Source organism: Haemaphysalis longicornis, unplaced genomic scaffold, assembly GCF_048455015.1.
Source record: "Haemaphysalis longicornis isolate Haplotype H1 unplaced genomic scaffold, Haemaphysalis longicornis Haplotype H1 scaffold_6, whole genome shotgun sequence".
In the NCBI taxonomy this organism is placed as follows: Eukaryota; Metazoa; Arthropoda; class Arachnida; order Ixodida; family Ixodidae; genus Haemaphysalis; species Haemaphysalis longicornis.
The window spans coordinates 141,502,796-141,574,884 of NW_027526407.1; the positions used below are offsets into that span (position 1 = coordinate 141,502,796).

General features: G+C 44.7%; 1 protein-coding gene across 1 annotated transcript; it reads left to right on the plus strand.

The window, feature by feature from the left end:
* The first annotated feature begins 10,886 nt into the window (after positions 1-10,886).
* Positions 10,887-43,740, plus strand: LOC144141966 (uncharacterized). The gene is made up of 5 exons (XM_077673400.1): positions 10,887-11,012; positions 19,920-20,163; positions 30,247-30,613; positions 38,540-38,696; positions 43,492-43,740. The coding sequence occupies exons 2-5, from the start codon at positions 19,928-19,930 to the stop codon at positions 43,671-43,673; spliced, it is 942 nt and encodes a 313-aa protein (XP_077529526.1). The 5' UTR covers positions 10,887-11,012; positions 19,920-19,927; the 3' UTR covers positions 43,674-43,740.
* Positions 43,741-72,089: the final 28,349 nt, after the last annotated feature.

Below are 72,089 nucleotides of genomic sequence, written 5' to 3' on the forward strand. Positions count from 1 at the left end.
GCAAAACGCAAGTTTACGGCACGTCTTTTGACAATATTACTGCGAAAAACAGTTTTGCATTATCTTCTTTGTAGTTAACATAGCAAAGGACAGGCTCGTGCATTTGGTGACTCAACTTCGTGCCATCCCTGTTTCTTCATTTGATTTCACGACTGCATGTTTAGAAACTAGTGCTATTTTAAAGTTGGAATAACAACAAGGCATAGTCAATGACGAAGCCTCGATTTAATTTAGTAGCGGTGTTTGAAAGTGAGCTCAGATACACTTGGACATGATAGATTTGGTTAAACATAACCCCCGCATCCCATTCTGCACAGATTTCGTTAAGGTTTTTCTTGCTAAACGCATATTGCTGATGTCACTCGTGATTTCGTTGAAGCAATAGATTAGTTTGAAGTAGTTTACTGTATTTTTTCGAACTTCAAAAAGCATTTGCCGCTTTATCATATGAACTTGTTCTTGGTATACTTCGGGGCTCTAAAGTGAATGAATCGTTTTTTTTTGTGGATATCCCAGTATCTCTATCTAAGACAGCAGTCGGTCGTTCTCAATGGTTATTCTTCCGCATATGTTCCTATGACCTCAGGAATTCTCCACGGATCAGTTGTGGGCCCTGTTTTGTTTCTGCTATGTTTAAATAATATTACTATTGCCTCAAGTGTTCGTTCAAAATATTGGGAATAACTGTGTAGTTCATAGGAGTGTACAGAATGAACGTGATTCCGAATACCTGAAGCAAGATTTGACGGTAATCGCATGGAGGTGTGCCGATTCAGAAATGTCAATCAATGTTAAAACGTTTGTTTAAGTCGCCTTCGTAAGGAAATGTTTACACTAGTTGAATACTATAGTGTAAATGACGCCACCTTAAGTATGGCCAGGGAATTTGAATAACTAGGAGTTCAATAAACGAGTGGTTTGAGGAGACCTACGCATGTTCACAACATAAAAGGTGAGGCTGCACGTGTTTTGGGTCTTCTGAGACAGAGTTTCAGCGAACTTCCGTTTAACTTAAAAGAACAACCGTGTTTCGCTCTTGTGGGCTCAGGGTTGGAGTGCGCATGTGGTTGCTAGGATCCGTACACCAAAGATCTGGTCGATACGCTCGAGAACGGACAGAATAAGGCAGCGCGTTTTGTTGTGGGAAATTGGGATGGTCAACTTAGTATGAGGGAAAGCAGAAGTAAACACGAATGTTAACACGTGAAAGGTCGCAGACGACACCTCAAGTGGAAATTTTTACATGATATCATTACAAAACTTAAATTTTTGAGGTGAAGTATATGCAAGCGCCATTTACATAACCCAGAATAGGACACAATCTTAAACTTTTTAACTCTTTCGTTACCACGCAATAGGTTATCGTTCACTGGTGAACGGGGATTTTGAAACCTCCCGCCAAAACTTAAAACGGCGCCATTCGGACAACCGATGCCACCTGGTGTATTTATTGGGAACTGCTTTTTCGGTTTACATTTGGGTTTGCATTTACATTTCGCGTGGGTAGATGGCGTCGCGAGTAATATTTGAATCCAAGGTAGCAGTGAGTCTAGTGAAAATAGCGTCCTATTTCACGGCGCTCTCTGCAAAGGCGGATGGTGGTTTCAAGAACATCGGCCACTGCTGCGGCTGATTGTTCCTACGGGAGCAGCAGTGATGACTAAAGAACGGAAGTGGATTCTTCACAGTTCAATTCTGATGAAAAATCTCCCATTCAACAGCCTCAGACTTCGACAGGTGCTTCCAGGCAACGTCCGTTTTTACTTCGAGCTGCATTCACAAACAAAACTGTGCCTAATACCTAACGACTGCGCTATTACTCTCATGTGCACGATCTGGACAACGTGCGGTGACATTTTTTTTGTGTCAAATCGCCTAAAAGGTTGCAAAACGCGGCAAAAACAATAACAATCAAAACTACCAACGCTAATTCACAGAAAAAAGGTTAGAGAGAGAGAGAGAGAGAGAGAGAGAGAGAGAGAGAGAGAGAGAGAGAGAGAGATAGACGCATAAAACGTGTAAATCAAAACATCTGTGAACAAAAGGTTAACAACAGCAAAATGAAAAGTTCACAAAAGGTGGAAGAGGGGGAGATTCACAAAAGGTTAGAGGAGAGTTCGCTCAGGTTTGCGCGGCTCTCCAGGAACCATGCGAACCTGCGCGAACCAATCTAATGCGCGAGGAGCATTGGATTGGATTGCATTTGGATTGAATTAGATTGGAGTGAACTGAAATGAATTTGACTGGACTGGTTTGGACTGGATCTGGATTGAATTGGATTAAAATGGATTTGATTGAATAAAATTGAATTGTGTCGGATTGAATTGGATTGAAACTATATATAATATTGTCACGAAGTCAAGGACGACGCAGTTGTCTTGAAGGAGAAAGAAGTTTACTGGAGCGAACTTGTGCTCCCCTAACAACTCAAAACAATAGAGAGGCGGCGAAGCAGCGGTCAACAAAGTGACTTGCGTTGGCGAGCGTCGCAGAATCGAATGCCACAGCGTCTGCTGTGCAGGCTTTTATCTTTCGGCGCGAGAGTTTCTGGAACCGTCGATTCACATCCAGAACATTGTAGATCACAGAAGAATATTCTGGGCTAGCGGCGTTAGGGCGAAACACTCCGCTTATCTGAATGAGATAGCCCGTGCAGCATACAAATAAAGAATGGAACACGCGCTTCGCATGGGACACAGAGAAAAGATCCCGGCGCGGCCGGTCATTAAAAACAAACAATAAATAAACAAACCCGTATATGGTTCGCGGCAATATACACATGTAGTTATTGTCACTCATTTACATTGGCGAGTTGGCAATGCCACGGGTGATTTACGGTAACAACGATCCCCAGTGTTTCGCCCACTCGTCATGATTCACAAGCGTGAATTTTTTTCTTGGTTTTTACCGCTGCAGGGATAAAGGGCATGCCAGGGGTGCATAATGAGGAAAATTGAAGAGACTGAGGTTGGTTTTTGCGCGTCTATTACGGCGATTGGAACGCTCACCTCTTTTGGCGCACGCGTACTATTTGTGCTGGGTATTCCCGGTAGTGAATTCTAAACGTCGCGCAGTTTTACGCGCACTGCTCAATGAGCGTTGCAGGGTCCTTTTGAAGTGCAAAAAAGTGCATATCTTGTGCGATTATATTTGTGTGCAATTATTTAAAGCCGTGCTGATAAGGTTACATCGTGTGCTCTAGTTTTTGTAGCAGTGTATGAAGATGTGCTGTAATTTTGATTGACGGTGTGTACTGTTAGATGTGTGATTATCGCTGCCTATTGTTACAACTACCACTCCACTTGTACATCTTTTTTTATTTCCGTTTTTCTTTCACTCTCTACCTGCTCTTGCTCGTTCTGTACACTTGCAACATAACACTTCTGAATATTTTGTTTTCCTCATTATCTTCTCTGGTTTCTTTCCCTGTGCAACCTTGTGCAATCTATGTCATATGCTGCAGTTTTAAGTAACCACTGTTTCTTGCAGTTCAATCCAACACGTTCTTTAAGGCGTCGGTCAAACAACCAGAAAACAATAAAGAATTAGCGAAGTAATTACGATTGAATCAACAGGGAACTCAAATTATATTTTAAGAGCTTTGCTCATAGCTTCTGTGATGGCCCGGTTCAACAAAACTGTAACTTGTCCTTAATTAAGGTTTAATTTTTAATCACGCTATACATTCCCACATGGGTTATTAATGGTCGCAAGCGCTCCCCTTGGTTCTTAACTGATTTAAAAAATTAAGTAATAAAAATTATGGTTGTTTTTTCAACCAAATTTGACTAACTCGTCCACCCGCTGGCACGTGTGTCATCTATTCTTTCCGAGTCCAGAACAGCTATCAAGGAAGTCGTGCGCATTTTTTTCTAATAATACCCTTCCCGCACTTCTCGCAACCAACCCTTCTAAGTTTTGAAAAACGATTAAACCTAGCGAAAAGAAAAACATTTCGCTTGCGAACTCAGACGGGCAGCCAGTTCGCTGTGAAGACTGTTGCATTGCATTAAAGTATTTTTTACTTCTTTTTTGAATTCTTCTGCTTCTTGTTTCAATAAATGTCTACTCATGATTTGGTTTTCTGCTGATGTATCCAGTATCCAGGGGCCATTGATGCCATTGGAGTGCAACATTTTATTTAGAATCATAAGTTATCTTCTGGGGTTGGCGTAGACGAAATCAACCCAAGACGTACTGAACTTTACCAATCAATTTATTTTTTCCTAATTGTTTCGCAATTTATTCAGAGCTCCACATTGCCGCTTTACTGGACAGTGGTGAAGCTGGTTCCTCCGCACAAATCTGACACACAGTCTCCTTTCAATTACGCACCAATTTTCCTAACCATAGCTTCTTGTAAAATGTTAGAACACATAATTTACTCCAATCTTGTCTCACTTCTAGAACCTAACTCTTTTTATACTCTCTGACAGCACGGATTCAGAATACGGTACTCATAGGAAACACGACTTGTGTATTTTACTAATTATATAGCGTCAGCTTTAAGAGTGTATAAACGTTGTACAATAAATAGCTTATAACTCTCAGCTATAACAAATCTAAGTGCTTGACAATAACCCGCCGATATGCTTCTCCCGCTTGTACCTGTAGCATGAACGCAGTCCCCTTCCAGCATGTCTTTTCATATAATTACCTCGGCGTTTACATCACCAACAACATACCTTTGCACACGCATGTTAGCTACATAATGTAATAACGCTAACCGCACGCTGGCATACTTGCGCCGCCACTATTCCCGCGCTCCGCGGTCCCTCAAAATTCTACTCTTCCGATCACTAATTGATTTTTTTATTTGATTGTGGGGTTTAACGCGCCGACGCAACGCAGACGATGAGGCGCGCCGTAGTGGAGGGCTCCGGATTAATTTCGACCACCTGGGGATCTTTAACGTGCGCCGAAATCTCGTACACACGGGCGTTTTTGCTTTTCGCCTCCATCAGAAAAGCGGCCGCCGCGGCTGGGAATCGAACCCGCGACCTCCGATCACTAATTCATCCACAGCTTGAATACGCGTCCTCTGTATGGGATACCATGCAGCCCAATTCAATCAACGCGTTCGAATCTGTTCAGAACCGCTCAGCTCGATTTATGTGTTCTAATTATTCCCGTACTGCTAGGGTAGCCCAAATGAAATCTAACCTTGGCATACAAAATTTAACTGTCCGGGGCAACCTGGTACGACTTCATTTTTTTCATATCTTTCCGCAACCCATCAATGAGTCGAGACCTCATTTCAGAACCATCATACCACTCATCACGCATTGATCACTAGCATAAGGTTGCCATTCCGTTTTGCCGCACGAAATTCTTTTCAGTAGGCTTCTTACCAAAAACGTGTGCCGATTGGAACCACCTTCCCTCTTCCATTGTAACAACCACAGACTTTTTGTTGTTTAAGACGGCACTTGCTCCGCAATTTTTGTAACTATATACAAATGCCGTTATCTATCCTTGTGTTTTATTTGCTTGGTTGCTTACTACATACCCATTTTTTTAGTTGATTTACGTTGGTTTTGTTCTTCTGACACTTGTTTCTTTTCTTTGGTTTCTTCCCTGTCTTTTTTTGTTTGCGTACTATGAAATGCTTCACCCGCCCCCTCTGTAACGCTCTACGTGCCCTGAAGGTGTTTTATTAACTAAATATATCCTTAAATTACAATTCTCGCGCTTTTGTGAAGCTGCGTCAATTCTTTTATCCAGAGCGCCAACCAGAATTTCTTTCTGTAACAAAAAATTCGTATGATTTGATATCAATGCAGAGCGCCTCGACCTTCAAAGGCTCCCATACCAGGGTGTGACAGCACCAATTAGCACATTATATTTTCACGCACAAGTAACAGGCAGAGAAAGAGAAAAAGTTTATTTTGTAAGTAAAGCTCGAGTCGCGACCTTATGAGGCGTGTTCAAAGGAGAGATCTTTCCACGTTCCGAGCGAAGGCGGCGGTCTTAGAAGCCGTCGGGTTGCAAAAACACTTTTTTCTGGCAGGCTCCTTTTTTGAAAAATTGCTTGCGTGGATATGCGTCGTCTTTGCCAAGACCACAAAGACCGCGTGGCTATTTCTGTGCCAGTGATTGTGCATTGTGTTTGGAGTTGTAGCGGCACACAAGTTTCGAATTAGCGTTTTCCGCAACAGCATGCCTAAAAAGGCGTTCGTAGTAGGCTCACCAACCATATCCCTGACAGCTCGCCGATGTGTTGTCCGTACGGCAAGAACGATCTCGCACAGCCGTTCTCTATCGCAGGGCACCCAACCGTCTCTGTCGATTCGCACTGTCTAAGGTAGTAAGATGAAAACGAGTGATTCTTTTTTCTCTTGACGCTAGTTTTATGCCGAAGTGCTTTGCACTGCTTTTCGGTCGCTTATGATGAAAGGCATATACAATGAAGTGGCTAATTACCCACGAAATTGTTGCTAATAGCTGGACAATAAGAACTCCCGCTTGAAACAAAAACAAAACTAATGAAACAGAAAGCCCGTCTATCTAGCCAATCAAGTTAGCGGAAAGGTAGCGGAGGTGCAGACACTGTTAAGCCATAAATTTATTTCTGCGACTTAAGACACCTAGAATAATTATAAGCAAGTTGTTTGACATAACCATCGATTACGTGTAGGCGGTAAGCACAAGCGAAAGTTGCGGTCAGTCTGGTAATGACTGCAAGAATGTTCGCCGTACCTCTGTTCCTTAATTCCTATCTGGCTGTTTCCAATGAACCACGCACCTGTACAAAAGGGAAGGTGAGATGTATTATTGTCTAATTTTCAGCTCCCACGAGGTTGAACAGCTCTCGGAGTACGAGCAGTTGCTGAAGGATGAGCATTATTAAGCAGTGGAGGTTCTTAAACGTAACCACGCTCTGTGTTCCTACACTAACGTTGTGTCAGTCTGCGGCTGAAACATATCGCGTCTTACTCCTCGCTGCTATGCGGAGGAAGCCCATTCTGAAAGTATGTCACGCGGAGACCTTACATTTTACTGCGTGATATTTGGCGGCCACTTTATTCCGGTGCATGCTGAATCTAGCATTGGCAGTACCGCAGTTAATATTGTAAAAAATGGATGCCGGAATACACATGTCTAAAAGAATGTCTCTTTTTTGCCGAGTAGATTATACCTAAAGAGTAAAACAAAATTAAAATCAATGACAGGCCGTAGGTTTTAAAGAGTATAAGAAAACCTGGATATCTATATTGCTCCGTATTTTCTGGCACCATTGCACAGATGCCCATCGCTATGTAAGAGAAGACGTGCATGTAATATATTTGAAATGCGGTTTCAAGACGACTTTGGGATGTTACGAAAAAATTAAGTAGCACATAAACCATGATTGATATTTCACAATTGATAACTAACTCTCCGACCACTAATAGCACCACTCATCGTGATCGCAATTTTTTGTCAGTGTTCACACGGTATCCTGGTTCTCCAACTTTAAACCACTCCAACTGTGCATTATGTGAACCAGTTGTTTAACAAAAACTTTGCTCTTCTATTAAATCAATCGTGCGTTCAGCCTTCCTCTTCTCTACATGCGAAAATTCAGCTTCATCTACGCCACCAAGTAGCCCTGAAAAAAATTCCTAATTAGCTGCCGCGCAATGGAACTGCATGTTTATCCGCCCCGCGCAACCTTCCATTACGATGCTTTAAACCGCTCATCTAAGGAGCTGTGTCCAACTCATCCATAAGCCAAAAGCAGGAGCTGCAACACTTTGACGGGCGTTTTTTACTGTCGTGAAAGTCTAGACTACAGATGTCAAATTTCACGAAAAGTTTTAAGGCGTAGAAGAAAAAGCGTTTTTACTCTTCATCAGAGAAATTAGAAATATTGAACGAATCTGATTACGCACGGAGCTGTGACAATAACCCGACACGTTTAGTTTATTATGACTAAAAGGAACATACCAGTTACATTACTGCATTATCAAAGCACTATCAGAAACATCACTTTCTAAATATAGCTAGGATCTCATGTCGATGCATTGATTTCACATCGAAGCGTCAAGGCTCGAACTTATATAAATTCCTGTTTATTATTTTTGCTTGATGCGTAAATAATTACCTGTGAACCAAAAAAAAAGCTCCAATGCACATTGGGGAGGTTGTTGAGAAGCAAAGCTTTAAACGGCACCCACAACAATTCCCCTGCGACGTGACTTGAATTCACACACGTGGCTCCACAAAGAGTGAAACCAGAGCTACTGCCATTCGTTACCTTGAATCCGCGGGGGCGGCGTCCGGAACGCAGCAGCAGAATCGGTCACGACCGGGCTAGAGCAGCGGACGCAACCGCTCTGGCCCGGCCGTGAGTCAGAAGAACGAAAACTGACAGGAGCGTCTTTCGAAGGGTGAGACAGCGGAATGTAACCATTCTGATGTGGTAGCTTGGGGCTACACCAGCGCGCGACACAAGCGCAGACACCGACACAATTCGGCATTGAGGTTAGTGATTCCCATTTATGCCGATTTAAACTAGTTACTTTAGTAAGTTTTAGAATTGCGAGAAGGCTGACAAAACTACATAATTCCTGTTATAGGAACCTGGTGCTACTTTCGCATTTTGTAATACTTCTTAAAACACAACCGAATTGGTAATGACCAATTTAGAAAACGGAGTCCTATTCGTGGCAAGCAGTGCACGAAAGGTAGCGTTTGTCAAGAGGCCAGCTGTCTGTATTGGGTTTCACCATTTTGTTTACCAGCAACCCAAGCAAATGCTTAACGTATGTTTGCCGTACGACTACTTAATTCCCTCAGGTGCGGGTTACCCTGGAGGTGCTGTCGAACAAGTTAATGAAGCCGTGCGAAGGCACCGCGCATTGGACGCGAGGCTCCACCAATACAGGCTCAAAACAACCGCCGCTCAAGGAGACGACAAAGTCGTACCGCCACCGCCGGTGAGCAGGGACTCCCGCGCGGGAAATGATGTGGGTAAATTCGCGGCACCATCTCTAGCGTTCTCCGCGAATGAAACCCTCCGCCGCCTTCTCCCTCCTCCGCCAACACCTCCAACGCGTTAAGAGAGACAGAAAGAGAGAAAGAGTAAACGTTTTAATACGACCCATGTCCAGGTCCACGCTCTAGTAGGTTGAGATCAAACGACCACCACACTGATGCTGAGCTGGTGCTGAAGGAGAGTTGTCCACGAAGAGGTCGTCTTGCCGAGGTGGGCAACCCAGGCCCCCAAGGAGGAAATGTGATGGGGTAGTGAGCGACTTTACGGTGTGTGGGCTCTGGGACAGGTCCAGTAAGTGTGGGTGAGTGTGGGTATGGAACCGCACATTTGGCAATGCGGTCTGCTTGAATCGTTCTGTTTGATGCACAGTGTAGTCGCTTGGTAGAGAGTGTGCTTGTGCTTGCCTTAGAGGTGTCGTCTACTTCCTCGGAAGAGAATCAGGGGGTCTGGAGATTTATCTGCGGGCTATTCGGAGTGTCTTTATATAGGCCCTTCGTTCCTGGTGGTGCCCTTTCCTGTCCTCTGCCAGGAAGTAGGTCTCGGGCAAGGCCTGGGAAGTGTCGGAACACCAGGCCGTTGAGGCTTTATCGTGGACGCGAGCATTGCCTAAGGAAGAAGAATATTATGGGGTCCATTCTAAAGCGATTGAGTTATCACGATGGCGCTGTCCATACTCAGCTGGCGCAGCTGGTTTATTTGGAGGCAGTTCACTGCGAAGGAAAGCCCGCAGGGCTGCTTGTGGGTCAGAGCGAAGGACAGTGCTCTCTCATTGGTGGTCATGTTGAGTAATGGCTTGCGTTAAGGCCAGTATTTCCGCTGTCGCCACAGAAGGGACGTCGTGGTGATGATTAACGACTGCGTTGCCAGAAGAATCTTTGCTTGCAGTTACTACTTTGCCAGCGGTAAAGCTGGCGTCGACATGGTAATAAAGTGAATCGGCGGGTTGTTGTATGCGGGTGCGTGCGGATCGTCGTGCGGCGTTCTCTTCGGGGTGCATATATTTAGGTACCTTGATCAATGGAATGGTGTCCGATGGTGGTGCGGTGAGTGGTATGACGGGTAAGTTGGCAGTGTTGTATTCCACAAGCTCCAAAAAGGCACGCCCTTGTTTAGATGTTGTAGGACGATGATACTGTGCTTCCTGGTGCATGATGATTTATTTTATTTTATTTCACAATATTTGGTCACAATATTTATTTCACAATTTGGTCAGTTAATGTGTTGAATATGGCGGTGCCTTCAACAAACGTACTTGCAGCATAGCTGGGGTCTCCGAATTTAATCCGGGTTATGTGTTTCAAGAGATTGTTAGTGTGTCGGAATCGATGTTCCGTGACACGCATGAACGGAAGCCGTGATACATCTGGCATATACAAGCATATCCTGGCACGCCCCTAAAAACCCGTTCGCTGGTAGTGCTTGAAAGCATTGAGGCCATTGAAGTTTGAACGCACGCACAGGCGTTTTTGGGCGCGATGCCCTGCGGCCTAATGCGTAGCTTAGTGGGTATATTTCGAAACTGGAACTACTTTCTTTAACATGCCGCAGACGAGAGAGTAGTCATAATTGCGCAAGAGGTGAGAGGACTGAAGGGTTAATGAAACCAAAGTCTTCGCCCCCATGCGGACGGATCAGCTGCTCTGAAGACTCCTGAACTCCTTCGTTTGACAAAATCCTCTTTCAGGCTCTGTATTCTGCGACGTTTAACAAAAGCTTTCCGACGTCCAGCGGCTGCCCCATCCCCACATAATTGTGTTTAAGTTGATTTTTATTTTGCTGTGCTCCTAGGTGAGAGCAACATTCAGACATTTGGAACGCTGTAAGAAGACCGCTGCTTTGTGAGAGGTTAAACGCGTGCTGCCTCGTTTCCGCTGCGCACATTTGTGCGTAAGCTCTCCCCTCTATGCCAGCTGCTGACGCAGTGAGCAGGTGCCGCTCTTCCTGTGGTTTCACAATTTTTCACTTCTACCAAGGTGGCTTCGGGTGAGAGCAGCATTTTCTATCTTGAAGACTTCTACCTAGGTGGCTTCAGGTGAGAGCAGAATTTTCTATCTTGAAGACTGGCACAAATATGGGAAAACAAATAAAAATATTCCGCTGTTCGGTTTTCTTGTAATAATCTCTGAAGTCTTGTTGCAACCCGTCGTAAAGATTCTTTACCTTCCGTGCAACACCACGAATTCGTGGAGCACCACTAAATCTTTCGGAACATTTTTTGAAGGATACCAAAAGCCTAAGAGTAGAGCGAGCTTCACCTTCGAATTCAGTTGAACCGGTTCATACGTTTTTTATCTGGCTGTAAAAACAAAAAGTAAAAGCCAGGAAAACGCAGCAGTGAGGATAACTCCGAAAACGAAAGAAAACAGCGGAGCTTTAGCCTGCAAACATGCATTTCTTCAACTTTGAGCTTCTAACTTAAACAAAAAACTCCAGAATGTAGAATTCCCGCTTTTTGCGCCCGTGCGTGGCAATGCAAGGTCCCTAGCGATGCCGACTCTCTTCCGCGCTGGATGCTCGTCTACTGCGTTTAGTACGTCAAATTTTTCTCGAAGAAAAGGGCCTCCCGTTATCGCGACGCCATTAAAGCACGATATGGTTCGTTGTTGCAAGTTCAATAGTGTTCTCAAATTCGAAGCCCATGATGACCACCAGAGTTCGTGCTACTCTTGCGGTAGTGCTTTATGGCAAACACACACTACCTGCAATCCGAAGTGAAACTTACGTTGTAAGCACAGTGATTATGGTAATAGCATAGGATAACGTAGAGCCATCTAGCGATGACAAATAGTACCTGCGTGCTGCTTCATGCACTCAGTTCAATAGCCGGCCTGGCCAAGGCTCGTCAAACGTCAAAATGGCGGTCCGTGAATGTTTCCTGGGAAAGCTTCGGAGTGTTAGATTTCGGCGCATGATAAGAGACCGTACTCTGAGCCACGACGTAATAGTGAGGGAGGTATTACATGGGATTCTCAGTCAGCTGCGCCGGGACTAGGCAAAAGCAACGTAGCAGCCGGGAACACGCAGCAATAAGGAACGTAAGACCGGAGTTCTACTTTATTTAAGGGAATAGCTGGAGCCAGCCGTATAATAACACTACCAGCTTCATCAGTGTAAGGATAACTAATTACGAAAGTGTACCTCTCCGGACCCTCCCTGCTGTCATCACGGCATGCTGAAAACTTTGGATTTAGGCACTTTAATTCTCCCAAACGTGCTTAGAACGGGGTACGCTGGGGTAACGCAGATGTCCTCTGGTCGTGCTCTTCCATTGGCTAGTGGGACGTCTGCCCAATTCCACTCAGCCGCCACTGGTTTCCAAGAAGCAGTGGGTGCCACATGATAGTGGCACAGTTAAACTACAATGAAAGCACACTTTGTTACTCGACCAATCCTGTTTTCATAATCACGTGGTCAGAGTACTCATCTAGGACGCAGTGCCCCGCTCTAACACGTTTCCAGATTTACTAGGCCCTGCTTCAGTAAGCTGAAGCTGTGCAATGAGAACTAAATTTAAAGATGAATGCCGCTCTTAGACTCCGCAATTAGTTTTCCACCATTCTTTTTTCCAGTATTCAGTGAATTCATATGTAAACCTATTCAATTCCCCCTTTTTGTTTTCCACAAGAAGTCGATATATCGGTTTCAAACTTGCGTCACATGCAGAATAAGCAGGACCAAACAGGTGGCATAGGTCTGACAATTCTACTGTTTAAAGTTTAGTGTTCGCCCATTGTGGCCAGAGCAAAACTTCTTGTTTTACTTACAATAATGATTGAAGGAGTTAGCGCACTTCCTAAAAAATAAACAGAGCAACAATAAAACGGAAGAGCGCAACTCCGAACAGCCTCAGTTTTATATGCTAGCGCAAGGATGCGGGTTCGATTCCTGGCCGCGTCGCCCGCTTTTCTGATGGAGGCGATAAAGCAAAAACGCCCGTGTGTTCGAGATTTCTGATTACGTTAAAGATCCCCAGGTAGTCAAGATTAATCCGGAGTCCTCCATTATGGTGCGCCTCATCGCGTGCGTAGCGTCAGCGCATTAAACTTCGTGATCAAAATGAGTGTTATATACTACGTCTGGATTGAGTATAACGAACTGACGATGTTTATGGCGGTTTACATATCCCCTTTAGAAATAACAGCTCAACCGTGCATGATAAACCTCCATGCCTAAAGCAGAATACAACACCATTCACTGCAGTCAGTTTCACAAATGCACACGTATCTTTCACATCCCGAGTATGAGATTTTTCCAACTTACAAAACAGAAACGCTGTTCCACGGTATCATATAATCCCTACACTAAAGTTTTATGTAAATCCTTTGGGACAAACAGTTCCACCCTTACATTCCTGTTAAGTATTTCCTTTAACCAACAAAAAGCGGCCATGATAAGGCCAGTTTTTCTGTTACTGAGAAATTCTCCTCTTAAATCCAACCCGACCAACCAAAATACCATAAATCCAGTGCCTGTCGCAGAATATTTTTTTTGCAGTCTATGAAGCTCGAAGTCACAAAGTCTTTAACGCCTGTTCTGGTTGCGTTGCAACTGCGAGAACTATGGCTTTTTGTTTTAAAGTAGAAGTGGAGTGGGAATTGGTGAGGAATATTTTGACAGTACTACGAAGAAAAAGAGTGTGAAAGACGAACAAACCACAAAATGAAGGAAGTAACCAAAAAACCCAGAACAAAACTACAAACAGGCGAAGTTTTATATAATACGTGAGAACGGCGTGTAACGAAATGATGATATCTAGGGCGGTTTCCATAAGCCGTTTGCCATTACCAGCTGAACCATACAGACCATACAGGAGGAAGCTTTGTGCCTAACGCAGGATAATACAACATTCACAGCAGTCAGTTCCACAAATGCACATGTATCTTTAAAATAGCGAGTATGCCATTTCTCCAATTTAGAAAGCCTAAACGCCCTTCCTCGGTTCCTTATAATCCCTACACTAAAGATCTGTGTCTACCAATTCATCTTTTTTAATCCAGCAACCCACAACAAAATGTAGGTCTCAGATCGTGTGCTGTAGCGGCGTAGAGGTTCCTTCTTAGCTTCCACTTGCTAAGCGCGGTGCTTCTCGTCGGGCTCTATCCTCCTGTATTTCTTTTATCTTTAGTTGCATTTATAGCTACAAAGGTTTTGTTAAGCTAGTTTACGTTCCGTTACGTCAAGTTGACCGCAGTAGTGTCAGACGTAGCATTTCTCGTGGAAACTCTGGCGGACGTAGCTTTATTGGAGTGCCGGTAATACCGCTGGACGGCACTCTAAACAGAGCGTAGTTACAGTGAAGGCTAGAGCAATGCACGGGCCTTATTTTAATGCCCAAGCCCGCCCCGAGCCCGGTTTGTAAATTCCGAGCCCAACCCAGGCCCGTAACACCGAGCCTGGGCCCGGCTCGGGCCCGTCGTCTCAAGGCCCGGCCCGGTCCTGGGCCCGCTCATTTTTTTAGCCTAGAGAAGGCCCTCATGTATGTGACCAGGCCCGGTCTTAGACGCTGAAGAAAATTTGTTTATTATATTTGGTCCAGTTTCTTCGTAGCGGGAAATCAGACGCAGCATGTAGTCTGTACAAGCACGTCCTGAATTGAAACGCAAAGAACAAGGGTGTAAAAGGGCACGTAGTTTAGCTCACACAATCTGCACTTCACGCCACATCGGCGTAATAATAGCTCGTATTCTTACACGAGAGACAAAATCACCATTGATGACCAGCACTCTTGGCAACGTCACGTGGTTGTCTCGGTCACAAGTTGGTATTAATAAAATTTCTTGCTCCCCTTTTGAATCCACGAGTTTGTGCATGCGTTTAATTATTTTCCCTGGCGTGGTTCTTAAGTGGTGGCGCTTCTCTAGCACGCAAGTTTGATTTCCAGCCATGGCGGCAACATTTAGATTGGTTCGACATCTAAAACACACGTACGTAAACATAGGTGCACAGCTCCAGAGTGGCTGAATTCATTTCTTCGCCGCCGGAAATTCCTTGTAATCGTATCTTTGATATGTTCTACACAAAATATAAAATCTTGATGCAGTACATGAAATGTCATTAAAATCAGTATAGTGACTATCAGCCCTAGCAAAACACGTTTTTAAAGCAATGTGTACATCAAGAAGCGCGTAAAAGAAAACTCTGGATATTCATTTTTATGCTCTTTTCTACACTTCACGTCGGAACTATTAACGGGTGGCCCTATAAATTCAAGCCCGAGCCCGGCCCGGGCCCGTTCCGTCGTTCCCGAGCCCGGCCCGGGCCCGCCGATAATGGACTTCGGGCGGCACGGCCGAGCCCGTGGGCTGTGCCGGGCCCAGGCTTCAGGGCACGCCCGGGCTCGTGCAGTGCTCTATTGCAGGCTTCTAAGGGTCAACAAAAAACAGTTCGGTAAAGGATATCACAACCCATGCAGTTTCCCCGCAGTTTCCCTGACAAGCCGCAGCACTGGCTTAACAGTGAAAATGACATTTAAAATATTTTAGAATTTAAACATGCAAATATGACTATCAGGTTTGGATTGAACTCATTATAAGCCAGTACAAAAGGTGACGCACACACTAAACTAGTCTTTCGTGAAGTCCAAAGCAGTACCCCGTGCGTACTCGACAGAAAACTTTCTGCGTCGAAGTAGTTATGCACGTTTGACTCGGATCCTTATTTCTTCTTTCAATTGCAATGGTAACAGACCATTGAGAACCGAAAATGTGGGAACCGCGCAGTACGTACCGACGCAAAACATTATGAATCGAAAATCAAACTGTCGGGGGCGAACTTTAGTTGATACCTTAGAAGCAGTGTCAAGCTAACAAGATTTTTTCATATACGAAAAAAGTAGGATAAATTTATTTTGTAGGTTTACCTCCACGTTCACGCTGTTGCTGTATCCAGGAAGCCGTTTGCGTGAAAGTAATGTTTGATAGAGACTGCCGTCGCATAAGTACGTGACACTGCAACAAGTACTGATAGCCTTGGAAGGCTAGTAGAGCTTTTTAAAAGTTTAATTAAGGATTTATATTTATGGATACACTTCCGTCGTATACGTACAGGTACCGTCATGAGTAACTGCAACAAGGATTTGTGAATATCACACAATATATATCTTACTTGCTTTATGACAGACTTTACCGGTTTACAGGAGGCTTTTCTTTTAGGGAGGACTCCTATAAATGCACACTAAGGCAGCCAGGCCGTTTTGGGGAGAAGAAATTACTATAAATTTATGAAACCGCATTCCAGTTACTTTAGACGGCCCCTGTACATGACACTAGCATGAGTACTTGACCCCTTGTATGGCTAGTAGGGCATTTCAAAAGTTTAATTAGGGCTCTAAAATGAGCAAATACATGAAGGACGAACGTGACGTCGAAGTGTCTGTGGAGCTAGTGTACGCTTGTGGCTTTATCGTCTGGCATGCAGCGATCCTTTTTTTTAGCTTTCCTTACCAGATTTGCGACTATGCATAATGTTTTTTTTTTCCCGCAAAAACACCGGTGACTGCTCGCTTTCACTCACTACAACCACTTTCTGAAAAGTGGTTACAGCGAATCTGACAACAGGCATGATAAAGGCACTTGTGAAAAATGTGCAGATCTACGCCATCGGCCTGCATGTTTGCATTCCACGATAAAATAGTTTATACCCCACTCCCCCGAATGGCCAACACCCATCATTTTCCTCGACGATACCTTAGGTTCATCAGTTCTGATTGTCATTGGAGGGTTGGAATCGAAGGCATAGACATCAGCTTAGTTCCCTAACGTCTTTCTACGTGCAGTTACCTGGCTAATGGGAGTACCTTGTGATTTGAGCATCCCTTGAGTTTTCGTTTGACTTTTAGCTACACGATTGTCACAGACGTTTGCAACCAGGTGCCGCATCGTCTATGCATGGCTATTTTGTTATGCTATTCCCGTATTTGAGCACAATTATAACGCTCATTAGCTCATAAGCGATTTTAACACAAGGTAATAATGCCCTGGGAATAAAAGAGTAAAAAGAACTTTTTCCCACCCCACTATGGGCTCTGTGGTATCTCATCAGGAACGAATGATCAAAAAGATGCAGACGCAACGAAGGTGCCAAAGTGGTGTACTTGATAAGACCACAGTCCCAAAAGCTTGCAATTACACGGAAGAAAGAGCAGTATACCGTGCAGGCAATAGATACCTGGTATCTATGCTCGAAAGCCTGAAAAGTGCAATGTAAAACAGCGTTGTTACTAACACAGAAGAATAAAACAGTAATGACACCAAGCATGAGGGATTGTGCAAAACAGGCATCCCTTAGCTTTCTAGGACTGCTCACATAAGTAGTGTTCGAAATGAATGCTATAAATAAAATCTTAATTTGAAAAGTATACTATTGCATGCCAACAGACCAGCATGTTCTGCATGTTAATTGCCAGGGCCGGGCCAGTTTAGAGTACTACAGAATCGGCAATCGGTAAAGGATTGCTTTGTTTGGATGCTCCAGTGAAACCTTTCGTTTTATAAGGAATTAGGGGTCGATTTGAAAATACACCTGCTTGATTAACTGCTTCTTAAGAAGAATGCATATCTAGGTAATATACAGAGTTCTGGAAGGCTGTCGAAATGCAGCAAGTATAACAAACGAGGTTGGTTGATTTTGGGGTCAACATATTGTTGGTAGTGGCTTCGTATTTCTGCTGCCCAAAGGCGACTTGAAACAGAGAAGATAACTTTTAGGATATGCACATTGCATTAGTGTCCTAAAGTGGGGCATAAATTAAGTGGTTAGGGTAATTAGGCAATCAATACCGAGCAATAATGCTTCACCATCTATGTGAAATAAATCGCCATTATTGTGTATGGCAGCGCCAAACATCTTGCCACTTACTCAAAAATTTAGGTGTACATGTTGAAAACTGCGGTAAAGTATTTCGCGTGGTGCAAAATACCATCGGTGAAGGCTTTTGTGCATTTCTCAGAAGATAAGTCACGACGCACGGACAAAAATACATTTACCAAAAGAGGTTTTTTTCTTAACCCAGACCATTGGTTTTCTTAGATGATGTAACATGCTGGGTTCATGAGTTTATAAATCGTGAATTCATCTTTAAAATGATTACCTCACTCGTAAAAAACCACAAGAAACTTTGAAACTGCTATTTTTACGCTTTGAAAGAAAATTGTGCCCACATGGATAAAAAGTATCTGAAATTGGTTCTTATACATTTACGAAAAAACTCTTTCTGCGACGGGAAATCGGGATGCCTGAGTGCGGTGTGCAAAACCGCGACGAGTATTTTTAACGCCACAGTAAAGTCAATAAAATAGCAATAGGGAGTGCACCTTCTTCTGTAGGATTTCCACGTTTGTCTGTGAAGCCAAATTGTAGTTTATAACCTGCGGCACGCAGATGACTATGAAGGTTTTACACGCTCATGAGCTGACCACTCACACTTGGCAATTATAACGACACTTATATTGGCACTTGAAACAAATGCGGGGCCTGCATCTACTGTATTGAGGCGAACGAAGGACCTTCACACAGCAGTTGTAAGCGTCACTGTCTACTCTACCTGAGTGGGCATATTATTGGGTTCAGATGAGGTCTTACATCAGGTAATCTACTCATGAGCCCAATAACATTCCAAGCAACGTCGCTTGCGCTCTGCGTCGAGTCGTGGGTACCGGTTCACATCGTTAGGCCTCAAAGCAAAAAATATTCCTAAAATCTTAATATTAGCAACCAAATAGCCACGTTAGGCCATCGCACACCCACGCGAGCTGCAGCTGCACCCTGCAGCTAATGGGGAAAATCCGGCTGCGAAATAAGCACATTCGCTGCTGATTGCTACCGCCGTTTTGGCCGCATGTGGCTACGACGTCAATGGTAAGGTTAGCCTTGCTCATGCCGTGTTTGCAGCCAGTGGGATAATAACTGGAGTGTGCATGCGGAAATCATTGCTTGTAATATTTTCGGTAGCACCTAAGCCATGCACATCCCTCGTATTTGCTCTACCTTCCATGTAAGGCCATCGTCTCGATAATGGTTCACACGCCAACATGTCTTAGCTGATTCAGTTTGGCGCTACTGCGCATAAAGACGCCACAGCCTCTTTTTCGTGATAAAAAAAGCAAAAACAGTGGCGGGGAGTTATGTAGATGCCTGGTATATATTCCGCAGCACTCTACCCCGGTGCACATGATAGTCCTGAAGTAACTTTGCAAAAAACAACTTCACGTCCATTCTTGAACACTAATGACGTCGACAAGCCGATAACAAAGCAAAACCTCCAGAAAACTTGACAGAAAATTTCCGGAGCAGCCCGCTGTTACAGCCTGCTTTTAGAACTCTGTTGTAAACGAACTGTTTACATCAGAGCAAACGATTTGCATAGGAGACACGGCATTACCTCCCATTCCTGGAGTTAGCGACACCGCTCGCTCACGTAGCTATAAGGCTCCTTGGGCATTGATTATCGGCAGTGACGAAAGGAGCGAGAGGATGTTTGTCTAAGCATGGCACAAGTCGATCTTATCGACGGAGATATGGCAGCCAGGTCTTTGATTAGTCTTTATGCTGGCGAAGAAAATGAAGGGAGTGCTAAAAAAACTGCGCTGCATACCACAAACGTTTTTCTTAGGAGCAATAATACGAAGCAAAATTGCCCAAATTGCAAAATATCTACGCACTCTTTGACCCCTTGGGTTACCGAATAAAAATAAGAATTATACCTACAAAAAGTTATGTTCTCGGCTTTCTGGAGTCGGGAGTGAAAACATGTACAGAAATCTTTAACCTAGCACCAAACCTACCTTATTGGTGTTTCTCTAGATATATACCTTACCAAAAGACAGTGAGCCCAAACTATAATCGATTGGTGTGCAAAATAAACGAATGCATGTGGTAGCCTTAAAACAATTCCTGCTTTTACTGTCAGAGCGGCTGCAGGGAACTTTCTTGTCACTTTCAGTTATCAGCATGGAGGACACTAAGGGCGCAAAGAAAAATGACAAGGCCTACGTTGGTGATTGGTCTGAGACTTCTGATGGAGCTCAAGCGTACGCTCGTGTAACTCAACCCGTGAAGGCTTCTACGGGTGCATTCCTGCATTTTTTTGCTGCGGCGTTTCACTCAAGTGGGCCGTCACCTATGGACAGGAAAGGCAACCAGCGTACACGTGGTCAGTGCCTCGACATCGGCTGCGGCCCTGGCGGGTAAGCGGACAAGATTTCGTTCCTAGGCTATATTGTATACCGATTTTTTTGTGGTTAAGTGTTATGAGGAGTTGTGCCATTGTATCTATTGCCCTGGCTTTTTGGGGATATTGCTTTGAAAGCGATGTCGCTTTTGTAAGCTGATTTTATTTTTAGTGTACAGAGTTTGGTCCAAGCGTAGCCCTATCTCCCAGTCACAAGGAGTCGTGAATAATTCTAAACAGCCAAATTCCCGGACAGCTCTTTTTTTAAAGCAGTATATATATACACAAAAAATGCATTGCACAACCCAGAGAATGATCAAAAACGTTGCAAAAAACCCCAACCACACAATGCTACAAATTTCTGATGTTGCAAACGTTCTTGTCGCAAAACGTAAAAGAGGCAAAAGACAGAAACAACAAACATAAGACACATACAACAACGCCAGCGAATTTTTTTCCGTGATATACGTACGATATTCCTTCACACGCTTTTTGAAACAATTCAACAGATTCGAGAACTTGAGTGTTAAATTTTAAGTTATTCTAATAGATTGCCGCCCCAAATGTTATTCTTTTTTGAGATGGTGCGAATGTTGGGCAGTTGAAGGCTTTGCTGGAGAGCATTACTAGCTCCACGAAGTGGTTTCAGATGGACTGTTAGCCAGGCGTTTCAAAAGATCTACTGCAAAGTTCAGTTGATTTGGGATATATATCACTGGGTTATTGACAATGAGTGCGAATATATTAAAACAGGTTCACTTCTTGGTTATGTTACCGCAACATCATGGGAGGGGCTTTATTTTGTAAGCGAAGTTGTGGCTACAGATATTTGTAAAGATAACGGGGCAGTTTAGGCGGGCAGCGTGAACTGAGCACTATTTCTTTGTTCGGTGTAACGGTGGCGGTATCTTGCGGAATTTAGGTGTTAATGGATCACAGAAAATTTTTTTCCAATGCCTTTGACAGGTGCAATATTTTTTCTTACAATGACATTCTATGGTCAAAATGACGCGAATAGCAAGCATGTCTGCGATGTATTGAATGCATACTTCGGTAAAAGTGGCGATGTGATGCGCCAAGTATTTCATGGCGGCAAGTCAGCGGCTCAGGGTTACGGTTTACAAAGTTTGGTAAATTGTATTGTCGACATGCGTTATTTGACCGGCTAGTAGTATCAGCCGGTCAAACAATATAGAATAGAGTTTAGTATAGAATAAAGGACCCGCAGTCCCATTAGAGAATCGGCGTTTAGGAATTGGGATGAGGCTCAATACAGAGAAAAGAATATCAGCTGCTACCGAGACAGTTCTACATTGGCATCGTGAGTTTGTCTTTTCTTCCTCAAGGATGGGTCTTGGTGGTCGTAGCGAAGCATATTTTATTGACCTAGTATTCACAGTACCCATGCTAAATGATCAAGTGTTTATTTAGCTGTTGTATTACTAGTCTCATCAATATAAGCAAGTCATGCTTTAGTTTTATTGCTCCTATTAGGCCTTAGATTCCTACAAAGTTTTAACACACAAAATTATGCGCTTCTGGCGTCGAGGACCCGCAGCTGTGTATCGACAGTTACTGCTGGTGTAAAATAAAATAAAAGCTTCCGGATCACTGAAACGTTTTTTTTTCTGACCAGCTCTGCACGCACTGCCCCTTTTTCTAAGGTGACGGAAACATGTTTGACCCAGACACGTCGAGCGACCAATCTATTATGCCCATATGGATAAGGCAATCGGGCTTCAGGCTTTAGAAATACATTGCTCTCACAAAGAGTTGGACTGGTGTAATTATTACTCATTTGTCGATTGGTTACTGGGTCGCAGTATTAAGTGAGCGGTCTCTTGTCCCGAACTAGCGTTTAACCATCAAGAACACACCCGCAGGCTCCACTACGCCATTTTACCTATATGAGGAGTCGTGCTTGCAGGGTTGGAGATTTGGAGATACACAGCATGAAAGGCGAAGTGCTAATGTTGGCAGGGGAGAGAAGGTACGCGAGGGCTAAAATGGAAAAGATCTGTAGATAAGATATCGCCAGGATGTGGCCGGCCACAGGAGAAAATAAATCAGTGGAGAAGGAGAGTGAAGAGAGGTTTTGTACGAAAGGTGCTGGGAAACCGGGAAAAGGGCGAAGGAGGGTAAGAGGCGCATCACCTCACATCGTGTGCAGCGAAAGCAAGCATCAACGCGGCCAAATTTGGCTCGCAGATTTCCTGCGTTCGCCACTGACGCAGCATTACAGCGTCTTGGTAATGAAAGGTCCCTCATGCTCGATTTATATAAATATTTACATAACTCATTTGCGTCCTGAGGCCGGTGGTGACACGCTGCAGATGAATATCAGAAGTAACAAAAAAAACCTATATAGAAAGGTGTTCTCTGAAATGTTAGGTATATGTATCCTTGTATATGTTCATGGTTATACATCTCCGCGACGTGGGATTGGGCCGTTTTGTCACCTGGCGTTTCGTCTTAGGCCTGTAGGTAATTAGGCGGTTTGTAGCAGGCGAACATTTGTCATAGGCCAATTCGACAATTGGGAACGTTCGCCATAGATGCGACAAAATGCGTCCTCCTCCTTATTTTTTTTTTCGGTGACAGGAGTGCGGAATCGGTATCAGCTAAGTGGATAAGATGGTTAACAACTCAAAAGAGGGATTGCAGCAAGGCAGGAAGTTCAATAAAAAGGCCTCGCTAGAGGGGTCACAAAAACCTGTGGCACCCTTTTTCTGTTGTTGTCACCGCGTTGTGTGTCCCTGAGCCCCACACGAGGACAGAAAGATACAGTACGCTACATTTGCGGACCCCATGCTACTGAGAAAGGATTGGTGTAGAATGACGTGGTTTCGGCCAGACAGGGTTTCTTCTTTTTCTCATCTCGGTCGTGTCAAGTGGCATTTAAAAAAATAATGTCAGTTAGAGAAGACAGGTACGGGGACGTGGTTCTAACCTGCGTAAAGGTACAAGGTTAACGAGCCTAGGCAGAAAAAGTAGGCAGGTTCGTAGTACAATAAAGAAAAACATTGGAAGGTGAACTACAAAGAACCCGCCGCGCACCCCCCCACTTTTTTTATTGGATCAACTGACTGATGCGTCCTTGAACCAAACACGACGACGGAACGACAGAGTGCAAGATTTTTTACTCTCCAAGATACTGAGAAAGAGTCGTCAAAATAACGTTGTTGCCCTACCATGTTTTTTAGCTACATCGGTTACACATCTTGGCAACTTTTAAATGAATACCTCTCGGTGTGGACAAACAAGGATAGCAACAGGATTTTAGAGTAATCCTTCCTCTCTTTTGAGCATATTTTGCTTCTTGAGGGTAGTTGTATGAGAGACATAAATGAGACGTCCTTTTTGCACATGACTTTATTATGCATTTCGACATGGAGTAATAAGCACCTGGAAAGTTTGTGCAATAGTTTTGCATGGCGGGTACACTCGAATTAAAGTCAATGAAAATATACTCTACCGAGCCATCGACGCAACAACCGGCTTAAAGCTGTGATCAGCTGCTACAGCAATGTCTCAGTCGTTTTTTAGCACACTGTCTTCACTAAACCAAATTTGACCAGCAAGTCTGGAAATTATGTTCTCTGTAGAAGGCTGCGGTATAATTGTTAGCTTTGATACTCTCACCTTGGAATCAATTTGTGCACGAGAGCATGTGTGATTGCTTTCCCCTCCCCTTTCTTTTGTGTATTGCTGTTTTCTAATATTCGTTGCTGACCACGTCGGCGTTCGCTGAACTGGTACCACGTGCCGAACAGATGTTTACCAGCCGGTGCCGCGTCATACGCGTGCACCTGCCTTCTTTTATCTGTCTTTTCATGACTTGTTTGCCCTTTCTTTTTATTGATTGTGTGCTCTTTGTATACGAATGTACACTTATTTCCTGTCGGAACTGTCTGTATAACTGCTTTTGGGCACGATCATACCCCAACCAACAGAAGCCTACTGTAGTACTCTCATGTGTCAATCTCCTGTCTCTGATTCTTAGAAATGGTGTGTATGGCCAGATGTTCACATTTTGCGGGCATGGGCATGATTTCTTTGGAACCCTCTCTTGCCCCCAGTTGCCACGGGACACGAAAAATACCAATTACCTTGTTAATCTCTTTCTCTTCGTACTTCTTTCTCATGTTCGTAACAGGTGACTGTGATTCCTTTGTTATGTTGTTTACACCCATGCCAAATGCGGTCAAGGGCATATGTTGTTTTTGCCCCTCTCTTTTGGGCCTATTGCCAAGGGGGGAAAGGGTAATTACATTTTTAAACTTTTGTCCCGTTTTGTTTCTCTCTTTTTTGTTGTTTTCTTACGTTCGTTCCATGTGACGGCGATTTTTTTGCCGATTATGACCGATTTTTTATTCTTTTTCTGTTTTTGACCCCTCTTTCACCCCTGTTGCAACTGGAAAAAGGGAGAATTGCCTTGTTAACTTTTTCTTTTTTTCGTTCTGTTTCTTTTCTCTTTTGGCTCTTTTTTTTTCATGTTCGTACCGTGTGACTGTAGGTTCTTGTTAAACTTTTTTCCCTCTTTCATTTCTCTCCTTCTTTTTGTGCCCACCAACCATGATCCCACTGTACAAACCCTCCCTTCCCTTGCCCTGCCCTCGGCCTTGCTAGATTTTCTGAATATATATGACCCGGAAACAACGTATTATTTACTTTGAAGAAAGGAAGTCCTCTTCCTGAAACGTCAGTTACTTTTATTTTTATTTTCTAATGTTTTTCTTGTGCGTCTCTGTCTCTACTCATCTTATGTATATATATATATAGCGTATCAGAATAGGAAATGAGGGGCTCGTAGAAATAACGCAGAAATAAGGCTTGGCAGCCTAGAAAACCTCGGAAAGGAAAGGGGAGGTTGTTGTAGGTCATTCAAACAGATAAATATTTTGAAAGAAAGAAGGAAAGCGGAGAAAAAATGCCCGCCAGGTGGGATACGAACCCACGACCTCCAGAATACCGATCAGGTGCGATAACCACTACGCTACCAGCGAGGCGATTCCCCCCCCCCCCCCCGCTTTCTGGGGTATTTATGCCAATGTAATTTTTTCCTGTGCTTGGGGTTGTAGCCAGCGCCACTCTGACTCCTCCGGGGGATGGGGAACTTCTTTTTTAATCCCCTCGCCGTGACTCGAGTGTCTAAGACATGTCGAGAGTGGTCAACCAGCATTTAAACCCTACTAAGCTCCCTATGGCACCAAGACTGCCAGAACAGAGGCCGTCGCTATGCATGCAGCGAATCAGAATAGGAAATGAGGGGCTCGTAGAAATAACACAGAAATAAGGGTTTGCAGCCAAGAAAACCTCGGAAAACAAAGGGGAGGTTGTGGTAGGTCATTGAAACGGATAAAGAATTTGGAAAGAAAGAAAGTGGAGAGAAAATGCCCGCCAGGTGAGATCTGAACCCACGACCTCCAGAATACCGGTCTTGTGTGATAACCACTACGCTACCGGCGGGGCGTCCCCCCCCCCCGCTTTCTAGGGTATTTATGTCAATGTAATTTTTTCTATGCTTGGGGGTTTTAGCGAGCGCCACTCTTCCTTCTCGGGGTGAAGGGGACCTTCTTTTTTAATCCTCGTGCCGTGACTCGAGTGTCTACGACATGCCGAGAGTGGTCAACCAGCGTTAAACCCTCTTAAGCTCCCAATGGCACCAAGACTGCCAGAACAGAGGCCTTCGTTATGCATGTACCGAATCAGAATAGGAAATGAGGGGCCAGTATAAATAACACAGAAATAACGGTTGGCAGAAAATAAAACCTCGGAAATCAAAGGGGGAGGTTGTTGTAGGTCATTGAAACAGATAAATAATTTGGAAAGAAAGAAAGAAAGCGGAAAAAAAAGCGCCCGCCAGGTTCGATCCGAGCCCACGACCACCAGAATACCGGTATGGTGTGATAACCACTATGCTACCGGCGGGGAGATTTCCCCCCCCCTTTCTGGGGTATTTATGTCAATGTAATTTTTTCCTGTGCTTGGGCGTGGTAGCTAGCGCCACTCTGACTTCTCGGGGTGAAGGGGACCTTTTTTTTAATCGCCATGCCGTGCCACGAGTGTCTACGTCATGTCGAGAGTGGTCAACCAGCGTTGAACCCTCTTAAGCTCCCTATGGCACCAATAATGCCAGAAGAGAGGCCCTCGCTATGCATGTAGCGAATCAGAACAGGAAATAAGGGGCTCGTAGAAGTCAGAGTGGCGCTGGCTACCACCCCCAAGCACAGAAAAAAATAATTCACATAAATGCCCCAGAGAGCGGGGGAGAAAATCGCCCCGCCGGTAGCGAAGTGGTTATCGCACCAGACCGGTATTCTGGAGGTTGTGGGTTCGGATCCCACCCGGCGGGCATTTTTCACCGCTTTCTTTCTTTTTTTCGAAATTCTTTATCTGTTTTGAATGACCTACCGCAACCTCCCCTTTGCTTTCCAAGGTTTTCTTGACTGCCAACCCTTATTTCAGTGGCATTTCTATGAGCCACTCATTTCCAATTCTGATTCCCTACCTGTATATATATATATATATATATATATATATATATATATATATATATACAGAAAGATAGGGCAGCAGTCTACAACGCCAAAGGAGGCATAGGGGTGTGGTCAAACTCTTTTCTATTTCACTACGGTTAATGAAGTAAACATTTTTTTTAATATACAGAAGAAAGAAAGAAAGAAAAACACGCGCCCAGAGTGGGGACCGAACCCACGCCTTTCGATTACATGTCGAATGCCTTACCAATTCGGCTATCTGGGCGACTGTGTTCTCCTTCACTTTCTGGGCTATTTATATTTACTAGAAGTGTATATGATGCTTGAGGGTGGTAGCCAGCGCCACTCAGACAACACGGGGAGAAGGGGACCTTCTTTTCAACCCCCGGGGCGTGACTCGAGCGTCTACAGCCTGTCATGAGCGGGTAACTGGCGGGAAGCCCTCTTATGCTACCTAGGCATCAAGGCTGCCAGAACCGAGACCCTCGCTAGGCTTTCGCAGTATAATATAGTAAGGAAATGAGGGGCTCGTTGAGGAAAATACAGAAAGATAGGGCAGCAGTCTACAACGCCAAAGGAGGCATAGGGGTGTGGTCAAACTCTTTTCTATTTCACTACGGTTAATGAAGTAAACATTTTTTTAATATACAGAAGAAAGAAAGAAAGAAAAACACGCGCCCAGAGTGGGGACCGAACCCACGCCTTTCGATTACATGTCGAATGCCTTACCAATTCGGCTATCTGGGCGACTGTGTTCTCCTTCACTTTCTGGGCTATTTATATTTACTAGAAGTGTATCTGATGCTTGAGGGTGGTAGCCAGCGCCCCTCTGACTACACGGGGAGAAGGGGACCTTCTTTTCAACCCCCGGGGCGTGACTCGAGCGTCTACAGCCTGTCATGAGCGGGTAACTGGCGGGAAGCCCTCTTATGCTACCTAGGCATCAAGGCTGCCAGAACCGAGACCCTCGCTAGGCTTTCGCAGAATAATATAGTAAGGAAATGAGGGGCTCGTTGAGGAAAATACAGAAAGATAGGGCAGCAGTCTACAACGCCAAAGGAGGCATAGGGGTGTGGTCAAACTCTTTTCTATTTCACTACGGTTAATGAAGTAAACATTTTTTTTAATATACAGAAGAAAGAAAGAAAGAAAAACACGCGCCCAGAGTGGGGACCGAACCCACGCCTTTCGATTACATGTCGAATGCCTTACCAATTCGGCTATCTGGGCGACTGTGTTCTCCTTCACTTTCTGGGCTATTTATATTTACTAGAAGTGTATCTCCTTACTGTTGACGACTCACGGCATTTACGCTAGTTTGCTAATATATATATATATATATATATATATATATATATATATATATATATATATATATATATATATATATATATATATTTATATATATATATATATATATATATATATTAGCAAACTAGCGTAAATGCCGTGAGTCGTCAACAGTAAGGAGGTATTAGAGAGCCCACCAAAATCCTATTGCAGACTTATAGCGACACTGTCAAAGCTGAGAAAAATGCCCATGAGAGAGAGAGAACGTCCTTTTCCTTCGTCAAGCCGGGGTGTGCGCGTACACACCCGCTCTTTCACGAACGAGAGATTGACGGCACCGCCCGTCTGCACAGCCCTCGAATGACTGGAGGGTGGCATTGCACCCTCTTTAAAATGTTACGTGCCGGCAGGACAACAATGAGGTGAACCATGGGCGATGGTGAAGTGATGTATTTACAAGATTTTGCCGCAGGGCATTGCGATCAACTTACAAGCGGCCCTGATCGCTCGAGGAACGAGCCCATTCCATCTACTATTTGATCGTCGCCAGAGCGATGGGTCCCATGAAATGAAAAGAAAACTTCTAACAAGGTAGAAACCACGATTGTTGCCAACGTTTAAGCTAAGAGACTTCTTTTCGTCAGGGCAACCACTCGTCAGGGCAACCCCCACAGGCGAGGGGTTGCCCTGAGGAAGGCAAGTCTCTATGCTGAAACGTTTGCAACAATCGTGGTTCGTACCTTGTTCGAAGTTTTCTTTTCTTGTGTTCTCTACCGGCTTCCAAGTGTTATTGCTCCCGATATATGTTTATATATATATATATATATATATTTATATATATATATATATATATATATATATATATATATATATATATATATATATATATATATATATTGATTGATTGATTGATTGTGGGGTTTAACGCGCCGACGCAACGCAGGCGATGAGGCGCGCCGTAGTGGAGGGCTCCGGATTAATTTTGACCACCTGGGGATCTTTATCGTGCGCCGAAATCTCGCACACACGGGCGTTTTTGCTTTTCGCCTCCATCAGAAAAGCGGCCGCCGCGGCCGGGAAACGAACCCGCGACCTCGTACTCAGCAGCGCAACGCCTTAGCCACTGAGCCACGGCGGCGGGTCATATATATATATATATATATATATATATATATATATATATATATACATACATACATACATACAGACGGAGGTACATATTTGCATATATATTTTTTTCTTGAGAAATGTTCTGACCTTTGACATTTTCTTTCTATGCACACATTTATTGGCCTAACCAGTGATTTGTATCTTCTACAACATTCTGGCCTGAGAGGCTACATACAAAATTAGGCATATATTCTGTGTTTTAACAATCAAAGCTTTCCTTCGATCGCTTACGCATCCGCTTTTGGTGGAAGGAATTACTTCATTCGTAAATACACCACATTGTCCAAAGCCGAAATGTTGCCCCTTTTTATTGCTATTTACCAAAATTATCCCTGAAAAAGGCAGCACAATCTATGCGCCGTTACACATGTTCACTCTTCGGACACGCAACCTAACAGCGCAGACGAGGCAAAGCATGAACTGCAAAGCAGGAAAGAAGGGGTGCGCGCTAAAATCAATTACATGCATGCTAGCTCAACTGTCACTGATGATGACTAAGACTTCAAAAATCTAAGAAATAAAGAAGACTTGTTAAAGCATCGAACTGATTTTTCTCACATACACGTTGTAGCGAGCATGGAAGTTGGAAAAGATCTTAAAAATTTCCACTTTCCTTTTTGTATTCTAGTAATAAAAAAGGGATCTAGTATTGAAAATTGGTATAGTACATACCCCAATTTTACTTTGTACGTGTTATCCAAAAATGAAATTTGTAAGAGACAACATCAGATAGTTACAATTGCAAGTGTAGTATCTGGGTCAAATATTTGAATTTTATAGAATCAAAGATATGATAAAAAGAAGTGCTTTGTCAAAGAGTGATATGTATTGCAATATTAGAAAAAATAAGGAAACTGGCTGTCCGCGTCTCGCCGATCAGCTGTGCTGAAGCTACCTACGAAGGAATAATGGAAAAACATATTCATCTTAAAAATAGGAGTTTGCCATAGCTGCCACACTCAGTTGCTTTTGTGTAAAACAGAGCTCATTTCACTAATATTAGCTATTCAAATTGTGCATGCGTCCTGGTCGTACTGAGAATAATTATCTCAGAAAACTTCATCAATATAGGTGAAATTATTCGCAAGTTCGATACCTAAACCTGGTTAAGTAGTGCGGATTTTCTCTCGCAACCGCAGGTTTACCTTGAACTACCTTCTACCCTGTTTACCCTCTTGGTGCGAGAAGCTAGTGGCTGTCGACAACTCTGAGGCTATGCAACAACTGGCCAGAGAAAAACAATCGCACGCCAAGGTTGAGCACAAGTACCTGGACATTGCCTTGGACGACGACGTTGCTCAATTCTGCGAGAGAGAAGGCTGCTTTGAGATGGTCTTTTCCTTTGGCGCCCTCCACTGGATTGCTGATCAGCATCAGGCCATACGAAACATTGAAAAACTTATGGCGCCCGGTGGCGAATGTTTCGTTTCATTTGCAGGAACAATGATTTTGTTCGACCTTTTCGCCTCTTTGATGGAATCTCCACGCTGGACAATGTATTCTCAGGTAAGTTACGAGCATTCATGGCAATTGGTTGCGAATACATTTCTACATTGCACAAAGTTACGAGCTCTTCTGCGCCATCCCAACACGTTTAAAACAGTTAAATAAGTGTGGGTTTAAATATTAACTATGCTTTACACCCTTGGGATTTTGGTGAGGTTACAATATACTCGGTAGCTCTGCAACTACCAACAAAATATTTTACACGTTTCGTTGATGTCACATGGGCGGTTTTCGCAGCAACCTAGAGTCATGGTATTCTCCAATGGCGCCTAAAACTTGCCCCTCCGAAACTAAACTTACCACTGACCAGAAGAAATGTGCAAGCAAAATTAAAATATGCAGCCGCTATCTGCAATCCCCGTCCCAAGTACTTGGTTCAGGCTCTAGAAGCCGTGCAAAATCGAGCCGTCGGATTTACGTCTTCAAACTACTTATGTTTTGCAACATTAACCGGACTAAAACACTGTGCTTTTTTCACTTTTTTCTCCATGTAGATAGCACAAATGACCGCCGGTGGACCGCCATTGTAACACTGGGGCTGTCAAGAGAGGGTACCAATACATTTATAAAGGAGGAACGTAAAAACATTCCGCGGTGCTGAATGCACTCCGGCTGCGCAGAACTGCAGGGGTTCGAGGTCAAAGGGGGAGTGCCTTCTTCGTGCTGAGTATTGAAATCGAATGATGATGATGGTGATGATAACAAATAAACACCCGCCCGAAACCATCTTCGTGGAAACCAAAGCTGTGTGAGGCACAGAGCCTGCGCGGCTTTTCTCTCATACTCGGCATCGCGTACATTGAGCACAATATCCCCCACCTTGGTTCGCCCTATATTTCGCCGCCCCGTAACGCGTTTGAATTTGGCGAGAAGTGGACAGTAGACAGAACACTGTGCACAACCATCTCCAAAGAAGGAATAGGTCTGCCTTACTGTCCACATTTTCGTTACAGTACGATAATTTTGTAGAATTTGCGTGTTGCGTTTTTGAAGAATTTTTATGACAACCTATTTCAAATTTCACGACCTTATGTAAGCGAAAAGTGAGAACGCTCGTGTTTCCGATATTTCGGCGCACGTTAAAGATGCCTAGTATTGAGAAATAATCAGGAGCCCCTATTACGGCACCGCTTATCGCCTGTGTGTCGTCGGCGACTTAAAATTCAGAAATAAATATTGTCGGACCGCATTACCTTGTGCAGCGAGTGTGAAGAACAATTGCAAGACGAGCTAAAAAATGGGCACAGCTCGCACTAGTGGGGCAAGGCTGGAGAGAGAGAGAAAAAAAAGTGGCCGCGTATCTGCTCCTTTCGTTGCAAATGTCGTCAAAAGACGATAGTGTTTATCGGCTTTTGCGAAGTAAATGCCTCCCTTCGCTTTCCCGCTCACCTCGCATGTTGTTCCTCTTGCGTCGCGCTCCTCCCAAGGTAAAGACGCCAAAGGTCTGCTTAAATCATTTTAAATTTTCCGCGTTCCACTGCTCCAAACCGGGTGTCTCGATGCGAACGCTGCCGTACGGCGAAGACGCGTGTTACTCGAGGAGCCCTAATTCAACGTTTATAGAACCGCGTTTCCCTACTCCACGTGCGTTGCAAGCAGAACGTGGAACCTATCTAGTGGAACCTTGCATAACTGTTGCCGGTTTATTTCTTAAAATGGCGCCAGAAGCTATAGTGGCGCGGGCGATAGCAGGCGACGGCGGAGTGAATTCTTTTTCTGCAGTTCATGAAGTATTTAATTGTGCAAAAGTCAAGCATGTTTGATTTTTTTTATAAAAGAACACTGCAAATATCACTTCTGTATTGATTTGTTGTCTCATATTTGCGTAATGTCTTGTTCTTCTGCAACAATGTTGACAAGTATGAACCTTACACCGGACATAGACGGGTAGATTTAGCCGTGACTATATAGGACTATTGCTAAGCATTGTTTTGCTTTGGCCGGGTAGCTGAATCGAGTCACAGACAGACAGACGAACAGACAGACAGACATACATACAGAAATACAGACAGACCGAAATTTCTGGGTTTAAGTGGCCCAAGAAAGGCTATCGTCTTTAATAACATTTTAATGCAGAGCATTTCAGTAACTCACGATGTCACCCGCGTTGTCCCGTCGTAGTCCGCACCGTCGTTGTCTGCACCCCTCCCCCTACACTATATAAAAGAAAATACTATCCGGCGCAAGGTTTCGATCCCTCGACCCTGCGGGCGGAACGCAATGTACATGGTGCTCTACCCACTGCGCCACAAAGCCGACACAGAATGGGACGCTACGAGCGCGCCTTATATCGTTGACTCATTCAAATTACTGCTGACGAGCGCTCTCTCGTCAGCAGTTGCCAGAAGTGCAACAACATTACCGTAACGCAAACTACTTAACGTCGTGCGCCCCCGGAAATGCTCTGCATTTGATCGTGCCACCTCGCGAGGGGGATGTTTTTTGTGAAAGAGCTTCCACTCATGGGGCGGTGGCGGCTGCCCACATGGCCGCAGCGACCTGGAGACCTCGGGAGGTGGCTAGCACCTGGACCGAAACGTCAGAGGAACAGCAGAACTTGGGGCCCTTTTCCGATGTCGGAGACCCGGCTTTTGCAAGTCACATCGATTCCTGAACTTGCCGCTGAACGTTGTTCATGACTGACAGGCCCAGACCGTTTGTTCACAGGCTTACACAGCTCTCCCAAAGTTGATCATGATAGCATCCGCCAGAACCCGCGGCAACCGGCTTCGCGAACTGGACGTCTGTAGTGCGAACTCGGCGTATGTCCTCCCCACTTCAAGTGCGAATGAACGTGAATTGGCGAGGAGAACAGCACGCGAGAGATAACGACACGAACGCCGACAGAGTGTTCTCGAAGTTATAGATGGCCGACGCCGGGTACTCCCTCCAGGCACACGCTCGCGTGCGCTGGGCATTTTTTCTTCGTATTTATTTCGAACTCTTCACATAGCCCAACCCCACGCGCAAGCCTCGACGACAGGGGGCGCTTCTCACGAGGTGGGTGCGCGCGTGTGCTTGGTTGGGTTGAGCTTTCTGGCGACGCTCCACGGCGAAACTTAAACTTTCCAGCGCTGTGCTGGTAAGATTCTGCTCACAAAACTACGTTATAGGTCAACAGATGATATGAAATTGAAAGCTATGTAAAGAGACACGCAGAAAATCCCAGATTTACAGCAGGGATTACACTACTGGAAAAGGCTGATATCTCTTACCATACACGTTACTGTTTCGCATCGCAAACACGAAAAAATAGTCATAGGTTTTTTATCAGCAGTATCTTCTTACAAACACTGGGCTACCTCTGTCCATCAGAAGAAAAGCAATGCAGCCGATGCTTTGTGCAAGAGAATTCATGAGGTAGAGTATTGGAGCTTTACAGAGCGAGTTTAGAGAAAATCGAGGTAATCCCAATGACCAACCCAAAATCTGACAAATGTAACGCCCACGTATAAGAAACGAGCATTGTATTCTCGGAAACAAAATTCAGTACACTACATCTTAGCTCAAACTAAGAAAATTAAGTCGAGTTGCGCTGGGTCAGAAATAATAAGAAAGGACAAACAGTGAACCATGAGGGGAGCATGTGAGGCTGTTGACAGACGGGACTGGCCATAAATAAAGACAACAAGGAGCGAGGAAATGAAGCTTCAGATAGGCAGCTAAGGATACCTATATTTGGGGATGCGAAAACATGTTATAATTATCCTACATGTTTATAGAATATCTGTCGTACATAAGTCATCTCATGTTGCCGCAACATCCTCCCAATCAAGTGAGATTTATGCCCAGCGTCTAATCTCCTCATTTTAATGTTTGCAGTGGCGTCGGCTGGTAGTGGCTTTACCCGCAGTGGGCACCTACCACATTTTTTCGGGCGGCATTTTTTCTGTTTACTTGCATTTTTTTCTAGGCACTGTGCGAACGAGCTTCAATTCAGCTGCTGAGGTACAATACTGATAGTGCGTATCATTGAAAAGAGCGCAACAACAGAACGATGACCCCTGGAGCAATTTTGTAGACTCATTACAATCGCGCAGATATTTATCCAGTACTGTCGATTTCTCTTTCGCCTTATAAGTGAGAGGCGTGGCCGACATTGCTTGTCTGCCCAACATGTACGCTATTATTTTGAAAATAGGTGCCGAAATTGTGATACCATTATAAAATTATTCGTGTTGTCATTCAGTGGCGCCAGTGCGCCCTCGCATTCTCTCCGTTGGTGCGCTTTGCAGTTCACGTAATTTTTCTCTATTGTTTGTGTCTTCGTACTAGGAAACCCTACGTATAAGCTCTTAGCGCCAACCAACTTTGGTACTCCCGTACTGAGTGCGCTCAAATTACTCTTATAGACATTACTACACGTCACAAACACGTTTCTCGGTAGACGGCCGCAGTGCAGTAGCTAGGCTTACTTTATCTAGTTGTAGCCATTAGAGTAGCTTTTGTTTCAGGCAGCATCCTGCCGACGCAATAATAAGGCCTTGCCTACAGCAAGATCTTATCAAATTTTCAATACCTACATGTTGATACGTGTGCGTCTCCTCCAGGCCACAAGTTCGCAGAGACTAAGAGAACTCTGTGACGACATACCTGCTACCGCTTATGTAGGTACATACCATGTGATTTTACGCACAGTAGGATACGACGGAGAAGAGACATGTTGGCCAGCAGTACGCGTCTTTGCTTCTTGGGTAGCATACTGACCGCCACCGTTCGCTGCGTGCTCTATCTCACATCGCCGTATCAAAAAAGTTTCCTTCTTGCGCGCAATCGGCGTGCTTCTCTATTTATGGGACGCAAGAATATTTATATGCATGCCACCTGTGTCCGCTTGGTTTCGTAGATCTAACAACGCAACTACGAGGTTGTTCTCAATCACACATTTGTGTACCGAATAATACAAAACATACAGCGGCATATTAACTGCTATTGATTTTGGCGCTGTTATCTCTTCGGTTCTGTGCATTGCTTCTATGGGCCTCGTGCGCTGGTATGGTGGCGCCGCTAATAAGCTGTGTTCAGCGCCATCTTGTGGACAACGAAGGCATAACTTCTGAAGTCCGTGAGCAGACGGCGCTCGTGAGCATAGTATTCCGCGCAGTACGGTTATTAGCGAGAGAAAGGAGAAACGGCCGCTATTCTGTTGCCATGCGATACGAACAGCTAAACGGTACTTTATTAAACAAAATATGGTTCGCAAAGGAGACAGGAAAGCAATTCGTCACACAAAAACCAGTTTTATACAAGCGCCGGATTGTCTCCGCGCGGTTCGCGGTCACACGGTCATTTCGCAACGGCTTCCACTGAACACCAGCAGCGCCACCCAAATAAAAGATAAAAATAAAAAGACGAAAACCCGCGATCTTACCAAGAGAACGAGAGGAGTGCAGGAGTGGCCGTCTGTGTATGCATCGCCTCCCGGAATCGATAATGTATGTGTGAGGGAGGCGCGATCACTCCAGCAATAGAAAAACTTTTGTGGGGCCGCCGGCCCCCGAGGAGCATGAAATAACGGCGTAATGTGACTAACGCCCCAACGCTGCCGGCAACGCCTTGGTTGCCTTGGTCACTTTGGTGGATTTCTTCTATTCAGCTTTAGATCAGAACTACTGTGTTAGAGCGCGCATGCATAACCAAGCAGTTGACGGACAGCTTATTCTGAGGAGCACATCGACAAACCGACTTCATGGTGCTTGCAGAAGCGTATTTCTCCCTTGCATACCCTCCACTCTGCCTTTTACTTATCAGGAAGTGATTTGATGTGGTGTGTATGTGATATTGCGGTGAAAGGTTCGTGTGTATATTGCGACACCAAGGATATGTGGCTTCAAGAGCTGGAAGATTCAGGTTTGTAGAGGCACGTATTTGAAAGTGCAACTGCTTGTGTAAACTCTACTACAAACTACTGAAACTATGAGTTCGTTGGATGGGCTCCGAAAGATATCTCAATGCCTTTTAATGTGCTTTCTGAGGTTTATAAACGCGTACTTAATATGCGCATACTTTTGTACGTATATGCGCAAGACGAAGCTTTCATTAAAGCCTCTGAACGTTTATTTACCTTGTTGTTTATCGCTCGACATGGACGCGAGCACAGATATGGTAAATCGCACAACAGGTCCTTTAATTGTGCACAAATGGTTCCTCTGCCGATGAAAATATAAGACCATTTGGAATAATGGAGATTCTTTCAAGCTGACAGAGTTGTACATGAAGTTTGTGTAACTACACGTCAGTGTGAATAGTTGTGCTGGTGCAAGTTATCTTTGTCAGAAAAAATATTTTGCGCAACAAGCCCCACTTGAACTCGTTTTTCACCGGCTGCCGCAGAAACGCAAACTACAAGTTGTACAGGAACACGTTTCAGATATTTGAGAGAAGTTTTAATCAAAGTGTAGATGCGAGTCTCCGAATTGTGGCTGCAGTCCATCGGTTTGCTGTTGTGTCACCATGTAGCGTAAACATGTACGTTTCTGTTTTCATTTTAAATCTTCATATTTTCCTTTTATGACTACGTACAATTTAAGCATGCATATCCGTTGGATAGTGCATGTATTTTCTGATGCGTGCACAGATTAAACTTGCACCAAAGGCTATTTGAGGCGCTACAGAAATAAGCACTCGTTCCATTTTATTGGATAAACGGCATTTTTTTCGCAGCGGTCGTACGCCAAGTAGCGTGCACATACGCAAACGCACCTATGGATCTGTTCTTTTTATTTCTTTTCGGGTACTGTGTGCTTTGTGCACGTCGTCGTAGCAGTCAGCTGATCCGTGTACTGTCGTCTGCTTTTATTGGAGAAGGGACACTTTCTAAAGGCGCTTTCTAGATTATTTCAGCATTTATTACTGCACAATTAGCAAGCGGAGTATTTCTATTATTATAATAATTGTGAATTGAATAAAACGCGGTAATTATTGTACACTAATTTTCCGGTTGTTGTTCAAATTGAGCGCCATAGCGAACTGCTTTTATGTTTATCTTTTTCTTCGGAAAAAAATCCGCCACATGTTTACTTCAAACTGCAGTGCACGAGGCCCATAGCCCTGCGAGCATAACGATATAGTTTAACCGACAATTCAGAGCTCACTGAACTTACACAAATAAAGCCTAAAATCACGGGGTCGACACCAAACCCTTCTTCATAACCAAGGCCTTAACTCCCACCGTGACCCACCAATGACCTCCTTTCCCACATTATTTTGTAAACCTCAGTTGCCTACTTGGCCACCGCAGCGATGCAATAGCCGACATACATCCCTTGCTGTAGTCTTGCCTCGCCATGCATCCGACGCGACTGCGACTACTTGCGGGGATGGGCCTCCACTTAGACGACGCATCTACGTACACCACATGAATAAATGGAGCCATCATCCTTCCTCCTTGACGTCACCCGCGACATGAACATTGTTGCACTCATACAATCTACATTAATTATCCTCAACTAATACCCCCTATCTATGCCCTGTGGCAAAATAAACGCTCTTAAAAAACCTAGGGTTACTGCTTTTCAAGCAGACACATATAGGAGGTGTAAGCTAAACTTCAGTGACAGCTGTGCTAGTATATCTAAATTTCGCGGAGCATGACAATTTCACGTTCTCATTAGCGATCAAGATATCTATCGCATATGACTCTGACATAAACGTTTAAAAATGTATTTAAAGCTAAACACACGACGTCACGATATTTTAGTCCTATACGTTTGCCTGGCTTAAGTACCCATCAGAAAACTGCTGTGTAGTCTTTGAAAAACGATGGGCTTGCAATTGCTACTAACACCCATTTGCTGTCCATAGCCTAACTTCGCAAAAGAAGTCCACGTTTTTTTCTTGTGAAAATGTCCACCTCAAATCAAAACTCTTAACCTTAGTATTGAACACATTCCGTTTACGCAATTCCCTCATATCATTGCGGGACAGCACCTTCGGAAGGTTGTTCCGGCAACGCACGGTATGGACAAACTGGCACTGCGTTCCTACACCGCAAGTCTTTTGGATGGGCTCGATCTTACTCCCCTGGCCTGCGAAGTGTTTTCTGAGAAGCGGGTTTTAGATGTCACTCCGGATGAGTTGGCAGGTATGTAAATGATTTTTATGCATATGTTACCCCATTTCCTGTTATTGCTGAAAAAGTGTGATAGAGTAAGTTTATTATTATAAATACAGCACCAGGAAATTTTGCATAGCTTCTCAGTCGATTGGTGTGCCTTATTCTGACAGAAACCCTCGTTCTTGTGGCTTTTGCCTATTCAATCAAGTTATTGCATCTGTAGACAGTTTTTTTTTTAAACGCAAGTCAACCAAAGGAGGTAAAACCAGAGTCACCGCAGCAGCAACCCAATGCGCCAGCACTGCATTTTTCCCCTACGTTGGCATTGCAGAGACAAGTTTTAGTAGTTGTTGCTGCAATTTTGGGACATACCTACTGGGGGATGAAATAACAATGGCTTCCTTTGAGGGGCTATTACGCCCGCTTCAGAATATTCACAAATGTATGAAGTGGAAACGCAACACTCGCCCGATAGTGCTTCCCGCGTGACAACGGAACGTGATGAGACGATTGTGTACACCAACAGCACCAAAGCATGATCCCAGTGAAACTATGACATGTGATAGCCTGCTTTTTCACGCAATTTCCTCCGAAAAGCAGAGAAAACAAGAGAAAAAAAGAAACGAACACCGAGTATCGCAAAAAACAAGCTGGCACATGTAATTAATGCCAAAATACAAAGTAACCAAAATGAACACGAAGACGCAAGGACGATGCCGTAGTAAAGGAGTTGTGACACGCATCCCCTGCTTTTCCCTAAAATGCACGCAAGCGGCCTTAAGCCGTTAGAGAATTTTTGCGCCACTGTTGAGAAGTCAAAACCGCCTGCCCAAGAAGGTAATTTTTATTGGAATCGTCTGATGTTTGAAGTAAATTGCAAGTGGTTCAGGAGGGTTGTCTAAATTAAACCATTCCTCAATTGATTGCACCTTCCTGGGGAGCGCGAATTTTACAAGTGTGATACCCGGGTTATGTACAATATCTAGATTACGCAATGCTATCTCAGAAAATGGGAATCGAAACACGAGTAGCAAGTGTTCGCTTGGTAAGTCCTTGCCGCTTTGTGCCCACAACTGGCAAGGGCAATTTGAAGAGCCCACATTGTGACCTCTGTGGTTGTTCGCTGGAAGAGGTGGTAGATGGAAGTTGGTTACAATAAGTCAGAATATGTACGCAGCGCACAACTAGACTGTCTGCAGTAATAATCGTTATGAATATCAATGCGCAATGAACTTGAAACCTGGTTTATTTAGGTTAACAGAGAAAACTAGACTAGTGCTCTCCCTGAGACATCGCCTGCCGAGCTGATTTCAACAAATAAAAAGACTTCAGGGTAACAGCCACCCACCATTCAGTAGAGGCTCCTGGAGTTTCTTTACAGATAAATAACTGCCACTTATATTCTTTATAACATGTTACCTAACGTCCTGAAGCCGAATTTTAGGAACTGAAATATTCCACAACTAAGTTTAAAAATTTATGTCTCGAAGAGGGAGAACAAATTCAAATGATACGTCACAGCACGCATGTTTTTTTAGAATTTAAAAGTGAGGATGACAATGGTCCACTGTTAGAAAAGGGCGTCAAACAACAATTGAACGCACAACTACTCTCTTCGTCCAAAATGTTGTCGATAGACGATTGGCTTCTGCCACGTGAGTACTGTGCTACGTATGTCCTCTGTTCTCTGCAGCGCCCACCAAATCCCGACGTTTCGCTCCTCCCAAGATAAACAGAATAGAGGTTACCTCAAGTCTAATCAATATTGGGATGTTCCACTGCGCCTGCTATCTACTGGAACCTTTCGTAACTGTCGAATTCGGAAAACTGCCACAAAGGGCACCGCAAGCACTTTTTGTGCATTGATGTCGCAACTGTTCTATGGAATGTTTAAATTGCTATCGTAGAAATCAGGCAACCAGGTATTTTTATTTTGTACAAGAATGCAAATGCCACTTATGTAGGGATACCTTGCCTCAAACATGCCTAATGTGGTTTTTTCTGCTCAACTTTGCTAACAGCACTGCCGCCAGAGTTAGTAGTTTCAAAACGCGTTTCATATCAACGGCTCGTTCAAGAATTCTACTAACTTTTGGCCGGGCGGGTGAGTCGAGGGACAGAGGGCTACAGAGCACAAATTTTGGCTTTAAGTAGCCCAACAGAGGCTGTCCTTTTCAAACCACTGAACATTTGACCCGACGTGAAAGCAGCCATTGCCAGTCTGCACGTGCGAGAGGATCGCAGAAGACCCCCAAATTCTGCCACACACTTGAGCGATATCTTGAGTTGTTGGTTAGAGACATCAGCCAGTAGGACTGATGGTTCAATCACGAGATTGGCCGGGCTGTTCGTAGCGCGCACTTTTGAATTATACCCTCAAGGCGAAATACTGCTGATGAAGCAAAAGAATGAAGGCGCGAAACTGCGCATGCTCGCTTGGTGTGCGTAAAACGGCATGCCTGCTGAGTGACCGGAGCCCAAGAGAGAGAAAAACATTGGTGTGTCTTTTTGGCTGGCGGAAATGGTCTTCTCTATACGAAACACCACTTGCTTCTTGTCGCGGTATGCCTCTTTTATGGGTGGTTGTGGTGGTGGTGGTAAAATATTGATTCAACAGTTCGCGTTTGAAAGCGGGAGAAGCCCTCAGTTCAGGGCCCCTGCGACGGCTGCGGCTCAGGGGTGTTGAGTGGTTGCTGTAGACATTTACGATGCCACACCAAATGTAGAGGACGGGCAAAAGAACGTGCGATGCTCAAGGTAATTGTAGAAATTAAGCGCTGTTTCACTCCGAATGTAAGAACGCCGTTTTTGTTTCACAGTCCACTTTTATTTACCCAGCCTAATATTTTATGTACTTGCTCGTCGCAAGCGTTCTGCAATTCCTCATGCCAGCCTGGTTATGACGAGGGTGCTGTCATTAGGCTATTTATCTGCACCCGGAACAAGCAGTGGAAAACGCCCTTGATTTCGAGATTTCGGCGCAGGTTAAAGATCCTCATGTGGTCGAAATTAATCCGGAGCACTCCACTACAGCGCGCCTCATCGCCTTTGTAGTTTTGGCGCCTTCAACCTCACAATCAATCAATCAATCACAAGTTATGGGTGGTGCGAATATCTTTATGTAGTCCTGTGGCCCCGAGAACATTTGTGGCAATTATATCTTTGGTAAATCTTAAACAACCAACGATCAGTACGCGGCAGTACCCTGGTTTACTGTAACTCCGAATTTATGTGAGAAGTGATGCGAAATTTTTATGACAATTCTCTTTCTTGTGGTACGTCAACGCGAAAAGTTTGGTTTGCCTATCTGCCTGTGTGCCTGTCCAAAGTTATAAGATATATTGAACGAGACGTTTACACAGGCAACACATGTCTGGACAACTAAATCTGCTTTTCTGATGGACGCAGAAAGCAGGAATGCCCGTGTGTTCGAGATTTCGGTGCAGGTTAAACATCCCCAGGTGCTCAAAATTAACCAGCAGCCGTTTTCTATACCCCGTCTCATAACCTGTGTAGTTTCGGCATGTGCAACCCCACAATCAATGGACGTCTCAATCTGGTGGCACTGTTCATAGTGGTCAATATTATTGAACAAAAAGAAAACATTAGACCTATTTGGCGCAAGACATCAATACAGTAAAATCTCGCTGATACGTTTTTAACGAGAATCAGAAAACAAAACGTAACATGCGGAAATAATATTATTTAAAACGCAGGAAAATATGCATACTCCATCAGCAACTCATTTTATTGAACAACATTGAAGTAGCTGGAGCATTTGCATTGCTCTTTCTTCTTTTCAACTTTTAGGAGTAAAGTTTTCTGAAATGTAAAAAAATAGGCCGCCGTTTGCCCTTCAGCTTTGCTTTTGCGAAGGAGCTACGAAGTGTGTCCGAGTGTTCCAGTGCCTCGCTTGCTGCTGAACACTGGTCGCCACGGCTGCCTCCATTTTCTAGTGCGCCGTCACCGTCATCGCCGCCATCATCATCCGGCGCTGCGCCATCACCACCTGATATCTTGCGCGATGCGAAATTCGCAAGTTCCCAGGTCGACGTCCGAATACAAAAACGTCTAACGTCGTTAGGTCTTTGAAGCACTGCAACGTCCAGATCCTAGCTTGTCGGAGCGCTGTTGCAGCTCGTATATGCAAGAATAAATGTATGATTTCTAGAAATATCACTAAAGATTCACTTTCGCGGTCGTATTATCATAGTTTTGGGAACAAGCGATCGTATTACAGGCACGAATATACATTATTTCAAAGGAACGACAGCCGGAAATGACAAAAAAAACGTTTAAGCCTAAAAAACGTATTATGCACCATAGTATCAGCGAGATTGTATTGAACATAAGAAATATATGCATTGTTTTTAATTTGATATAAAAGGCTGCTGTATTTTCGCGGTATAAAAAACATTCGTATTAACAAAATGCGTGGCCTCACGATAGAAACAGCGCTCGCGCGCTCCCTCGTGGCAGTGTTCCAAGTTGAAAAGTAACGTAATATGCATGTATATGGGGCGAACAGTGGAACGCGGCAAAATTGAATCAGCGCTAGTAAACCTCCACTGTGGTTATCGCGGGAGGAGCGACACAAGCAGGAGAACAGCGTGAGAGGGAGTAGGGAAAGACAAGAGAGGCGTTCACGTGGCAGGGGCGGCAGAAGGCTATCTTCTATACCTCAATGCATTTATGTGCGAAAACCACTTTCGAGGTTCTCCTCGACTTGAGACTGCGTTGAAGGAAGGATCAGAATACCAAGGTTTGTGTGAATGTGCCAGAGAACAAATTGCAGCGTGTCTTCTTCTTCCCGTTCCTTTAGATTTTTACACAACATCGAATCCCATCTACCATTTGCTCTCTGACATGGAGCAAGAAGAGCTGGCAAAATTCACGCAAGAGTTTATTCAAGAAAGGGTGAAGAAGAACTCTGGGAAGCTCACCAACGAATCTGCCCACATCATAATACATGCATGCAAGGCGCCCAGAAAAAATGACATGTAACACACCCAATAAAAACGTAAAGAAATAATAAAATCCCCTTCCAAACTTGAAGGGTAAGAGGTGTTATAGAAGCATAAAAAATGTATTGTTGTGATTAAAATACTAGTACTAAAATATAACAAACAACAGAGCTGTTCGCGGCGATTGCCTAGAAAACAAATATATCTTTCTATGAAAAAGAAAGATACATCGGAAGATTTGCCGCTTGCACGCTTGATAGCCACGCAATTTTTCTTTGATTGTCGGGCCGAACGCTCGCAACACGGCCGTAAGTTCTCCATTTTCTGAATCTCCCTAACCAAAAAGCATTTTTTATATTTTTAAAGTGGTGTTCCTAATAAGCACTTTGCTTAGTATTCGTGGCGTTTGTTTCTTCTCCTCGTATCCATTATTCAGGCTGTTGTTTCTAACCAGAGCTTCGTGCTCACTTGTTTCCAACATCATATCATTCATATCCACCAAGCAACAACACCGCCCGCTAGTTGCTTGCCTATTGAAGTCCATCAGAATTATTGTTCATGGCGGAAGGCCGACAACATGCAAAAAGCAGGAAAAGTTCTTACTGGCAGTGGGGCACAATTACGTCAGCTCACTGAGAGGCGTCGTCTTTTTTCTTGCCTTCGTTTCCGCTGCAACCAATCCACGCTTTCCGACCGGTAGGTTTAGGTGTGGAGCACATTAGCGCCGCACAATGTCCGTTCGCGTCCGTGCGCTTAGCATTTACAATCGCTAAAAATCACACAGGCACTACCAAGATTCGAGCCTGTGCCTGGTAGACCAGACAGAGTTAGTGTCAGTCGTGTTACCAATTGGGCTACGACCGTAAGTTTTACCCTAGAGTCAAACGTCATACTCCCTCGCCTGTAACGGTGCGGAGTACCTTTCGGTCTGCGGTCTGCGTCCATCCATCCGCACACCACCATCAAGAGAAAGTCAAGCGAAATTCGATTTGAGCCGTGAGTTGCAGTTTTATTCAAGGAATAGTCAAGGTGCAACTCCACACTCAAGTCGACAGACGGTAGGGGCGCAAATCCGATGTCACTGGGGGCGCAACTTGGATGTCATTTCGTGTCCCCGTACTCCGCACCCTCGCCTTCTTTCATGGAGTGGAGATGCTGCCAGTTTTTTCGGCTGCATTTCCTGTACCGTTGTACATTCGCGGCGCACATATTCGCCAACTAGTGCAACCTTAACTTTTTTATCGGTGGGGCCAAGGGGGAAAGTACTGATAGGAAAGTGCCAATGCAGTAGCCAGTGTTTCGTGAGGTCGCCGACCCGCACCGCCTTTGCGTCGCTCCTCTTTTTACAGCACAAGCGTTCTTGACATTCCGACAAGCAGATCTCTTTTAAATGCAGAGCATTTGTAAAACTCACGATGTCACCTGTGCGTCGGCGTCCGCAGCAGCTAGCCTCCCCCTACCCCATGAAAAGAAATAACAGTTACCGGCGCCTGGTTTTGATCCCACGACCCTGCGGGCGGAACGCAAGGTACATGGTGCTCTACCCACTGCGCCACAAAACCGACACAGAATGAAAGGCTACGAACGCGCCTTATATCCTTGACTCATTCAAACTACGTCAAGAAGCTGCTGATACAACGCATTCACTACCTGTGGGCGGAACGCGAGGTACATGGTGCTCTTCCCACTGCGCCACAAAACCTACACAGAATCAAAGGCCACGAACGCGCCTTATATCCTTGACTCATTCAAACTACGTCGTCAGCGGCGTGCGTTGGCGACTCATCGGCGTGCTATTGGCGCGATAGCTGCGTGGTGAACGTAGTGGTGATAGCTGCGTGGTGGCGTAGCTAAACGTTAACGCAATACACCCACCCCCTATGCGACTCATTTACTCGAGTCCCCCTCGCGGAGAGATGGGCCCATTTTTTTATCACTGTGTTCTTCCTATAGTCTCTTTTTTTCATTCGGAGACAACCGCGGCGGTCTCGCTCCTTCTCCCTGTTCACTATGCTTCTCCGCAGTCCAAGTCCGTGTATAATGTAAAGCGATCGATAATTCATCCGTAGGTGTTGTTATTACGCGCTCATCTACAAAAACCGACAAGCATCGTTCCGTTGGGGAACTTAGTATTGCTCTATGACCATGTAGAATGTTAACATAAAGTCACCAGTTCATCTGAAGTTTTCTTAGGATTACTCCACAACTCCCGTGTACAAGAACTGACTACCATCGTGTGCGATTTTTACCGGGTAGTTGGTAGATAGTAAGCAAATGAACACACTAGCGCTGCTTCCCTTAATTTTTTCTTCTGTCTCGTCAAATGTCGCCAGGTATAAAGTGCTGCCTGGTCCGGATTTGACCGTCTTCTCCGATGCCTGAAGGGCATAAATATATGGCTCTTTGGCACACAAACAGCGGTCCTTCACCAGAGCAGAATCCGGTCTCCCCGGTGTGGTAGTTGGACCCCACTTCCCATAAACTGACCAGACCAACTCACTTCCCTAAGGTTCAGCACCTGTAGAACACATGACCACGGCGGTGTCAGGTCAGAGATAAAGCATAGGGTGGTACGAGTCTCTTGGTGCTGACAGGCCACCTCTGGAATATCAACTTGGCTACGTTCAAGCCGCGAACTCTGCCTAGCAAGGAAAACTTAGCTCTACGATTAGAGAACCTCTCCGATGTCATGTGGAAACTTTTGTGGCTAAGAGTGGTTAGAACAGCAGAGGAATTCACGGAATGAAGCAGCGGGCATATTCAGTGCTACTGAGGGCGCCAGGAAAAGGAAGCACGGGGGGGGGGATTCTTGATGCGCAGGGAGATAGCGGGGAAAGTAGGATTTTCCAGTCTCATTGAAAGAGTTGAAGTTGTTGCGAGCATGCTAAACAAAAGATACAGGCGGAGAATAGTAAGAGCCTACACACTAACGTCTTGCTACAATGACGGGGTTTTGCACACTTCCCGAGGCCATCGAATCAGTTATCAATACCGGAACGACACAGTTCACGATTGTGCTGAAAGGCGTTAAGGAAAAGTAAGTGAGGAGAGAGTGGGAGAAATGTCAGTAGGAAACCTCGGAATGGGCAGCCTCCACGGTTCAGGACAGACTGGTGGGATTTGCGGCGATAAACAATGCAAGGTTACTGCCCAAATCCTTGTGAAATAAAAATATAGGAAATCGGGCAGGAAGAGGGCCTACGGTACAGCCAAAACTGAAACTCATTTCCTTTTACGAGTAACCCAGGTATTGGTCAACCCATGGCTATGCTGGGCAAGATCGTCGGGTGCAAACTAATGCTGAATATCGGAAGGTTGTGGTACCGGGGTTCTTGCACCCGGTCGCGGTTCCCCAGAAAGACACTGAGCCCCCTCAATCACACCTTTACTGCGAGTCCCGCTCCGCCAAGGTCCTCTGCTCAGCCGATCCGGATGCGCACACCTCGCCCAGCCGAGTCCGCCATGTTCTATCCTAGCTCGTCTTGCCCCACATCTTCTTCCTCAGCCGGCACATGTCCATCCGGTGAGATTGTCTCCGCCGCTATTGCGGGATTGCCACACTGTACGTACGACAACTACCGAAAACAAGGATACCCCACCTGAAGTCATTTACAGCAAGGACGTAGTAGTTGAAAATATTAATCAGGAACAAGTGCGCTCTGTTAACCGGCGACCGGTCATGCTAAATTACAACCTAACGGCAATTACAGAGTAAGCAAAGATGTGACAGAAGCAGCATGTTGGAAACAAACTTAAAATCAAACACACAAAATGAACAATCTTTTTGGGAAACGTATAACGTGAAAGTGTCAAGTCTAGTGGATAAAAGTGAATTTGCGCAATTGTCGAAATTGATCAACAGAAGTGAAGGCAACAACTTTCCAGCGTACAACATGGCAGTGATCAAGCGAACGTGGAAAGAGAAGCTTAAAAACAGCTAACAAGCTAGCTATCAGCAAATACATAATACACTGAGTCAAAGACAGCGATGGGAGACGAGCGGACCGCGCATTTCCTGGGCCAGATTTTACCGACAGCTGAAGTAATCTAAAAAAAATTCCCTCGCACTTCCCCGAGGGGGAGAGTGTGTAAGTGCGAATGCACGGTTGTTGATAGCGCGATTACGGTGGATATCGTGATCTTGGAGTGGAGAGGCGGCGCCCAACACCCGCAGTCACTGAGCGGAGAGAGGAGGAGGAGAGTAGCGCCCGCCGTTACGGCGAGGGCTACACGAGCGCCCTCACGCGTCGGAATTCGGAGCGCCCGCTACGCGAGCGAGAGCTCTCCCGCCCGAAGTGGAGAGGAGGCGCCCAACACCCACAGTCACTGAGCGGAGAGAGGAGGAGGAGAGTAGCGCGCGCCCATCTCCCCCCGTTGCTAGGGAAGACGAGGAGGAAGACGAGGAGCGCGCGCACCCGCAGCTGTTGCTATGCGGACGACGGCATAGGACGATTCAGGCTCGCTTAAGAAGTGCATTCGCACTTAAAAACTTTACGCCAGGGGAAGTTGATGAGTGTCCATCCTTAGCTTGCCATGTGTCAATGTTAACTAAAGAGGAAGTAGAAAAGGCACTGGGGGAGGGGGGCGGGCACACAAAGGAGAAAAGCTGCGTACCGGCGACACAACCATGACTCTTTTAAAAAAGGAGTGGGAGACATTGTGATAAAAAGGTCTACTATAATTTCACATAGCTTAAGCACTCTAAAGCTGTCTGGGGTGGGAAAACGAGAAAATACTTTTTGACCTCAAGAAGGAGACGCCCGACATCCTAAAACTACAGAACTATCTGCCTCAGCTCGCTTCTTTGCAAACTATTTACCAAAGTAGTTTTTTTTGTTTGTGCAACCCTTACGCCGTGAGGTAGTTACCAAAAGGAGTGAAAAACGTAGAATAATAGAGACAAACACAGCAAAAAAAAACAACAACAAAGATTACGCCTACCAGCTTGTGAGAAAAACAGGCTGCTAACAGCTGCACAAAAACTAACCGCATTGTCTATTTGGGCTACGGACCGGGGAACGCGATTCAAACTTATAATATGCTGAGGCCAAATGAATTCTGAAACAGGTTAGTATTCTCGTATGACTCGGTTAGCTTTTACAAAACAAATTCATGAGGTTTGCCTAAGGCACGGCTTCCTGTTGCAACTGATTCAATTTTCGCAAGATCGAGGCGGGAAGTAGGTTTGTGTAACTTGCTGTGGAAACTCCTCAAAACCAACACCCACTTCCCAGGTTGCTTCTTCATTCAAACCTTCTACCTTCTCAGCAGTTATCATTTCCTCTCCTGCGAAGCTCGGTTTCTGCTGCCTAAGCAGCTCGACACGCGCGCCGGCCAAGCAACGCTTACCTTGCTATATGTCATCGCGAAAAGTAAATATATTATCCTGCCGAGTAAATATGCATGCAGGAACTGACAAGAAATAACTACTTCAGACGCGACTCGGAGGGAAGTGTTGACAGGGCCATGCAGCGAAGACATATCCATGAAAATATTTAGAGAAACTTCCTAACGCGTATGTCTCGCCATGTTTAGAAATAAACATGGCAGACATTCTCCACTGATTAGGAAAACAAAGTTGCTGCTTTTACAGTGCCCGTGTAATTTTCCGTCTTCGAGCAGACCCCATGTATCGACATTGAATTTCTTAACAGCAAGCAAATTTTCGTGAAGACCTCATGGATGAGCTCATCACGTTCGGGAATTTGGCAGCCAGTCTCTCGGCACTTGCTTGAAACAAGCAGCGCTGAGTAAGAACAGGGAACGGAGATATTACAGAAACGGGCATTCATTTAGCCTAGCTGGCGTTGGAGGAAGCAGTGTGTTGGGGTGAATATAAAGCGGCTTGGTTTCGTTGCTTCCTATGGTCATCGATATTTCTATTTGCAATACGATTCTTTGTACGGGCTCAGTGAAGTGCTAACATTTCGCAGGGTTTTACTAGAGGCTTGCCTGAATTACGACCTTTTTTGTAGTTCTCAACAGACGGACCTACGGTTTGATAAGCCCTTTTCATGTCATTCACGTCCATGTACTTGCAAATATATGTTTGCATTCATTTTTAGATTCAGACGCTACGCTCTGAGCGATGTGGTAAATGCTTATTGTGAAAAACATCACGGCTGTGATCATGCTGAATAAGGCTTTGGGCAAAATTACATATTTGATGCACGCACCTGCTGAGCTCGTCTATGCATCGGAAGAACGAATTAGGTCGTCTTACCATATCGTCTGTTAGTGCCAAACATAATATTTTTTTAAAGCAAAGTTTTATACGCCTCACTGATGGCGACGTGGTTACGATAAGACGCAGTGCCATGGTTGGTCAACGTTGTATAAATCATTCCTTGTTGTGTGCAGTTATGTTTGCTTGCTGCCCTTTTTTGTGCCTAATTTTGAGTAAAGATCTTTTTTTTGTGTATTACCTTTGCTGCTTTTTTGTTGTTGTACTCCTGACTTTAACCACTCCTCTTTCCAATGTCATTGGCTTACAGGGTATTACTAATAAATAAATGAATAAAAGTCAATAAAATTGGTGGACATGTTTTCTAAAAATCCACATCAATTACACCACACGCACACAATGGAAGCCCTTTAAAAGACAAAACAGGATACGGCATACCGCTGGAAGACACACTCGCCTTGTATATAAAATGGCTGATGGTAATGAATCTTTTATAATCGCATTCAGGTCACCCCGTATTTTCTTTGGGTTTGTTGCGCGGGGGTTGGCTTTGGAGCTAGGCAGTTTGAATTTCGGAATTTACATTGGGGATGTCGGACTTTTAATTGACTCCGTCTGCATGAGGAAAGCTTCGAGTGTTAATCTATTTTGACGTGAAGAAGCTTGCACTTACGTGCAAGACTTCAATGGCGAAGATTTTTTGGTGATCTTTGACGGACACAAAGTTGAGTTTTAGTATCGTTGTGGTGTCGTGGTTGACGTCGGTGGCATGAAATTTCAAAGACCTTATGTTCAGCAAGGCCAGTGTGAGCTCGTCGTTTTGGTCGACGTTTTGGCGCGCCAGTCGTAGGGTGAGTTCACTGAAATTTACGACGAAGCGGAGCCCAAAAAAGCGACCTCAAGGAGAAGCTCAGCTAACTAAGATGTTGCAAGGGGGGGGGGGGTGTAAAGAGAAAGAAACTGTCTGGCGTGGGGTGCCGACAACTTATCAGGCCCTCAAGGAGAAGCGAGTAACATGGAACGGTGTGATACTGGTAATTGAGATTTTAATGAAGAATTATCACCGGCATATATGTATATGTTGTGCAGAAAAGGTTTAACGAACGAAAATAGGCACGCTATGGCAGGATCAAGGTCCCTATGCGTGCAAACCCGTCATTTACATGACGTTCAGGTTGATAAACTTCCCAGTTTGATAGGGGTGGGAACAGGGGTGATACACCTCTAAGCCGTTTTCGTTATATTAACAGCCCTACAAATTTAACGTGTCTTCTAGGCTGTCTGTGAAAACGAATTGGAAGACTGCTGAAAAACAGCCGGCACCCAAAACACTGGGGATAAACAAAACATCATGCCGCCTCCGTCTATCGTGAACGATGGATGGACGCTCAGCTTTCTCGTAAAGGATTTCTTGGTTGTCATCCCAGTTTGGACTGTGACTCGCAGATGGTTTGGACTTCGCATTGATCAGCTTTGACTTCTACCCGCATGCAGTTTGGGCGTTTGATCGCTGTGGCTCTGATTGTGACCCCTCGCCATTTATGTTCACAGGAAAAAGAGTTTCGTTCAACCAATTGTCGTCGTTTGACGAAAAGGTGAATATTTGTTTGTCAAATTTTGCACGTCCTAGCACTTCTCTACAAATACAAACATGTTCGCCTGAGTCGGAGCGGCGCAATCGGATAGACGTCAGCTTCATAACCCGAAGGTCAATGGCTCGATACAACCAGGCAAGCGTGTTTTTCTTCACTTCACCCACAATCATCATCATCGCCGGATAAAGTTGGCTTTCCTGAACAGCGTTTTGTGGTGCGGACGGACGCCATCAGTGAGATATATAGCTTTGATTTCATAAATTGGCTACCAGTGGACTGTGGAACCTCCGCTCTTAACTCTTAACCTCCACTCTGCTTATTGTTTGCACATCCTTCCTGTATAGGTTGGTAACGTATATACTAGCGTGTGCATACGTTTTGCCGTTGCCAAACAGCTCCTGCGTTTACGGGCTGCCAGGCACCCATGAAGTGGTCGCTGACCACTTTTTCGCCTGTTGGACCCCCAACACTTTAATGTTGAAAAATAAAATTGAAACTTGAAACTTGAACTTGAAACATGGCCGCAAGTCCTAATGTTTGGCTTTGGGTATGCTTATACCTGCATTCGTCTTTGAGCTATCGAAATAGCTTTAGCGGCAGTATTTTAAGCAGCCTTTCAAGAAGAGCATTAGAATGAGTCTATAGGCTATTTCAAAAACTGGCATTGACACGCTCAACTAATCTCCATATGAAAGAATGATCGTACTTACGTCTATAGTTCCCTTCGGCCACCTTTTCACTCCTTTGGCTAACTTCCTATGGTGACGGTAGTATTATCGATCACCGTAGAATTACGTAGTGCATCAGTGTACACATTCCAAATTTTGTTTAGTGAAAGACTCTTTTCGGTTTTGTCAAAGTGGGGAAAAAATCGAGAAGCAGTTAATCACATTTTAAAATGGTCGTTTTCTCTGACTAGTAACACCATCGTAGTTCGACTGCAATTAAACAAACAGCAGAAACTCCTGAAAAATTTTGAGATGAGCAGCCAGATGGTCTGCCGCATTTCTTCCCAGAGAGCCCCAATGTTCCTACCATGAACAGCCTTGCATTTGCATAAAAATGCATATTTCGAGGAGTTAGCCATTGTTACGTCACATGGACGTATACGAAGATAAGCTGACGGACAAGAATAAAAAAAGAAAAATAAAAACGTGAAGAGGAATTACAAAAAGGAAGTAACCAAAAATGTCCGGTTGTACACCGCCCCCCTCCCACAAAACGCAGAGAAAAAATTAAAAAAAGACCAAAACGAAGGACAGAAACACAAATAAATATACTGGATATTGCGAGTAACGCCCTACATTTACTGAAAAAACCGTAGTTGGTGTAGCTAACACAATTAATCGTTATAGTAGCGTAAATTGAGATCGTTGGTACAAGAGAATTGTTAAAATACTAAATTGTTAAATCTGCTCAGATATAACAGGCGACGTTAAGGCACCAAATCGCTATAATATGGTCTTTGTGCGTCACTGACCAGGAGCCAAAAAATCCCAGAGAAGTAAGTGATTCAACATATTTGGCTACTGATGGCCGAATCCAGCTAGCAACAACACACAATGAAGACAAGCGGCGTATGAACGGCTACGAATTATAAGACAGATTGATTGTGGTGGTAAACGCGCCGATAATAAACTTGGGCTTTAAAGCTCGTGGTTGTGTTGGGCTCCGCATTAGTTTTTCAGCACCTGCAGGGGATCTTTAACATGCGCCAAGCCCTTGACACACCAGCGTTTTCGCTTTTCGCTTGTATCAGAAAAGCAGCCGCCGAAGCCGGTATCACACCCGCGTCCCTTGAGCTCACCAGCACAATGCCTTAGCCAATAACCCATCGCCGCGGGTTACGCATTGGTTTATGATTGTCTGAATTTCTGCACATTCCGGCTCGGACCTGCTTGAAATATGTATATTTCTTACCTCGTTTCCTTCAGCCACGTCTAGTTTGCGCCACGTTTTCTTCTTAGTTAAAATATGTATCAACTAGCTCAGCAACAAGTTTTGTTAAATGTTTAAAAACTGTGTTGGTAATCCGGCCACCTGCAATGGACATTCAAGAAGTTCGAATTAAACGATATCTTGCGTCATACGTGTCCGATTTATGCGCCCCAAACGAAACCCCGGCCACATTTAAAACAAATAGTGAGTGTATAACCGAGAGAACTCGCCTTCTTTTTTCACAAATTTACGAATACTGGGTCGGTTGGTTTCCTGATAGAAAGTAAAGACGATAAGGGGTTTAATGGTTCAGGAACCCAACATAAACGCTGGCACAAGACGACCTGTCCTCGGAGTTATGTTCACAGTAAAACTACAAACTCAACAAAAAAAAAACGATGCGCGCTGTCCGAAAAAATAGCGTGCGGGCCGTGCGAAGGCAGGGTAATAGAACTGGTAGACAATGCATTCAATTCCTTGTGACATGGGCGAGAGGGGAAGGAACCGGCGTAAGGAGTGGGAGCGGAAGGCGGGGAAGTAGTAACCTGCTAGGTTTGGGAGCCCAGGCTTTCGACGACATTTGCCGTAAAGCAGTGATGTTTTGTATTAGGCGCTGATGGATTTACTGTACGCGAAATGAGGTACGAGTAGTGAAACCAAAGACTGAACCAAGGAAGGACGCACATGGGCAGAGCACTAAGTTTAAACTCCTACTTTTTATGAAGCAATTCATGTTGATACCGTACAGCTAAACAAAATGACAGCGTGAACAGGCACAAACACGATAAACCAGCACACGGCATTTTATCGACCCCTCAGAATAAAGAGGCCTTCCATTTAAGCATCTTTCTTCGACATGGTGGAATTGATGGCTGATGAATACTCTTGACTCCTGAGTTAGCAACTACAGCCGCTTCTACGCTCTCGTTCGTTAGTGTGAACTCCATGCGGGGCGCATTCAAGTCCATAAAGACCAATGTGGGTACGTTCATCACACATTCTTTTAAAGTAAAAGAGCGATAAACTAGCAATAAGCAAGAACAGAGTGCAGCAGACAAGGGGCTATTTCTTTAGTGTTTTCTGTCCTTTTTTGTGGGCTCGTCACTTCAGTTTCGGCGCGCGTGAGATCCTTTAAATCACAAAAGAAAGAGGTCTTATTTTCATTACGGCTAAAAGGCTTTACCTAAAGTAATGCTTCGGAAGTACACAAAAGAATGCCTGACCCGCATCATGTGAATTTTTCAGCGGTTAGTGGCATCAGGTTGACCCTAATATATAATGAAAACGAGTTTGCAGATCAATTTCGCTTCTTGTACCTAAGGTTTGTTTACTCTCAGAAACTTTCGCTTTCAAGAACCCATTGGTTTGCTCCTCAACACCAGAAGTGAAACTGTATGCTGAGAAACACACAAAAAACACCACAAGAACATGTTCGTCAGCGCTTTTTTCCCAGTGTAGAAAGTTTAGGCTAAGCTATATAGAGGGCACTGTCTAATTCACCTCATTACTTAAGCCACACTGCCTGTGGAAGTTTAATTAGTTCTCTGTCAAGAGGCCCCCTCAACAGCGCGGAGGCATCTCGTCGTCACCCGAACCACTGGCCATGAGACGCTCCCACTCTGGGCGAACACTTGAAAGACGCCTTCATGGTCAAGAGGCGGCTATGCAAATATCTCGTCTAACGGGTCGCTTGAAGCAGCGTACAGAGATTTGCCCTTAACCATAATGAGATTATGCACCCATAGTAAGAGCTTTGTTCGAGTTGGCTGACCAGGATAAGTACCGAGTCAAATCAGAAGCGGTCACTAGGACATTTTATTAATTATGTATTGTCAATATTCTGGCCCCGAATATAGTCTCAAAACACAAAAGAGGCGTCCTCAACGAGCGCCAGCGCCGCCTTTCTGGCGCGCCTTGTTGGTTTAACATTCACAGCTATGCAGTTTATAAAAAAACAAATTTGAAGGCGATTCTTTGCCCGAATAACTGTAAACGAATTACTAACTTTAAATCGGGCTTCATTTATGTACTAAAATTGTCCATAAGCACCCCTCCATGGAAGGGTTGTTACAGAAGCATGACATCAACACTAATGACGCCCGTTTGTCTGCTGTAAACAATTTATGCACAAAACGAGCACGAATTAGGACGTAAAGATCGCAAAAATTACGGGTGTGTCGACATGGAAAAATATACCGAAAGAAATTACGTCAACCTACACATTACAATTTTTTCGTAAAGTATTTGCATTTCATCTACTTACAGGACTACACACGCCCAAATACTATCGAATATCATTTTGCTTTGTAAAATTGCTTTTAAAGATATATTGTGTGCCTCTACTGAAGAAAGCTCCACTATGTGGTTCCTGTTTCATGTTTTTTTTCTTGTCTTGAATATAATTTAGGCTGTTCTCAGACCTGCACAACTGTTTGCTGCTTTTTTTTTTAATTAAGGTGAACGATGTTACGAGGTCACCCCGAGAGTTCTCAGCTTCGGGACCTATTTTGTTTCTGTGCTCGCTTCTGTTCAATTCTTGTAGTTGTGTATAACCCCTCTTTTGCATTTGTGCAACGTTTGTTATTACTCCCGCTGTATTCTCCTGTAATGGAGCACTCGTTTCACACATTAGTATTGCTCACTACCTACATATCCCCCCTTACCCGCCGCGGTGGCTCAGTTGCTAAGGCGTTGCGCTGCTGAGCACGAGGTCGCAGGTTCGATTCCCGGCCGCGGCGGCCGCTTTTCTGATGGAGGCGAAAAGCAAAAATGCCCGTGTGTACGAGATTTCAGCGCACGTTAAAGATCCCCAGGTGGTCAAAATTAATCCGGAGCCCTCCACTACGGCGCGCCTCATCGCCTGCGTTGCGTCGGTGCGTTAAACCCTACAATCAATCAAATCTATATATACCCCCCTTACCCAATGTTTTCATAAGGCCTGTAAGGTATCTCTAAATAGCAAAATAAAAAGTGAAGTAAACTTTAACATTAACAATGAAACCAAATTCCCAAAAGTTGCAAAATTGTCCAACGCAGTTGCATCTTACGCTGAAAAGTAGTTTCCTCTGATGTGGTTACCTACATGTATTGTATTATATTATGTTAATATCTTTCTGTAAAATGAGAACTTACTCCTGATATACATGGCAGCGCATAGTCCTCATCCCAAAACGACCCCAAAGCAAACCAAAAAAGCTAATCCAACATTCGACAGACCGCCACGAAAACGCTATATTGGCACCAATAAAATCGTTCAAGTGGTTTGCACGAATACTACAAAGCTTACGTGGTAGCATATGAACGACAATTGCGTAGTAGATTACGACCCCCCACAAATTTCAAATGCGGGTCCTTGCGATTTGGCATCAGAACTCCATTTTAGTAGCAATATACAGAAGCAGGCAGTCTCCTCGCTACCATAGTCGCGGTACTGGCCAGGCGGTCTCTTGCACTAAGAGCCCCGACAAACCCCATGAGGCTGTGGCTTAGAATCAACTGCTGAGCGGCAAAACGTCATACACAGCAAAGAAGGGCCACCAAAAAAAAACAGTGGCCAACGACGCCAAATACCCAGCCTTCTGAGCAGGAGATAACCAGAGAATCCCACGTGCCTTTCAACTCTATAAATTTCTGGGGAACGTAACTGTGCTCACGTGCTTTCAGTGCTAAAGCATTATGAATTCTCCGGCGATACTTTTGACGGGCTTCTTATGGGGTTTGTCACTTCGTATTACACGCATATTACTCCGGCAGCCAGACTGGCGACATTTCCCGTCACAGCTTCCACGGAATTAGAGCTCTCTGTGGCTAGGTGCACCGAATCTAATCACACGCAGTCAGGCGCACCCGCTTTGCTATATGTCGTCATATCCACCAGCATTAGCCTAACGCTTGATCAACCGCTCGCACCGTGTTCATGTTGCGGGGCAGTAAGTTGCAACGCGCTCGGCACCAACTCTGGCAACCCGCATTAAATTACTATCTGAACTTTGGCGTACAAAAATTTATTTTGTAGCATAATGATTGTTTTTTGCGGAATATTTCTACATACACACCCTGGCAGAAATTATGACACTATCGTAGGTCCGTTTACTTCTTACAGCGTCTCCATTTTTTTTTAACCGGAAGACAACCACAACGCCGGCTTTTCAAACAACGAGGAACTTAAGGCCTCTGGAATCTGCACAGCGGCTGGAATAAGAATAGAATGCCTGGATGCGTAGTCACAGGTAATAAACTGCACTGGCAGTCTACTTATGCACCACATAGAGCACGTCTTTTAACGTACACTAATGTCAACGCTTACGTCGTTTGAATGTGAAAGCAGCACGGCTTATCGTGGCGGCGCATTTATGTCATCCTGGTGCCGTGGAGATACCATAACAGAGGCTCGTATCTTCTCAATACAGATTTTGAAATGATCCTCTGAAAAGTCACGTATCCAATCAAGCGTACTGACCAATGACGAGAAAAACTCAGTCGAATAGCCAAGGCCGATTTACCAATTTAGTTTTTGGTACATCAGTCAACAAAGCCACATTAATTGCCACTGCCCACTCATGAAACGGCCATTGAGGCCCATTCAGTGAAACGGCCGCCGACCATAAGTGTCGCCCAATCACTTCGTCAATTGCCATCGGTGTAGTGATTTCGGTTTTTAGGCACGTAAGCACATATAAGCGCCCCTTTATTTTTTTAATGTGTAGCATTCTTTGCCGAGTATCCTCACCCTCCACCCACCTCAGCGGGACCGTCTAACGCCCAGCATTTGCGAGAGAAAACTAATGGGCAGAAGGAACACATTTATTCATCATAGTAGTGTAAATGACGATAATTGGTAGCACAAAATTTCGTCACCAAAATATAAAAAATTGAAAATGTAAGACAATTATAAACGCGAACCAACGATGTAAAAACATCCATGACCCCGGTCATCGGCAAAATAAAGACAAAAATAAAAACCCCAGAAACAACAAAGAAAACGCGATTAAAAATCCCAAAGGCGAAACACCCTTCATCCCAACAAAAATGCTAAAACTGCGTAGTTAATAACTTACTGCTGTATTAGTACATAGTTGATGTTAGGTTCAACAATATTTTGCAAATATGAAAATATTAGCATAAAAATAACCAAAAAACAAAAAGAATAAGCACGACATAACTAAGAAACATATTTTATTTAAATCACGGTCCCAAAGCACGGGGGCAAATTGCAAGGGCCCCGAAAAGAACAACGAAATCCACCATAAAATATTTTGAAACGAAACCCAACTGTACTTATGCATGGTTGGTCCCTTTTCAGGCGAACGCTTTTTCAGATAATACTTTTTCGGTCATGCTATGAATAAGCAACAAAATACGCTATTGGCGAGGTTAAGGAAGTTATCGGTTTTAATAAGGTGTACTGTACTTAATGGTTAACCAGAAGGAAACTGAAACAATAATTGGCAACCAGAAAGAAACTGAAGCAATAGAACAACCCAACGTGTTTGGGTACTCTTAACGGAGCCTTCCTAAAAGAATCGTATTGACGACAGGCGGGGTAGGAACGCACAAGAGTGCTCATCATCCAGCAGCAGCCCCAAAAAGACCAATCAAGATTTTATGGGGTCTGGCACAACACTGCATCCCAGGAAATGATGGGGTTGTCGCAGTCGCTCGATAATTATCATTATCATTATTCTTTGTTCGGAAAGGTTGACCGAAGGTCTAGTCAGAGATGCGGAAGGCGGTAAAGGAGGTGAGAGCGTCTACATCCTCTGGTTCTACATCGGGTTCTGACCCGTGGTACTAGCGAAATTCCACAGGGACATAACAGTCTCTTTTGGGTGAGTCCGGCCAAGAGAAGGTGATGCCCAATTTTAGAGGGTCTTGATTCTCGGTGAAAGATTGGCTCTTCTCTCCGCCGCGAGCCCCGAGCAATCCCACAGCGTGGGCTGCATTTTAGGCCTCCTTAGCGCGTGACACGAGGAGCCGGTCACGATGGTCGTCTCCCTAGAGTTATCCGGGGGTTATCCCAACTGTCCTGAGCATCGGGGAACATTTGCCCGCAACAATGTGCGCACGTCCTCCTGTAAGAGCAACCCCGGCTCTTATTTTGTGTACCAGGGCTTGGGCCCCAAAGGAAGCCCTTCTGGAAGTGGTCGTAGGTCATGGGACAAAAAATCGAGCATCAGAACCCCTGTTCCGGGTGGCCGAACCCGAGCGCATGCAACCTCGCACCTCTGACGCAGACATCGCACGCCGCTACAGACTGTCGGGGCAGACATTTGCTGTCCCACACAAATCTTTACCTAGACAGCACGGACGGCATTTCCGCGCTCTCCAAACAACACGATTCGTTCATCCTGCTAAGATAAATCTTTTTGACCATCAGTACTCCACGCTGTGCCGATTTTGGGGAGAACCCGTAAGGCTGAGCCCTATGGTAGGTGCGTGTGACGAATTCCCACTGATTCCCCTCCAGCTGCAACTTTCTACGGCCGAGCTTTGGGAGACCAACTTAGCGAGCACCGGTTTGGCCACCCATCTTCGGCTGGCCGAAAGGACTTTCGATACCACCCGCGCTCAAGGCTTCTTAGACTGAGGACGCCTCCTGAAAGGTGCAATGAAGCCCTGCTCTTGACTTCTAGAAAGGTTTATTTTTTCTCTCTTTCTTGCTATGACTTTCTTATAATTGTTTAATTGTAACTTATTCTTTGTTTCGTTTATCTCTACATCAATACCTAAAATGTTTTTCCTCAAAAAAGCACGTTGCAACCCTGGCAAGAGTGCGAGTTATTACTGCTATTAGGAGGGACAGTCATTGCGTTTTGTAATGTCGCCAGTGTTCGCATTTTACGTCCGAATTTGGAGTTGCGTTGTTAGAAGTTTGTAAAGGCTGTAGCATGATCAGACAGGTGAAGGAACACAGCCGGCCTGAGTTAGTGCTTGAGTAGTCGGCATTGAGTTCGGCCGTCTCCCTAAAGATGGTAATTACGCCTGTTTCATGAAGTCAAGAGTGTCTCACTTGCCACACCCCTTCAGGTTGATTCCCTCCCACCAGTGGAACTTGGAGATTCTGTAAGAGCTCCATACAAGGCACGTTTTTTTAGCCTTAGACTGAACGAGTAGGCTAGAGTTTTGGTGCCTCAATAGGTAATGTGGCACCCAACGAAGACTTTCACAAAAAATAGCCGTGAAAGAAAGCCAAACCGGATAACGTTTATGGGACAATATGTTAATATTTTTTTTACTATCTTCCAGTCATATCATTGCGCGAGAGATCTGAATGGCTAGAGATATTGCCGGTCTTCTCGTTGTTCGGCCTTATTAAAAACAGCATGAATAATTTTCACGGGAGGGCTATTTCTCGTAAGGGAATTTGGATTGGAGCTGAGTTCTGTGCTGTCTCTGCGTCCCGTCAGAATCCATGCGCTGGACGTTCCTTTGAACCTGCGTCTCCTTTAAATGGCATCGACAAGAAATATGTGATCTAGCGTACTTTACTTCTTGGAGCAGAAGTCTCTAACCTGAAACGGAAACCTAATTCTCTCTGTTAAGTGTGAGAGCTTATATATTTACCGAGATTCGTTTTCTTCAAGGTGCTTCATACATAGCTGCTATTTAATAAATTGTTAGATAAATCAGATCAGTGTTTGTAATCTTTCAAGAGGCATGCGGGACAGTCTAATTTGTGTTGTGTCGCTGTTACTCCAACACAAACAGACGCACACAAAAACACTGTCACTGTAGAAGACATGCTCAAAAAGGAAATCGCGCAAGTGCACTCTAATTTTTCAGTGATATTATAACAGGATCACAGATATATGTATCTAACTAAAGTTTGGGTTTGGGCTAGTTGGTTCATATTTAAACTGGGAAACAGCGCTTTAAACAAGGAGAGCGAAGAAGAAGACACAGACACTAGCGCTAGTGTCTGTGTTTTCTTTTTCGCTGTCCTCGTTTAAAGCGCTGTTTCCCAGTTTAGATATTTGTATCATCAACAAACTACCTATAACCTGGATACTCCTTCGGTCTGGTCATAAAGCATGTTCCCAATTATTTCCGTAAGCGATATTCCTACAAATTTAACTGTTTTTGTAGACGCAACTTGTAAATGCAGTCGAGAAGGTAACAGATAAGTCGCCCTATCATAAACGTGAGCTAGCTGCACTCGTCAGAGGATGTAACGTTCTTACCAATGGTTACCCTACGGCAGCTGCCCTTCCTGTAAGAGGAATATGAATAAAGTTAAGGCGTCACTAGGACACCTGGACACAAGAGTTTGAAGAGATCGAGGCACCGACCAAAAGGTCCACGAACTAACACACCGTACTACTTTCGAGCATGACTGCAGCCCTCCCTCCCCGAAACAAGTTAATAAGAACAGCTCGTAATCCTACTCCTAGAAACACAATATTCCTTCATGTCGAAGAATTGCGAACTCTGTGGTGGGTAAACAACACAAGTATATACAAATAAATGTGCGTGAAGATGTTGGGTGGAAGCATCACAGATTAATTTAAAACTCCGCTAAATTCGGTGAAACATTAACCGTCGTCTTCGTAACCAAGGCATGTACAGGGGTATGCTCAAAGATCACTCACACTACTTCCACTTAAACATTGGAGGCAGTTTTGACCAGCTCGCTACCTCAGAATCAGCGCAAGCTGATTGGAAGGGCAGGGGAAGCACCTGCTGCATCCTTGGCCTAGACTTTAACTCTCTCACATCTGTTTACCCTCTTTTCCAAAACCCCTCTAGTATTTCTTCCGCATCAAAGATTTCCACATTGTCTCTCTCTCGCCCTTCGCAAAAAACGCAAAAACGTTCAGTCTGGCATGTAAATGGGAAAATAAACACTTTGAAACCCTTACACTATTGCCTTCTCCCCCACACTGACCAAAACCTCGATGCCGCATCCTCTGACACTCACATTTTAACCCACAGAAGCACGGAAAGTCTCAGTATCTTCTGGCACACGGCGATTAAATACGATTCCTGTTAGTCATTCTCTCTTTGCTGACTTTCAGTTCTCGTGTAGCATACATCCTAAATGGAGCATTTAGGTTCCAAGACGCTCACTGGGAGTCGATGTAACGCTATCGCGTCATACATCTTAAGACTTGAACGTAGATCTCCATTGCAACTTTTTTTGCGGACAAATAACGCAGTCGTATGCAAACATGCATATGTTAGAAGATGCATGCATTGGTAGGTCATTAACGTAAATCAAAAACAGAAGGCGTCTAAGGACGGACCCTTGAAAAACAGCTGAGGTGACCTGGGTAGAGTGAGAGATTTCATTGTTGACGGAAACTGATTGCGAACGGTTAGTTAATAATTCTTTAAGCCATGCTAATATGGCGGCACTTAATTGTAACGCTGCAAGTTTAGTTGTAGGCGCTCATGAGGAACTTTGTCAAAAGCTTTTGCGAAATCGATGAAGATGGCGTCAGTCCGGAGGTTAGAGTCGAGGTTAGTATGAAGGTCGTGAACACACATAGGTAGCTGAGTTTCACAAGAAAACGTTTTCCTAAAGCCATGCGGCGCCGGGTGAAAAAATGGTTGGAATCAAGGAAGTCTATATTATGTGTGTAGATGATATGCTCAAGGATTTTGCAGGGTACGCTGGTTAATGAAATGGGACGCTAATTTAATGGGGAGTGTTTGTTACCCGATTTGTGGAATGGAACGACCTTCCCGTTCTTCCAATCTGAAGGAAGCACTTCTGGCCAAGCTGATTATGAAAATAGTAGACACAGATACGCTCCACACATATGCTTAGTATTTTCCGGAAGTTTGGATGTAATTTTGTCTGCACCAGCTGAAGGAGAAAGTTTGATTTTGTGTATCAGTAATGAAATACCGCTGGAAAAATGCAAGTGGTGGCATGGTACATTCAAAGTTGGCATGAGGAATGGTAAATGACAACTGAGTTTCTTGGGTGAAAACTGATGCGAAGGCGGCGTTAAACACGTGTGCACATTCCGCGTCACTCATTCTATAGGGTAATAATGCGCGTGTCCTGCGGGTTCAAGACTTGCCAGGATTTTCGGGCGTTGTTCTTAAGCACGTTCGGTACGTCGTAATGAATGAATGAGTGTTTGGCGTGACGTATGGCTTTCAGATAAGCAGATTCGGCTGTTTTGTACTTGTTCTATGCACCAGGGGTGTTACGGGACTTGGCTGTGCGGAAGGAGCGCCTTTCTTGTTTTTTAATCGTCACTATGCTTTATTGAACCAGGGTTGAAAGTAATTAAAATAATGTTAATTTGGGGAATGTATTTACCAACAATTTCGGTTAGTTTGTCTCTGAAAATGAAAGAGTTTCCGGCTACATTATAAGAAAGAGCAGTTTTAAAAGTGGAGTAAAAATTCGTTAATTCACAGTTATTGCTTCGCAATATCCTTTATTATACAAACTAATAGTTCTTTTAAGGTCAGCAGCAAAACGGGCTTAATTACGAAGTCAACATGAATGACTTTATGATCACTGATTTCAGGAAGGTACGCAATGAAGGACACGCACTCGTGATGGCTCGTCAATATAAGGTATAAAATATTTTGACTGCTACCGGTAACGCGGGTTGGTTCTGTAAGAACTTGAAATAGAATAAAGTAAGTCACAATCAAGGAAGTCGTTCGATTTCCTTGACGTAGCCGCTGGATCAGGCTGGCTTTAGCAGTCGACATTAGGGAAATTAAAGTCGCCAAACAGAAAAAACATGCATAATAGGGTCTTTGGTCGTTATTTCACTTCGGATATTATTGATCTTAGAACAGAAGTTTGGAGTACTGTGAGAGGGCCTACTGCAAACGCCTAGTAAAACGGAGTGCAGTGCGGCATGGCATTTGGGCCACATGATTTCAAGGTCGGACACAATGTTTATAGACAAACAGGATATGTTGTGACTGACACCAACAAGTACTTCTTCCCCATTCGTGCCCCTGGGATCGTTTCGAAACAGTCGAAAGTTTGGTAGATCAGTGCATACCTCACCGTCAGTCATGTCACTAGTAATCCATGTTTCCAATAATATCAGAAGGTTGCTACCAGAAGTCAAAAGTATATTACAAATATTGTCACGTTTTGGAATAAAGCTGCGTATTTTAGGAAAGATAGCAGAGAACAATTAGTTTGATCGAGGTGCAGATCGAGGACGGTGAAGCGGATTTTGATGAAGGCGCAATTGCTACATTTCCTTAACAGAGTCTGTGGAGCGGTCATACATGTAGCGTTTGGTAGCAATGTGTAATATTTTGAAGCACAGAGAGTACGACGTGGATTTTGATGTACTGAAGGCGATAAGGTTTTTAGGATAAACTCTACCGGGCTGTGAGAAACCTTCACCGACACTGAAATTGCTTCCCTTATAGATTGAGCCATTAGAAAGGAAAGATTTTTCAGTGTTGAATTGATTGAATTTTATAATGAGTGGCCGATTATAGTCGTCTCTATGGCATCCTAGGCGATGCGCACGTTAAATGTGACCACGGTTAACGGTGAACTTCGACTCACCATTACAATTACGGACGACGATGCCTTCAGATTCTGCGAATGTTTGTTTGTGGTTTAGGTCGGGAATGTTATAAAATATTAGATTATGCCTAAGTGCTCTGTTTTCGGTATCATTCATCTTTGTAGAAAGACGGACGATCTGGTTAGCCATTTCAGTGGTATCTGTTTTATAGTGTCCAGGTCGGTTCGGATGGTTGAAATGGCTTGACAATGTCCTTCTTAATAAGTCATGCGTTTCTTTAGGTCCGACAGGGTTTTGTCTGTTGTCAGTAGCTGGTTTTCAATGTGTAATATTTCGGCAATCAGCTTTGACTGGCCATCCGACAGCTTTGCTAACGCGTTCATTACGTCCTCAATACTGGGAAGGTCAGGGTCAGATTCAATATCTCCTGCCAAAAGTAAAGGAGACTGCATGGCACGAACACATTCGACAACAATTGTAGCGCAATACCGTCGGCTCGCTAACTCTATAAGAACGTAATTGCTAGATTTTTTCCCATAAGAATGATACATTCCACTAACCTCCAAGCCGAAATGCAACGGATTAGTGGTCTGCGCTGAGACACAGCCACCGAGGACAGTGAGCGCGTGGGACAACAGGTGCGGTTTTATAGCTGATGTGGCAGATGATGTTGCTGACGATGGCGCTTTCCAAGGTGAATCGGGAACCAAAGAGGGTAGTGGCGGCGCTGTTGGGCACGATGAATTGGTCGTGGACGGAGCAGGCCAGGGGCCCGTGCTGGGCGTGCCGGAACGGTTCGCTGCGATCGCTGTAGCTTGGGGGAAGGCCAAAATTGCGGGCAAAAAAGAAGTCCGGCGAAGAAACTGTGCACCTGCATGGCGAAATGCAACGAATTAGTGGTCTGGGCTGAAGCACAGCCACCGAGCCCACAGCGGCCGCTGTATAGACGCAGCAACGCCTTTTTCCGCTAATTGCCATTGTCGCGGTTTCCAGCGAAAAACTGCGCAGCGCCGGAATGGGCCTGGCCTGCTTCAGGGGTGGGTGAGGCTCTTAACGCGCTTTACCCAGCAGCCAACCAGATTTCATGTAGTGCAAGGGTGCAAGCAGCTAATACTTAGCGAGTATTCCTTCCCATTGATAAGAAGCAAGTAGAAATTTATTACTTTAATGCCACACGTCGATTTGCTTGTTGCAAAGTGGAATTCGATGCCCTATATTAAAAACAGCAATTCAAGTGGAATACGCTTTCTCATAATTAAAAAATATTCATATTACTTCACTTCGCTGTAGTTCTGTGAGTATTTCATGGGGTATAGGCGCCCCCATTGCTAATAAACTTTGAAAAAATACGTTGCTTTGGTCTTGAAAGACTACCAGCAAATTATTCAGCATACCAGAATGAGCCTTGCCTTTATGAAGAGTATGGCGATATATTTTATAATCTAACCATTATATTTCATCGTTTGTGCCACTCGCCGCGTTAATCCTCTTAGCTTAAAACGCAGGCGAAACGATCAATCTTTAATTTAAATATTCTACTCCCCAATTTGCAAGGCTAGGAACCAAAACGCATCACTGCTGTAACCAACCATGTGCAGGGTGGCGTCCACTAAGGTAGAAGTAAAAGCTTACATATCTTCCGAAGACCATTTTGAGTAACAATTTAAACCGATGGCGGTATTTTTTCATTTTTGTAGTCGCGTTCGCACGCACCCGCCGCGGTGGCTCAGTGGCTAATGCGTTGCGCTGCGAGCGCTAGGTCGCGGGTTCGATTCCCGGCCACGGGGCCGCTTTTCTGATGGAGGCGAAAAGCAAAAACGCCCGTGTGTTCGAGATTTCGGCACACGTTAAAGATCCCCAGGTAGTCAAAATTTATCCGGAGCCCTCCACTACGGCGCACCTCATCGCTTGCATTGCGTCGGCGCGTTAAACTTTACAATAAATCAATCAATCTTCGCACGCTCGTTCTCAACGAGGTCAGTGGTAATCCAGAATATAATTCAGGTAATCTGTGAAGGCCATTGCGGGCAACGTACATTAGAAGGAAAACTGTAAGTACGGTACACGCTTCAGTTTGTCAATCTGCCCAGCGAAAATGTTATTGTGCCAGTATGAAACATTTTCCTGTTCAATGTGTTTTGTGCAGCTTTTCTTTTGAATTTTTCTTCGGGCCTGAACGGCAGCTGGCAACTGCGTTGCCGATGCACGAGTCAACAAAAAGAACGCTTCACATCAAGGCCACAATTGGACAGGGTTGCCTCGGTTTGACAAAAGGTCAACGAAGTTAGACTTACAAAGATTCAACCCTGTTTTGGCCGATACATTACACAGCTAATGGGAAGCGGAAGGCGACCCAACGCGAACGCTACGGTACCGTGCCAAAGGCAAAGTTTATTTGGGTGTAAAGGTGAACAACATGATGGGGTAGGCAAAAACGCTGTCGTGTGCATTTTTCTTTTTCATATATTTGCAGGTAGTGTTGTAACCGAAACGTAATGAACAAGAGCGTTTCGCCAAGACTCAGCGAACTTAATTATGTTTAAAACCTAATTTCGACTGCTGGAAGTTTGGCAAGCAGAAGAATACATTTGCCACTTCCCCGCCGTAACAAATGCTTTAGGCGTAGGTTGGCAGTGCTCTTTGCCTCCAAAGCGTCCAGACAGACCTCAGAATAGTACTGAGCTTTATTATTTGGCGTCTACCACTTAAGCCATGTGCTTCTTTCTCTGTGTCTTTCTCTGTGGATCTCTGTGTCTTTCTTGTCCAAAAGAAGAGTGGGGGTTGACGTAAGTGACTATCGAGAGGACAAAAGCTTCAATTATTCGAGAGGTACCGGATTCCTTTAGGCCTCGCTTCTTGGTGGCAACTCGCCTGATCAGGTGCATGATTTAATGCTATTTTTGAGGCGCTGCAAGGAGACGTCACTCTTGGTGCTAGCCTCGAGATGTGGACTGAGGATCTTGGTCCTGAGGCTTGGAGTGATGGCCTGGCCATCATGGAGTATTGGAATATATTCTTTTATTTGGCGTGAGGGTGGACAACAAAGAGCTGTGATTTTTTAAGTGAACACTCGAGGCCACAGGCTTTAGCACATTGGCGTACTTGAAGTGAGATGTCATGCATTGGTGTGAGCTTCCTTTAATTTTTATAACTCGTAGCACAAGAGCAAGGTGCGCACAGGGCCGCTAGGCGGTCGTGAGTGGTCGCGTGACGCTTTCATGTGGCATTCAGCGAGAATGCATGGGGTAAACCCGTTGATGTGGTTGGTGAGTACACCACCTGTCTTGCCCATATCTATTCCCCGTGCCTCTTTATCGCCAGCCATACTTGCGGGACCATACGAATAATGTTTTAGACCGTGTCAAGCGTATGTGCTTGCCGCCAAATGCCAAAACGTTTTTCTTTAAGCTTCATTCGCAAACGCTTCAAGATAAAACATGGCTGCGATACAAAGGAATGTCGATCCCTTGGTCAGACAATTGCCGCCTGTGCAACCAACCAGAAACTATTGACCACTGTTTTGTGCTGTGCCATGACGCGGTGTTTTTCTGGGACATTTTGCAACGGACACTAAAAAAGGTCATTGACATCACCCCATACACCATTCGCTTCTTGGCATTTGAGGACGTTAAACGGGTACCGTATGACGTTTTTGTGCTCCTAGGTTTGTTTAGCTTGTGGAAGTGCTGCATGACTGATCGGCATGCTGAACCCCCTAGGCCGACCAAGGTCATTTTTCGGGAACAGGCGGCGTTGGTACGGAGCGTTTACGTTGCGCAGAGTGATCCGCCAGAGTGGCTGCATCTTTTGGATGCGTGCGTTTGCTTGCCTGAGTTTTGAATTGGTGCCGACCTTTGTTAGACTGACGGGCTTACCCTTTGCCGTCTGTTAGTGTTTATATTGTGTGTCAATTGTCTTGGCTGACTTCTCTCTAAAACTTCCATTTATTAAAGAAAAAAAAGTGCGCTCGTAGCTAAATCGGTAAGACAACGGGCTCTCGCTTTGTTGCTCTATTAGTTCCAGGTTCGATTCCCGGCGGTGCCAGTAAATCCTTTTATTTGTTCGCTGGAGTTTTCTGGTGACACCAACGGTCGCGAAAGTGCCCTTGGGGGGTACAGGTAAAAAGCTTTGCTTTAAAACAACAGTCTCACACTCTCTTGTCAAAGGCCACAGACCTGGCGGGGAATGGCAGCGGCGACCGAATGAGGTCGCGAAGCTGCGGCGGAACAGCAGCAGCTGGCCACAACGCCGGTGCTGCAGTCGAACATGGCGTGCAGAGACAGAGGACTAAATCGTTGCTCCAATCCAGCACGCTGTAGTTGCTGAGCTGCAGTTGCGTCGGCCTTGAACACTGGCAGTCCAAACCGGAGCTAATAAACCTACAAAAACATTAAAAATTTTAGTAGAAATGACAATACTAGTTAACGCTAATATTCAACAATACTAACCCCTCAAATATTTTGTCACAATTTCACTCCCACGCAGAAACAAAGTCAGCGGCAAATAACGCGATAATAGCCTTTAGATCTTTTGTATTTACCATTGTTCTTTAGTAAGTCATTTTCTGCGTAAATATCTTGTTTAATTACCCTTTTACGTTTTTTTATTTTAAATTCATACAACCTTTTTCAATATATTTAATTTACCCGTTATACCTCGGTGGAACGGGAAGGGTTTCCGTTCTTGAGCCGGTCTTAATAAAGTCCGGTGGACTGCCGCAATGTTCTCGTCCATTGGACCAGGCGTCCGACGGAGTGCGGAATTCGAAGACCGCACGCTTCTTCCTCTCTGCTCGAGACCCCTGACCTTAAATCGTAACCCTCTTCGAGGGCACGTTCAGCATTGGCTCTTTCCTTGTCTTCAGAACTTCCTTCCTATGCGCTATGTGCCATCGTCTTCATCTTCATCCCCATCTTCGGCTTTCTCTTCTTTCTTTGGGCGTCTTTTCTTCCTGTTGCCGCTCCTGTCTCATGGCTGTGGCGCCATAATTATCGGTTTCATCACACTGCCCCCCACACAACAAATTTGCATGTGCGGAAGCACGCACACTAAAAAAGAAAGAATAGGTAAAAAAGTAGATCCGAAAAGAAAGGCGCACACATGGTCGCACTAAACACTCACATTACAGTCATTACGAAGTATAGAAACTGAAATGGTCAAGTCAGCGCAATTAAAAAACATCACAAGTTCATCGACAAGCGGACGATGCAGGATACGAGTTTGAGCATCTTGACATAGCAGTCCGTTAACTAATAAATATATGAATAAACGTATGAAAGCATATGAGTCATTTGTCAAAACAGTTGTGCCGTTAGGAGCCGAATAAATCTTCACATGCTTTTTCTTCGGTACTTCCAACGAAGCTGACGTGGGAAGCTTCAGGCGTCGCGAACGCATCCGTAACCCGTCGGTCTTCTTGGTACTGTGGGTTCGTCTAATACATGTTCGCCCATCATAAAAGTCCTGTAGTTCGGGAAAGTTCGGGTCTTCAGCCTCCGGTTTCTCGTGGCATGAAGGCAGTCGGTTACTGGATGGCATGAAACATCTAACCAGGCGTCTCTCAGCTGCCCGTTGTCTTGGAATCTCGGAATCGTTATCCGTTTTCGCTGCTCTATGCAGGCGCACCCCGAACGTACGTCCGCCCAACAGCCCCGTCCCGTTCATCCTTCTCGTGCTCTTCTTCTAGGCTCCTTTCTTTTCTCAAGCGGCATACCCATTAGCGGGTGATTGGCCTCCTCACCTCCCGCTGTTTTCTTTTCTCAACCTGTTTTCCTCTGGAGCTCATCGCAATAAGGCCGGCTTTAGAAAGTGTTTTGAGGCAGAGCCAAACACAATTTCTACATCAAAATGAAATGAACAAGATTATACTCTAAGCACTCTCCCTTCCCAATAATTTCAAACAACAGAAACTGAAATCTTCAAGTCAATGCAACTAAATAATCGCAGGTTTATCCTCAAGGCAAGGAAGGCGTGGACAAGAGCATGGAATTCCGGAGTCACCAAAGGTATCATGCCATGGGGAGCCGATAGGTTCTGCACATCTTCTTTAGTCTGTATTTCCAACAGAATTGGCAAAGAATTCATCCGGAGCCACGTGCCCTTCAGCCTCACGTAAATTTCTTCGCGATATTTCTGGGCATAAGAAAATTTGTACAGTCCAGTGCAGTTCTTGGAGCCATTCCGAGCTGTTCGTGACGTCCAGATACCCGAGTAGAGAGAACAGGCTGAGTGTATGGCAAGAATCGGCTGGCCACACGATAAAGCAAGATGTCTTGGACAACGTCATGACGGTACCCCTGCGGAGCTCTGTCCTCCATCGTACACTGTCCTCTGTCCTCCAAAAACACTGTCCTCCATCGTACAAGCTGACGAACGATGGAGGACAGTGTTTTTGAAAGAGTTGTGTACTCCTCTCTCTTTTCTGCATATTTAGGTTTGTTTTTGTTTTGCGTTTTCTTTCTTTTCTTTTTTTTCTCTCTCTTTTTTGCAAACCTTCACCTCACCTCGCCGAGAGCGTGTTTGTTGCTACCTCTCTCCCCAAATCCCCCCTCTCTCTTTTTTCGGCGTCGTTGGACGACGAGCTTATAAATACATGCAAAGAAATACGAAATGTTGTCTTGAGAAAGATCGGCATCCGATCGAAACGTCGACCAATAAACAGTTTTTTAGAAGCTATACCCATTTTTTACTATATATATATATATATATATATATATATATATATATATATATATATATATATATATATATATTGAAAGGGGGTTTATTGGTTGGTAGATGGAGACGGTCGCAGAGGTCCAGAACCACAGAGAGCGACAGAGCCGACGAACGCTCACACCCAAAGCCGCGCAGACCGAGCTTCTTCTTCGTTCACACGAGCGGCTGGTTGTCTGCTAGCAACATGGCGATGTCCGATGGCACATGGCCATTACAAGGGATTGTCCCCAGTTCCTAATTATTGCAGCCCGCGTTACCTCATTACAATATATATATATTGTAGTGCGAAAGACGAGCAAGTGGCGCGCAGCCACCATGCGAGCACTACCGAGCAACTGATAAGCTACGCGGCCACAACAACCGTCAGCAATGTCATTGTGATTGGCGTACGCCACTCAAGGAGATTGACCACTTGAATTGTGCAGATGACGACGAGGCAGCACGGTGAGCCACCGCAGCGGCATCGCCATCGGCGTGAAGCTCGTGAAGTGCTCGAGATATACTGCCGGCTGGAACACTTATCCGCTTGCCACTTCTGAGTGCCCCTCCTACTCTCC

Excerpts from the sequence above, each read along its gene's own strand:
- LOC144141966 (XM_077673400.1), top strand. The coding sequence starts at position 19,928 with ATGGAGGACACTAAGGGCGCAAAGAAAAATGACAAGGCCTACGTTGGT. Across the intron at positions 20,164-30,246 it reads ATCGGCTGCGGCCCTGGCGG|GTTTACCTTGAACTACCTTC; the intron begins GTAAGCGGACAA and ends TCGCAACCGCAG. Across the intron at positions 38,697-43,491 it reads CACTCCGGATGAGTTGGCAG|ATTTTTACACAACATCGAAT; the intron begins GTATGTAAATGA and ends CCGTTCCTTTAG.